Below are 66,690 nucleotides of genomic sequence, written 5' to 3'. Positions count from 1 at the left end.
TTCTAGGAGTAGGGATGGGGAACCTGGTCGTCGTCTTGCTGATTTCGGAGGTAGCGGTGCGACGCGCCATCGACGAAGACGGCGGAAGCTTCTCCATGACCCTGCCCCTGCCCCTGCATACACGACAGACACGAGCATCACCATAAGCGGCAATACATTGCATGGTGCAAACATACATGGGAAGCCAAGGCAAGGGGCCTGGACTCCAGTAGAATCATACCGAAGCAGCAGCAGCAGCAGCCAAGGCAAGGAAGAGCGGAAGAAGAAGAAGGAGATGATGGCGGCGAGCCATGGTCGCTGCTCACTCGAGATCGATCGGATCGGATCGGATCGTGGAGCAAGATTGGATCTTGGACCCCAAGCCTACCCAGCCCAAGGAGGAGGAGGAGAGAGACGACGACCACCACGAGCAGAGGAGGGAGATCTTGATGGGCCAGTCCCCATGGGCCACGGCGCAGGATTGAAAGAGGCCCCCAGTCTCATATCTGCTGCAACTGCAATGCTTGTTGGATTCGATGGCTTCAACTAACTCTGTGACTCCGCCGCATTTCTCAAATAGCGCTCGTCGCTGATCCTCTTGTGCTCGTCGGTTGAAGGAGCTCGTCGCCGACATCACAGACTACACCACGCATGCATGCATAATGAGCACATGAAATTCTTAATTTTCCCCACCAAAGTAATACTCGACTGAGAAAGATATATATTAACCTACGTACATAGCTTACTTTGGTGGGGAGTACTGTTAACCATTGAAGTAATTATTAGCAAAAAGTCTATTTTACTTTTCCGTACTATATCTGTAGTCTGTATAACCCTGAACTATTAAACCGCTTGTTTTACTCCTCCAAATTTCGAATATCGGATCGTATAACCCCTGAGACCGATTTTACAACTGGTTTTGCCACCCTTGCAGCCACGTCACCTGGTTTTTGCCACCGGGCTACCATGTCCCCTCTCTCTCTCTCTCTTTGGTCGCGCAAAGGCCACAATGGGCACCTCCTCTCGAGCCCCAATGCACCACCAAGGAGCTCATCGCAACATCGACTGGGTCGGGGATGGCTTGGAGCGGCTCGTCGACGTACGGAAGCTTATCGGCGGCAATGGAGCACGGTGGGGGGGGGGGTTCGGCCGTAGACACGGCTGAGCTAGGAAGGGAGTGTGAGCTCGAGAAGCTGCACGTGGATCTGTAGCGTACGTCGGTGAACTCACACAGGCGCTCGGCAGCTAGTGGGCACGACCAGAACCAAACCAACGGCGAGCCGAATGGCGCGACAATGCTCGGCTCCGGTGGAAGTCCAGGCCGACGACGGGCCAGAGCCAAGGGGACCCGCGCTCTAGCTTCTTGGGGTCATGTCGGAGCTCTTCGCGGTCTTGGCTCAGGCAGAGAGGCGATGGAGCAGGCTGGCGACGGTGAGGTGCTTCACGGTGGGCGATAGACCTTGCAATGAAGAAAACGTCAATTCCGACCCAGGTGCTAGTGGACCTATGACAAGAAGTAGTCAAAAGGATGCGCCATAGAGCGAGGAAGATGTGCGAGAGGGGAATAGGCCAATGACTCACTGGAGGAGGAATAAATCGACGATGGCGATGGTGTTGTCCTGCGGCCGGAGTCAGAGAAGAAGTGCCCCAATCTCGGCCTCTATAGCGAGCCAACGTGGTTTGAGGCCAGGAATGGAACAAGGAGCTCCAGGCGACTCTCCCTGCGATGGTGGCTTCGATGGGCCAACAGTAAGAAACCTGCATGCCAAATGTAGGGGCGTATCTCTCATCCCATATGAGAGGACTGTGAGTGTGTATCCGAAGAGGTTTCAGCATCTGAAGGAAACAATTTAAATTGAATTATTATTTACACCTGCACGCTATTTAACAATTATACATTATATTTACAGACAAGTCATATCTCATTGTTATTGACCATGAGGTGAGCTCGGAGCTCTCTATCGTAGTACGTCTCAAGGAGCAGGTAATTGGGGTGCGCCATCGCTCTGAAATATGAAACGTCACACAGTCATTACATAATGAATAAAAATAAGATAATTTCAATAATATATTTAAGAGGTAATTTGTTGGGTACCATCGTAAAAATCATAAAAATTGGAAAATACTATTGATGTGAGGATGACATGTGGGCCTTCTAATATGGGCATTTTTGCACTGGTATCCACCTAATTTTGCTTGTATTTAAATAATCGATATGGAACAAAATACAATATTTAATAGTCCACCTCTACCAAATTGCAGTTTATCGTCCCCTTCTAGAATTTCTCTTTTTCCTACGAATTGCCTGATTCTTCGACCAATCCTTGTGTCGTTCCATCCTGTGGCTAAACTAGTGGCATATGGAACAACATATTTTAATAGGCGCATCATCAAAGTCGCTAGCCATTATTGGAATCATCCATCTCGTTTTAGAGCCGTTTTCTCTTCCTCCTCCTCGATTTTTATTTCAGTGGACCACAATCTGGCACATATTCATCACTAGTGTACTCCAGCCATTGCGAAGGATCAATTACAGGCCCAAAGGTGGACTCCCAAGTCTTCAGAGTCATTCTCTTAGAATACATTGGGTTCAAGAAGTCGGTGATGTGTGGTCCACTCTTCTCATCCAACATGATGTGATGACATGAGAGCACGGAACATGCAGCAATTGAGGGGTCCTACATGTGCACTCCGCCATAATTAAGTTGACTATAAAGATCTTACCATCAAAGCTCTCACTCCCTACACTAGTCTGAAATACTGATGTAACGTTGTAAACATAGGATCTTAGATCAAAGAGTTATGCCTCTTGGATAGCAGATATTTTCCCCTATTTTACAAGGTGCTTAGAGATAGTTTTTCCTCACACCTCACTAGCATCAAGTCCACTACGTACTTTCTTCCACCGATTGACAAAATAGAAATTGCATTTGTGAAATATGTATTCTACGATGGCAGACACATGCATTGCACGGATGCATTTAAGGACGTTGTTGAATACCTTCAAGATATTTGTGGTTATTGTCTCATACCTACAACAACCCTCGTCATATGCTAGCACCCATTTACACTTATCAGCCATTTCGCCCTTCAACCACTCTATGGTAGGCTCGTTCAAAATCTTCTCCAATTCTTCAAGCCTTTTTTTAAACTCTCTCTCCTCTTTAACTTTGCAAAATATCTTCGTTTCTTAGTTACCTCCTTGCCTTTTGTCTTCTCTAAATGTTTGCAGCAAAATGATGCATGCACCGTCAGTACACGAGAGGAGGGTAACCCTCTATTTATTCTCTAGCTGCATTAAGAAGACCCTGGCGCCAATCTGATATCATATAGACTTAGCGTGCCGGTCCAATTACGTAATGACGAACCAAGTACATGAACCATGATCAATTGTTGTTCCTCTCTCTCTTTGTCAACCCAAATGCTAGGGGGGTCAATTGATCCTCCACATCAATGTCAACAACAATCACTAGTGTACCCTTATACTTTCTCGTCAAGAAAGTGGTGTCGATACTAATCACAGGCCTACAATGCTTGAAGGCCTCCACATATTGAGGGAAGCACCAAAACATATGTTGTATGACGGGCTTCATGACACCACTATCGTTGCCTATCATGCCACCAGATAAAATGGACCACTTAGTCCCGGGGTTGAAATGTCAAATTGCATCCGAGATCCTAGGGACACTCATGTATTCCAATCTCCCTATAGTAATGTCATAGCATGTTGTTTCTCCCTCCATGCATTACCATGCAATATCCAGTAATTGGTAAACTCAAGTATAGACTCAATTAGAGAGGCTACAGTCGTATCTGAGTCTACCCAAATGATAGGGGCAATGCGCCGACTAAGGTACTTACCATGTACTAGGAGTGCACTTGTTTAGGCCTTGCTGGCCCACAAGTGTGAGATTGTTTCATATTTGTGACCTTCCATCATCGGTCGTCACTTGGAATAAGATGGACCCATACACTTCATCCACAACCTCTCTAACATTTTGATAGTGTACCTCTCATTCGCATAAGAATGAACCACATTGTACGATATGTGGTGTCACACTGCGTAGTCCCTGAACCAGAACTTCACTTCGTCAAGACTATCAAATAGCATCCATTTTTAATCAACTCCTTCTCACTGCCTCATTCCTCCTTCATAGATATTAAGTCATTATCATATAGATCATTTTTGGTCAATGAAATGTCCGCGTAGCCTGGCACCTCAGGCACATCCACATGTACAGCCCTCAGTATCCTCATCTCCTTCTCCATGTAAATTCCATTCCACCAAGCCTTCTCCTCATCCTCGACCGCTTCTCCTTCCACCTCAGCACCCACATCTCATTGCTCAATACTAGACACATGTTCTACTTCTTCTACCTCATCACCTTCACCTTTAGCCTTACTGTGCGACGAAAAGATTGGTATTTCCTCAACATTTGCTTAGACCTCCTCATCATTAAAAAAAACATCGTCAAATTCGTTACTTATCACAACCAAATCAAAGTTATTGGAACCACCGGCAGCTATCTCCTAAACAGAGGCATGAGATACCTTCGGAACCATAAAATCGGCAAGTTCAGAGACACCAGTCACCTTTGGGACAATAGCGGTAATTTCCTGAGTCAAATGCTCAACATGCTCTACTTCCTGGCTAATACTACCTGGCACATCTTAAACCTATGGTATCGAGCTTCTCCCCATATCCTTGTACAAACTTGAGAATCATTCACACAATCCTTGTACAACTTCCAATTATTCTTCAATGCCAACTCCATGACAACATAGTGAGTTCTACCACCCCGAGCTACATCAAACCTTCCACGTCCGATTACATCACATGCATCCACATCAACATTCATAATTGACCTAACCCGAGCAACAATACCATCGAAACAAGGCGGGTTCCCAAAATTCAACACTTGCTCCCTCATCTTATCAAACTTCATATTTTCATTAACCGTGCCACCACAAAACACACGAACAATCCGATCCATCCACACAAACCATCCAAACATTTCACATATGCCTTTCAAATTATTCATATATGCAAAAATATCCGCCCCCTAAACATATAACATTTCAATCCCTACACCTCTGTTGTGACTCAGGGGTGCCACGTCGGCTCCGCGTGTAAAGGCGTTGAGGCTGATGACAGGGTGACAACCTTGGTCACACTAATGCATGTGGTGTTACCACGTTTGGGAGTCACACCAGTTACTTTGTATGACAAAAATGAGCTAGTTACTGAAAATTTAGTTTCACACGTGTTGTTTTTAAAATATTAATTTTAAAAAGGCTTAAATAAAAAAATCCAAAGAGTTAGAGCCTAAATTACTTGTAACCTTCATGTATTGGTTATGTTATAGGTGGCATGTATGCCCAAATATGAAATGGAGGCAGAGCGGGATATGTATTGAGAACAACAGAGGCCAGATACATTTTACCCTTCCTTCTAAGCCAAGTGCTAACTACATACATAATCCAGCCGTTTGTACTGATTGTGGGGTCTACCCACTCATGGATTTATATTCAGCATTCAATTTTTTCCCTTCATTTTAATTCCAAATTCCGGTCAAAATGGTTCGAATTTTTTTGAAAATTTAATATTTTAAAGGATTTTAATCTGTTTATCTATAGAATCGACACAAACCAGCCTCCGGCTTGCTGGTGAGACTGCAAGTTTGCAACTGCTATTCCTCCACGTTCTGAGATCAATCCCTTGGGATAAATTCTGTTTTTCTCCCTCTTTTTACATGTGGAACCCGCTTGTTAGTCTCAGAATTTTGTGAAAAAAAAAAAAAAGGAGACAAGCTTGGTTTATACTCCGGCATGTTGCAAGTGCTTCAGGTAGTTAGCCATCGCGCGAGATGGTTATGCATGTTTGGGTAAGGACATTCAGTATATTTAGGCTGTCTAATTTCCTGAATGATGAATGGATTTTTTTTATTCAGCACCGAATATCCAGAATTCGTGAAATTTCCCCCAGACTCCATCGAAATTAAAATCTCTGCCCATTGCATGCATGTTAGGCTTCCTACGCTGTGCTTCCTTCTCGGGCCGTGGTTTCTCTTCTGTGCCCTCTGGATTGGTCTACTCAGTTTGACCCTCGCAAGTCACTGCTAGGAGGGAACGTAACAAAATGTGAAATTTATATGTGATTGCTATTATTTACTAGGCATTTCTCCTCCGACCAGAACTTGATTTCTGCACCTCCTGATTTTCTTCGAGATCTGAATTGAGGTTGGCCCCTACTTCTTCCCAGGCAACCACAGGCAAGGTCCTCCGACAAGTTAATGTTAGGGTTCAGGGGTTGTGGTTCGCCGGAGTGCTCCCTGGACTTAAAGGGTTGTCTAGGGAGGTGGAGGGCATGAGGATGTTACTGGCTGCGGAAGGTCGCAAATCACCGGTTGAGCGGTGTCGAGGTAGGGTGTAGCATTTAGGTCCCTAAGAAAAAGGTAAGAGTTTCAGTGATTAATGACAACCATATCATTGTGACTAACATTTCAGCCTTTAAGCAGCATAAAGGATAAAGAAAAACTTAATTGTCAATGATGCCTTTACACTCTTGCCCGTTAAAAGACTTATGTGTTGATCAAAGGACCGGAACTTGAAGGATAAGGATCTTCTAGATCTAAGTGTCACAAGGAGATGAAGGACACTTAGAGTAGTATAGGTTCTTTTTCTACTTAGTCTTTTGACCGTACTATAAAGAGGGGTTAAGAGTTGTAGCTTGACTTAGGAGAGTCTAGACATAGTCGATGCACACTTGTGACTTTCCATTACTAGGCTAACCTCAAAAATCATTGGTTCCGAATCTCGAAGGTAGAACTCAAAATTGTTTTGAAATAGATAAAATCAGCGAAATTTCAGTTCACTGGATGATCCTCTGTATCAGAGTGAGTTCGCCGAAGTAAATTCCTAAGAGTTCTGACTTGAAAAATTGTTGAAGAGCACGCCGGATAGTCCGGCGTTCGATAGGTGAAATCACCAGATAAATAGAAAGCAATGAAGTCCAGAACTAATTCTACACACCAGATAGTCCGGCGTAGCAAAATATGATCACCGGATGAATTTATACAGAGATGTTGTAAACTATCATCTGGCCCATTTCAATGCGCCGGATGATCCGCTGTAGGACAGGATTAATCACCGGAGGTTTAACGGCTAATGGAACAGTTAACGGCTATTTTGTCAGAAGTATTAGCACCGGATATTCCGTTGTGAAGCGTGTTATTCACACCGTACATTCCGGCGTTAAGAAAAAGTTCTAGGTTGTTAGGCAACGGCTAATTTTCGATCCTTAGCCTATAAATACCCACTCATTTGGACCTCTCTCGATCTCTTGCGACCCTGTAGCAACTCATACACTTGGTGTGTCATTTAGAAGCAAGAGATAGAGCACTTGTGTCAATTTCAAGTTCTTAGTTGAGGATTAAGGACTTCCTTGAGTGCTTGAAGAGTAACAAGTGTGCATCTAGCTGTTGTCTAGGCTTGGTCTTTGTCAAGTGAAGCTTGAGACTTGTTACTCTTGGTGGTTGGCAACACCTAGATGGTCTTGGTGATCGGAGGATTTCTCGGTGAGCTCTTGGAGGAATTGTGGGAGCCCCGGGAAAAGAAGATGTACTTGGTTTGATACCCGCCAATCCGGAGATGGAGAAGAGGTAATCAAGAGAGAGCACTTGAGCCTTGGTGACTCAAGGGGGAGCTACATCCTTGGTGGATGCTCCAACGAGGACTAGGGGGAAGTGCCAACTTCTCGAAACCTCGGAAAAAAATCGGTTTTGTCTTCTCCAACTAATTACTTTCTCGCATCTTATTTTGAGCTTTGTTACTATTGCAATTTTTCTTTAAGATTATCTCTCTTGGTTATTTTTGCTTAGTTAGTTATATTGTCCTAGTTAAATCCTGTAGTCGCATTTCCTTTTAGTTTTATTTGCTTAAGCGGTAGAAGTTTTAATTAATATCCCAATTCACCCTACCTCTTGGGCTATTCGATCCTTTTATAGGGGCGTTATGGCGTGATGACAGATTCGACAGTTGGGAGCCATCAGAGACAAAAGGAGGACGATGGGCCGGTGGTGAAGCGCCATGGAGAATCTCGCGGGCGGGGGAGGATGGATTAGGAGGAGGAGGACGCTAGGGGGTTGAAGAAGAACTAGGTCGATTAGCGCACTTATGCCGTGCTCGTTTTTTTTGACAGATCATGATAAAAGAAGACTAAAAAATTTAGATTCACCAATTTTGGGCATCTCAATATTTATTTATGAATTTATCAATATTTAACACATTCATTTAATTGTAGAAAAAAACAGTAGTACTTTCATATATATACATAATTTTAACATGTACAGAAAGTAATACGAGTCTAACTAAATTTGTTTCATAATTTTTTTGAGTTTTAGATATTTTCCTATATATTTTAGATTAGTTCAAAAAAATTATCAATATAACTTTTATTACTTTTGCTATTTTCTGGAATTTCACAAAAAATATGTATATACACACACGCGTATACATATATATATATATATATATATATATGTATACATACACATAAGCATTATACATGTCTATATACACATGTACGTAGACATAAGTGGAAGCCATATAAATAGTAGCTACAATAGCTTACCTTTAAAATTATTTTAAATCTTAGCCCTTTAATATATGTAATAGATGTTGGTTGTTGGATCTTAGCCCTTTAATATATGTAATACATATGGGTTGTTGGATCTCTTCATCTGATGGTCAAAATTCGTGGGTTGAGAGATGCTATCGAGTGAGAACAGGGTACCATTCTCTAGTTGCTTCCTAAAATGAGATCACTGGGTGCATGTCTCGTGGGTTTTTTCTGAAAATATTTTTTTGATGTTGAAGAATAAATGATGACTATGAAGAAGAAGCAGTCTTCCCTAATACTCCAACTAAGACCCCGTTTGGTAGAGCTTTGGGAGCTGATTCCGCTTCGGAATCGCTCCCAACGCTGCTAAACGGGCTGGTCGGGGAGTGATTTCGCGCGGGAATCACTTCCCGTTTTGTATAGCGAGGTGGGAGCTGAAAAAACTAGCTTTCACCTGATTTCCGACTGATTCTCCTCGATTTCAACACAATATCCTCTCAGGAATCACTTCCACCACTAACATATCAAACAATTTTACAAACAGAATCACTTCCATCACAGAATCACTCACACCCTACTTCCACCACAGAATCACTCTCACCACAGAATCAGAGCTCTACCAAACGGCCCCTAAGCTTCTTGTTTTCGAGTTAGATTTTGTTTGTTTTCGCTATGTATTTTGAAAAACAGCTTGCAGATTCTGTATTATAGAAAGCTGTATTGTAGAAAGCTGAGAATTCGAAAGCTAATGGATGTTTGTTTATCTGAATTCTGATGAGTTAGATTGCTATTGTGTATATCAAAAATCTATAATGCCATCAATTGTTTGGTGTCCTGTTTCAGTTCATTCATTTTTGGTCTTTTCCTATTTCAATCGCATGAAAAAGTCAACATTTGTGGATTCTATGGAGAGGGTCTTGCCTCCATTGCGGACAGTCAAGATATCATTCTTCTTCATAATGATACCCTTAAACCCAACAAAAAGGAGAATAAACAGCAAGTTCCTTCAATGCAAGTTTCCAACCTTAATTGGAATAACAGCAAGTGCACCCTGTCGGACTGCTCCAAGTTGGGTAATATGAAGAGGCAGCGACACAAGAAAGACCAATTTACCGGAAGCCAGCAAATGCAAACGAGGCACAGTGAAATAAGGTTCAACAGCAAATACGGATGCTGTCTTGGACAAGTGCGAGACAACATAAAACACAGCAGCCGAAAGTAGCATCACTAATTCCACCCCAACATCAATGGATAGTTTATCTTTTTACTAATCATAAGTTGAGAGAAGCTGATAGACAATAGATTGTGAGATTGTTGCAATCTAAAAGATTGATTGTTAAAAGCTAAGTTCACAAGAGTTGAAGTGGAAACAATTCCCTGATTTTGTGGTATCTAGTTTTGTTCCCAATCCAACTTTTCTTACTGTTCACGAGGTAGACGTAGGGAACAAACAACTCGAGAGAGTATCACGTAGCTATCTTTAACAGTTTTTCTTTACGAAGGGTTTCTCGTTTACTTCGACGCTTCAATAGGTTTTCTTCACAAAGAAATTTTTTTCTCATTCTCTCCACCTAGGATTATTTCATAATTCTTTTCACGAATCTCTTCAAAGTGAAACGGTTGTGGATAAGGAAAAATAAAAGGTATGAAAACAGAAAAATGAATCAGAGATAAAACAAATAAAAGAAATATAATTAGAGATGATTCAAGTGGGCGTTGAAGAATACATATTGAGCGGACCCTACACAGGCTTGTGCTTAATGTTTCAAAAGGCGTGTTGCTTGCTAGATTTTTATTCAAGGAGACCGTTCTCATCCATCTTAAGACCTTTAAATAGGAAGGTTATAGTACAAATTCTTAAAATTAGTTTAAAATGAAACAAAATTATTGTAGAATTTCTTCCTCGGCTGAGCTGAGCTGAACATGGGTTAGTAACAGTATTGTGACGGAAGAAGAAGAGCGCTCGCTAGTAGGATAGGAGTAACTCACTGCCACCTACCCAGCAGCTGCCCGGTCAGAATTTGTTAGATTAATTAAGGAATCCCCATCTGATTCTGATCTGACTGATTCTTCTCCGGTTGACTTGGTGGATCGGCTCGACAGACAGGCACCGGAGGGGAGGGAGAGGCCAAGAGAAGATCCAAGATGTCTGAGGTGGTGGCGATGGCGGGACAGGCGTACATGAGACAGCTGCAGACCCACCCGCTGCGCACCAAGGCCATCACCTCCGGCGTCCTGGCCGGGTGCAGCGACGCCGTCGCCCAGAAGATCTCCGGCGCCACCAAGCTCCAGCTCAGGAGGCTCCTCCTGATCGCGGTGCGTCGCTTGATTCTTGCCCCTGCGCTTTCTTTTCTTTTCTTTTTTTCGTTTCATTCATTTCAGGGTTTTTTTTTTTTTGCCAAATTGCTCTCGTATCGTAGTACTGGTAACGGCTCATCTCTTCCTCCGTCTAGCATTCCACCGTCAGATTTTGCATCCACCGGTGATGAAGGGAGGAGGCGCAGCGCATAGAGGAGAGGAGAGGGACGTGAAGCATAGAGACGAGCAGAGCGAGAGGTTGAAGACGAGACCATCGGGAAAAAATTAGAGCAAACCGGTTCGGATTTAGTGATACCACGGCAATTTTGCCTTTTTTTTTGGCTTTGGCTTTAAGTACCCAGTCAAAATCAAATCAGCCAGCTCATTGTTCTTCCGGACATTACAGTAGTAGCGGAGTGTTTTCCTGTGAATTTATCATATCAACTCAAGCATTACTACATCTTAAGGTTGATTGGATCATATATACTACTGTGTGAAGTAAGTGGAGTGCCTAGCGAGCAGCCACTTACGCTTCTCAACAAAAGCATGCATGGTACTAGTCTAGTAAAAGAAAAAAAAAACAAAGGAATGCACATGATTGATCGATGTACAATACAAACAAAAGAGGTTGATAGCAATGTGATGCTTCTCATATCAGGAACTCTGCTCCAAGTAGCTAGGTTGGCTGGTATGTTTCTGATCCTTATTCTCACTAATTGGTTATGCAAAACAGCTATATGGATTCGCATATGCCGGACCCTTTGGACATTTCCTCCATAAGCTTATGGATAGGTTTTTCAAGGCAAAGAAAGGAAAAGAAACTACAGCCAAGAAGGCACGTAACTGTTCTCTCTTGTCGCCTTTCCTGAGGAATCATCATGTTATCCCATATACAACGTATACATTTTTATTCCAAAGTCCTAACTTGAAGGACCATCATATGTAAGGCAGCTCTTTTTTCCCCTATCTGTAGGTCTTAGCGGAGCAGCTGACCGCATCTCCATGGAACAACATGATGTTTATGATGTATTATGGTCTGGTGGTTGAAGGTAAATATATAGTTTCCACTGCAAAGTTCATTGTGTATATCCATAATGTTTCCGTCTATCGTTTAAGTTTCTTCCTCTGTCAAACCGGATCCAGCTACTATCAAAAGGGGAAAAAAATCACCTGAGAGACAAACTGCACATATTGGCACACTATACAGAGTTCTTTTCCTCCTTGAGAAAGCGCCAATGGTGCATATGTGTATATTTTCAGTATCCAATTGACACTTTATTACGAAGATCCTTGTGAATGTGGCTGGAATATCTGGTGTCCATTCTTTCGCTGGCATGCTCTGCTATCTCTTTCTCTCCACGGGTGATGAAAGGCGCGCTACCCCATGCCCGTCGTGCATTTCGTTGTATAAAGCATGACAAAAGAAGACTAACAAATTCGGGTTCACCAATTTTGGACATCTCAGTATTTACTTATAAATTTATCAATATTGAACACATTTACTTAATTATAGGGAAAACAATAGCGCTTTCATACATGCACATAATTTTAACATGTAGACGACAGTAATACAAACCTAATAAAATTGGTTTCATATTTTTGAGCTTTAGATATTTTTCTATGCATGTTAGATTATTTTAGTTGATTTATCAATACAACTAATATTCCTTTTGGTATTTTCTGGTATTTCTCGAAAATCAAAATACCCTAAAATACTTTTTTACCTGGATCCACCTAACTATGTCTGGATCGGTGGGTCTAGGACCCACTGGACTAGGTCAAAATGTTTGACCTGGGTCAAAATCGACCCGAGGGGGGACTACGGTTTGACCTGAGGTTTGACCGCTCGCCGACGGCGAACGGCGGCGGAGCTTAGCCGGGGAGGGATACCATGAGCTTCAGCACGACATGCGGATTCCATTTGAGCCACCGGTGGCGACATGCACGGCGGTGGCTAGCTCTGCGGCGGCGTCGGGTCAACGGCGACAAGGCGTTGTGGCGAGGGAAGAAGGGAGGGAAGGGGCGCGCAATGCTCAGGAGTCACCATGGCTCGGTCGGGGAGATCTTGCGGTCTGGAGTACGTCGGTAAGGTGGAGGTGGTGCTCGGCAAGCATGAAGGAAGACAGACACGTAGGAGCTCCGGTTGGGGAAGCGGCTCGGGAGGATGGAGATCTGGTGAAGGAGTCACCCCCTCAGGCGCCATCGTGCTGCCTAGCGCGCGCTGCTGCTTCCATCGATAACCGCAAGGAGGGTAGGAGCCGGACATCACCGGAAGGGTCTGGAAGGGCGTAACATGGCAGCATCACCCATCCGCGAAAACAAAATTGCGGGGAGAGAAAGGTCGCCTATCAGCGACCATAAACAGTAGCCACAGTAACTTTGTGGCCTGAGAGGCCGCCGGTTCTTGTCACGTTAGAATATGCAATTGATCACTCTTTGCAATTTCACAAATTCCAGGGAGACCATTTGGACAAGTAAAGAGCAAGGTGAAGAAGGACTATGCATCTGTCCAATTGACAGCTTGGAAGGTATCTTGCCTCTACGTCTCTTATACATTTTTTTGATATATTATACGATTGGTAGACGGGTGAAAATGATGCTTCCATGCATAGAAGTATCGAATTTTGTCCATGTCCCTTGCGTGACATATCTGAGGGTAACTGTCTGCAGTTCTGGCCAATAGTAAGTTGGATCAACTATGAATACATGCCACTCCAGCTCCGAGTTCTTTTCCACAGCTTCGTCGCGTCCTGCTGGTGATCCCTTTGTAAAGCTTGTGCTACTACATATTGTTCTGTCGTTTTGGCTTGTGATAATTAATTAATGCCTGATTATTTTTGGTTTGGTTTGGTTAAACATTACAGGGCGGTATTTTTGAACCTAAAAGCAGCAAGATCCATCGCTAATACTAAGAAGGCATGAAAGGAGCTATATATGCTACGGATCAAACTTAGAGCAGATGCCATCATCGATCTGTATTGCCGTTTGAGAGAAAAACGATGGATAGATATGTAGGCCAAGTGCCGAATTTCCTTTTTATGGTTCCTATTCCCGCAGGAATTGAATTATGTTGTTTGCTGCGAGTAGTTTGCTCCGTTTGTCGGTGTCATCCGTCTGTACTTCCAGTAGAACACGGTTTGTGCACAAAGAATGGACGCTCTTGTTTGTATGTGAACGGACAATATATGTATGTACTCTTAAACCCTATGATTAATTAGTAATGATGGAAATGCGATGGGTTACGTCGCATTGCGTTGATGAAACTGGACACATATATATACGCACCAATATCTCTATGCAATCTATCAATCTATCTTCTATTATAGTATTATTATTTGAGTATAAAAGAGCCATTATATTCGCTCTCTTAAAGTTGGAAAATTACTACGTTAATTGAGAAAAAGAAAATAGTATAAACCACTCGCGGTTCAGATTAAATCAAAGAGTCCATATCAAATACGATTAATAAATAGTTAAATTTAGAATTAAAAATGGAAAATTAGCTTTTCTATTTCCATATGATTTGGGAAGCAAAATATTTAAATAGATAGTCCAAATAAAATAAAATTAATAATAAAAAGAGATTAAATTTTAATTAAAAATTATTATGATAAAATATTACAGCGAAGCTAGCAACACTATTTGCATGAAATACCTTGCTAGTTTTAAGAGAATGATATAGAGCAACTGGCTTTCAACTGTATGCAGGAGGGGCATCACTTGTTTTCACTAGTGACAGTCCCAGTCGGGTTATAAAAAATTCTCAAGAGAAGAAGAGCCAAGCAATGTTGGACGTACTCGAGCTCGATCAGCTATGAGCGCCTCTTCTCTTGCTCGCCAACCCAAGCCGGGATGGACCAAGGGCAAGATCAGCAAGAACCCAAGAACGTGATGGTCTGATGGATGCTTCGTCTTTGGTGGCTCACACAACCGCAGCGCTGGTTCTCGCCGCGAGATTGAGAAGTTGTTTTTAGAGTTTTGATTGACAAATTGCTATGTCTGCTTCTTGAAATGTATGCGTTTTTCTTACAAATCAGAACATGTAAAAGATGGAGCACATACATCCAACTGCAGATTAACTTGGTCCCTGTGGGTCAGCTCAACTTGGTTAAACTGAACAGGCCCGGTCGTTGCTTCGGTTCCCGACCCAGTCCTATGCAGCTGGTCCAGATTTCTACTTTTTATTTCTCAATCTATAGATCGAATCACACTCTGAAACTTTGTTAGATCCTTCATCGATGTATTACACATATCCAAGAAATTTTCTGCGATTTTAGCGCCCCTGAATCGCCGCCGAATCGTGGTCACCCGGGTGGTCGGTGTCCGAAATACCGTCCGCCCCGGCAAAGATTTATCTTTTTTATTTGTCCCTTCACAGATTGAATCATGCTCTGAAATTTTGTGAGACGATTAATCGATCTTTTTAAAATCTCCAAGAATATTTCTGGGATTTTAGCGCCCCTGTGAAGCAAGCAAATTGGGATCGCCCGGGGTGGTCCCGGGCAAAAAAATTTCCATTTCGTTTCTCTCTCTAGAGACCGAATAAACCTCTGAAAATTTCGTCAAATACTATTCAATCTGTTTTGAAGCTCCAAGAATTAATTCTGGTATTTATCACCCGAAAATGAAGATCACCCTGGTGGTCGGGTGGTCGGTATTTGAAATAACAACCACCCGACAAGAAATTCTATTTTTGATTCTACCTGCAGGGACCAAATTCGGAGAATATATATTTTGTGAGATGTTTGACCTATCCTATTAGGAAATCTGTAGTTTTATAACTGAATGTGGTTCCATCCTGATCTTTTTAAAAGATTCAATTCTATCTCTTAAAATTTTTTAACACTATATACATAGGACAGAATCTCTTATTATAGAACACAGATGGATAAAGAATATGAAGGTTTTTCTCTACACTGTGTCTTCTTTTACAATTATTTTCTCGAGGGATCGCTGAACTACACTTGGTGACAGTAGTTCCTCAAAACGTTATCAGTACGAAACTCTACCGAAGACCAAACTAGCAGAACGAATCTGCACTATATTGACATCGTCGTCAAGCGGGCAGTTTATGGCCTAGCCTATATATCTTACATGGCACGAATCTATTCGCAAGAATTAAAAGGTACGATTGATTCAGTATGTTCCTTAGCTACTAATGTTTTTGCTTCGGATCTGTACATCTACGTGAATAACATGAACAGTAGCAGTAGCATGAATAACATAGCATCTAGCATGAACAGTACACGGCATAGCATCGTCGGATCTGCACATGGCATAGCAGGACTGGTGGGCCCCGCAGCCACCACCACACCGCCGACCAAAATCCGACGGCCACCCCGTGGACAAAACATGGTGGCTTGATGGCCACCGCCACATATCGAAAAAAGAGGGAGGTATACCGCCGACATGGAAGCCAGTGGACTCCTTCCATCTACGCAGCCCAAAGCGATGCCACCGCGTCCTGCGACGGCTGCCTACAACCTGTCGTGCACCGCCACCTGATGTTGAGCTATGCCGGCCGCCTGCAGCCCGCTGTGTGCCACCACCCGATGCTGTGCCACCAAATGCCGTGCCACCGCGTGCCGCGTTGGCTGCTTGTAGCCCGCCGCTTGCCATGCGCCTGAAGTAGCATCAAAGCCATAGCCGACCATGCCGTGTAGCTGCGCCGCTTGAAGCGGTGTCGCCGCATGCCTCATCGTAGCCAAAAGTACGCGCCACTGCAGCCCCATCGGTGTGCCACGCCGCCACCCAGAGTCTTGCCGGCACCGACCACTACAGGCCTTCACGAGACACCACCGTTGTGCCACACCAGCCTCACCGACGCCGCCCTACAGCAGCCTTGCCGGCACTGCCCTGCACCAGCCACACCACCACGCGCTGCCCGAAGCGATGTCGTCCCGTGCTTGCATTCACCCGATCGGAAGCCGCAGTCACACCCTGCGTTGCCCGCATGTGGCCGGGCCGCCGCCGGTCTAAGTGGTGGCTAGGATTTTCAAACCCTAGCTGCCCCTTGTATATGAGGTATGCGGGCCAAATGGGCTAGGCCGAACCAAGCTAGCAAACTGGCCTAGTACGGGATGAAATCCGGTGAAAATAAAGAAAAATCTACAATTTTACTTTTAGCCCCCTCGATTTTCTATTAATTGAGCATAGTCTATGTATTTTTGTATTTAGGCCCTTGGTTGTTCTGAGAATTATCGAGATGCTCTATTTTTGCATAGAAGTGCCTCCATAATTTGAATTTTGCATCAGTTTTTGCAATTATACAGTATTTATTTCTATGTTATTATTACTGTTTAAATTATCTATTATGTGTTTAAATTCAGTAATATTCATATAATAGCATAAAAAATATCAAAAATTTGCAGCAACCCTATTTAGCAACAAGATGCAATTTTACTAGTAGTAATACTTGAGCCATTTGAGTATGTAAATGGCTGGCATTACGAACAAGGAGTTCGCTGAGCCGAGTGTAGATGGCCGCAACTATCTCACTTGGGTATCGGATGTCCAAATTGTACTTAGAGCGAAAATAGCTTTACGCTGCCATTGGTCTAGGAATAAGTAGTGCTATGGTTTCCACGAAGGATGAAAATGATCAGGCACTTCATTTTCTCTGCCATCATCTCTTCCCTACTTTGAAAGATGAGTGCATGGCAATTACCAGCACTAAGGCACTATAGGACGCACTGCAGGAGCATTTTGAACGTCTTAAGTACACCATGAAGTCTCTTGCAGAGCAAAAATGGGTTCGGCTCTGTTTCTGTGACTACAAGCATATCATAAAGTACAGCTCCATGCTGCACCACATTTGCTCAATTCTGTGTCTCTATGGGGAAAGAGATCACAGAAGAGGAGAAAATTAGGAAAACTCTCTCTATTTTCCACCCGAATGCGACAGAATCCGCACGCAATCACTGTCAATCAAAATACAAAAAGTATTCTGAACTTATGATGTGTTGTAGCTTTATGAAGTTCATGATGAAGTCATAAATAAGAATTTCTTATCCCAACCGCAAGGGTAGAGCAGTGGCCTTGAAGTCAATTATAGCTCTTTCAAAGCACGCAAGAACCGCAATCAGAAGCGAGGGAAGGGAGGAAGGAAAGTGGTGGCAAACAAAGTTAAATTTGGTGATGATAATGGCAAGACAAAGAAAGAAGTCAAGTCATATGGTGAGCAGAATCAGTCATGCTATAAGTGCGGTGTTTGAGGCTATTGGTCCCGAATCTATAAAATAACAAAGCATGTTGTGGAAGCATACCGAAAGAAGAAAAATGAGCAGCCAGAAGCACCCCTCACCATTGCAGTGGGGATGGAGGTGGACAAAGTAGCCGTAGATGAAAGGGAAGCATCTCACATGAAAGTTGATGATGCTGCCACACTAACTGTAAAAGACCTCCCAATGAAGGATGCAGAGTCCTCTACTTTGCCATCCTCCACTGCCATAGAAGATGCCATGAAGGATGAAGCGGAAAAGAAAACCACTGAAGAAGAAGTGGCCGGATATTTTGCAGACTCTATCTAGGATTAAAGTAATTAGCCATCCATTTAGTTGCTGAATTTAGAAGGATTGATCGAATAAATGTAAGCTCTAGAAGAGTGAGCTTAGCTACAAATAATATTTTTCGGTATTTAATAGAATATGTGTGGCGTCCGTATAGAGGAAGTGTGTTTTATGCATAGTGGAACCACAAACACCATCTTAAGGGAAAATATGTATTTTTAGTCTATCAAAAATAGCTATGGAGAAGTGATGACAATCACTGGTGGTGATAAATGTATAGTAGATTCTGAAAAAGTCACAATCATGCTGCCTATAGAAACTACTTTGTACATCTAAGAAGTATTGTTGTACCCTGAATTTGTAAGAAATCTCTTAAGTTTTAAAGATATTCGCTCTAACGGATTCCATATACAAACTGATGAATAAGATGGTAGGGAGCACCTACTCATCACTAAGCATGGATACTAGAAATTTTTTCCTCTATGAGCAGTGGCTTATGCTACACTCGTATTAAAGTACCTGAAATGTTTACTACCTTAAAAATTGTGTTTCGTAGTGCAGAATTATTCTTTTTATGGAATGATAGATTAGGTCATCCTGGTCACTAACTCACAAGGTCATGGCATAAATGTAAAGAGTTTTCCGAATCGTGTAGATTTTATATGCCCTGTATGTGCTACCGGGAAAATAAGACCGTCTACCTTCAAGATATAAGATGAAATCCTTGTATTCCTGGACCGAATCTAGGGGGATATTTGTGATACTATTCAGTCACTTTCTGGCATATTTTGATACTTTATAGTATTAATAGACGCATCCTCGAAGTGGTCGTATGTGTATCTATTATCTACCCGTAACCACACATTTGCAAAGTTGATCTCGCTGATCATACAAATTAAGAATATTTTTTTCTGACCATCGAGTGAAATCTAATAGAATGGATATTACACGTAGACATATGTCTCCATATGATATGTGTTTTTCATCACGTCTGCACACAAACACGTAAATCTTTAGATTTAAAATGTATAATACAGATGAATGTTTTTCTTTCAAAGGCCTAACAGAATTTGCTTTCGGGCACGTGTTGGGGCAGCATCGGCCGTGTGGTTGCCCAACAATTAGTACAGTGTACTAGTGTTTCTACCGTGTTTCTATATGAAGCCGGCTGTACGTCCGGCCGGCCTCTGATGGTGATCGATGGCCGGCAGGGGCAGGGAAGACACAAGAACTAGAGATGGATCGAATACTCCGCCTCCCTCCTGTCAACTCTCTCTCTTTCGTTCTCATATCATAGTAGTCGTCGTCGTCATCGGAGGGATGAGAGCAAAGCAAACTCTCTCTCTCTATATATATATATATATAGTGTTCTGATCTCATCGACTAGCTGCTACCTGCCTAGCTAGCGGTGTGAGTTCACCAAGGCATCCATCCATCTATCAGCACACATGGCGTCTTTGAGGCACCGCCGCGGAATCATAGAGGCGGAGGACTACGTCGACGACGACCATGACGATGGCAGCAGAAGCAGCAACGGCGGTGGAACAGCAGCAGCTGACAGCGCCGCGGAAGAGGAGGAGGAGGAGGACCACCGCCTGCACCTGGGACTCCACTCCATGACTGCAAAGGTCTCATTACACACACACACACACACACACATTACTACATGCCGTAAATTAAATGGCCATGCATGATTCTGCTTTTATATAGCCCAAGCTAAGATACATCGAATTTCTGGCTGTCTTCATTGATTCATTCAGGGCATACAGCACTTGTGCTCTGAGCTCCTGGAAATCAAGAAGGCCTCAGAGCAAGACTTCCGTAGTAACGTCTATCTAAGCTACCTATCCTTCCTAAGGTACGTCTACTATGCTATGTTGTTAGCATCGGATGGGCCGAATCGGATCGGATCTCACGATCTGCTTAATATATTGCATGCATATCGATCCGGTCAGGATGTTCCACGAAATTGGTGATTTGGACAAGGACGTTCATCATCTGAAACGACAGGTCACAGCACACAGGCGGCTCATCCAGCATCTCAGCAACAACTTGTACTCGTCGTCGCTGTTACTAGGAGCGCAGAGTGATGGTAGATCCAATTCCAAGGAGGAGGCCGATATCGATGCAGTCGTTCCAGTACTTGCAGCAGGTCATGAGGACGAGCTGGAACTGGATGTGCTTCTATCCGAGCACCGGATGGACCAAGCCCTGCAGCTCCTGGAAGTGCAAGGCCAAGCACTGCAGAGGATGCAGCAGATCACTACTGCTGATCAAGCCGAAGCGATCGCGTCGAGCATGTGCGCGTTGTCTTCTAGGAAGGCAAGGGTCGCCGACGGCTTCGCTTCCGTCGCCGACAACCCGCGGACGCCACGAGCCGAGCTCCTTAAGGCGCTCTCCGGCCTCTGCAAGCTCGGCGACGCTGAGCGAGCCAACCACCTGCTCTTCAAATTCTACCGTTCAAGCGTTGTTCGCGGCGTCGAGGAGATGCGCTGCTCTCCTCCATCTCACACCCAAAGCAGCAGCAACTACATCAAGGAGCTCGCGTGCATGGTCTTTTCCTCCATTCTTCAGGCGTCAAGAAGCTTCGTCGCGCTGCACGGGCATCCGTCTCCCTACACCCCCGACCTCATCCGGTGGGCAAGGGAAGAGATGGAGGACTTGAGCATCGCATTCTCCGAGTTTGTGAAATCTGTATCACAATCTGAAGCTGGCCAGAGTTTAGTCCTGGCACTGGAAGCTGCAAAGTGCACCCTCTCCTACTCTTCCTTGCTGAGGCCTCTCGACATCGTCTCCGAGCACGATTTGGTTGACCTCATCGTGCCTTGTCTGCGAGAGGTCCTGACCATGTATGCCAGGCATCTAAAGGAGGTCATTCGATTGTTCGTCGCTTCTGACGCCTGGGTGCTAGGTAGGTTCCTCATCTCAGGAATACTCAGATCACCTGCCGCTGCTGCAGGACTGCTGCAGATTGAGCACTGCCTGCTCACAACCAGTGGAAGGAAGCTTATCACCCTCATACAGGTAGTGTAATTTACAGACAATTCCTTTGCTCAAATTCCACCTCATTCTTTGGCTCCTTATATTATTTTAATTTTGTGACAGGAGGTTGTGGAGGACGTCCACCCGTTGTTAGATCTTCGGATGAACAATTCAGTCCTGCAACTTCTTGCAGAGCTATTCAGGGAGTATATGCACTCCGTTGTAGAGCTCATCCCCAGAAAGGAGGTTGCTCTCCAAAATACTACTAGAGATCAGCAATACATGTGGCAGCTCTCCATCTTAATCAATTGCACGACATTGGTATCCTTGTTTCCGATCATTGCTCATGGCGTCTTCAAGAGCAATCAAATGTCAGATGGAGCAGCATTACCTTCCGTTGCCGATTTTTCGACGCAAAGAGAACTCAACAGTTTGATCTTGTTGATTAAAGAAGCGGCTGGGCAAGTATGGACTTGTTTCTGCCAGCAGTTTATACGAGACACTATGTTAAGTATACAAACCAAATCTACAGCCAGCCTCGGTGAAGGAATACCTAGTTCACCACAGGGCATGATGCCTTCTTTTGCTTTCCAGGTAACGAACGGTACACCATTTCCTCCTAGCTCCATTCGGCCTATTCTTCATCTTCCAGAAATATAATATCGCCTTTTTTGTTATTTATTCAGAAAAAAAAAAGGAAAGCGTTCACTAACATGTTTCAACAATTAATAGGTGCTGTTCCTACGGTTGACGCAACTGAATAATCTGTATGGTACCATCTTAACCGGCAAGGACGGGACAATGAAGAAACTGCTGCAGGAGTTGATGGAGGGTATGATTTTCTGGCTCTCTAACAACCTAGACTCCTGGATCCATCACGCCCAAGGTGTTCCCAGGGACACACTTTTTCGACAGGTTAATTATTCCGTTTCACTGGTTCTCTCTAGTACTCAATGATTTTCAGTAGAAAATCTCTTGATGGACAACGATTAAACAGATTGTAGTGATGCACTACAGATTGCTATGTGTGCTAGTCTTGTCTTGGCTAATGTTTACTCTGTACGCAGATCCAGCTAGATGTTCATTTTCTCTTAGAATTTGCGCAACTTGGTGGTTTCTCCTCTGAGAACATCAGAACCAGTGCATTGGACTTGCTTAGGAAAGCAGAGGAAAAGGTGGCTTCCTCTTTGGAACATGATACTATGAACAGGTAACCAAGTGCCATGCTGTGGGAGCTCTATTTCCCTATGCTAGTTATATTACCACTGTACTGTTGCGGGCGGCGTGGCAATGCACGGTACTCTTACTCCACTTTTACCCTGTATTTTGCTATGAAAAAAAAAACTGCAGTGGCGTCCGTGAGAAGGGCTGGGGCTGGGCTACTGATGCTGCAAAACATGCAGTGGAAGTGCTAATGGGGGCTGAAGCAATCAGGTCCAGTCCACGTGAAGAAGCGAACGCTCAGAATGGAGATGTTGTCGACGCTGGGGAATTCGATACGGCAAGGAATGGCCAAGGAGGAGAGGAGATGGATGACCAATTTGATCATGATAGTATCGCGAGTTCTTCAGAGCAGAAGGACATGCTGGATAGTCGTATTTCAGATGTGGAAGTACCTGAGGATCGTGAAAGCGGAGCTTGCGACGGCGGCAAGTCCAGCGACGAGTTCCTAAGCATCGAGGATGACGATGGCAGTGCAACGGAAGATGGCATGTCATCGGAGAAGCTGAAGCTGGGCATGGGCAGCAGCCAAGCTGCACCTGGATCTTCAGAAACCGATGGCGAACAGAAGATGGCTTCAGACCACCCTGAGACTGATGAGGTGGGGAAGGACGTCGCCATCTTAGATGTCCATGGCAAGGATCATCGGGGTGGAGGTGACGAGAATGCACAAGCTGATCATGAGAGTGGATTAGGAGGCGGTGGCTCGGAGAGTTCAGCAGGGGCGACGTGCCATGATGATGATGCCATAGAGGTTGAAGCAGCTCCATCCGGGCCATCTCCATGCTGTGATGATGATATCCCACACCCGCAAGAGGGGGTCCGTAATGGTCACGACGACAGCAGTTGCTCGTTCACCACCTCGCCGGAGTGCGAGTTCATGCTGACCGCACGAGGATCTGCTTGGCGAAGGAGGCGGTGGTCAGCAGAGCAGGAGTGGCGGCAGGCAAGTACCACTCGTCCTGCAGCAGCAGCAGCAGCAGAGAAGGGTGCTGGTTCGACTACTTGGAGCAGAAAAAGGAGGGAAGCCGTGAGCAGAAGCAGCAGGCCCAGATGGCAGTGAACATGCAATGTACTCTGTTAAATAATCCTCAGATTTGTCGCACGGATGGCTGCATATATATGTGCTTTGGATGAAATGTTGCTTAAAGATTTTGGTCGATCTGCACAGCAAACGTATGCAAACGTGAGTGAGAAGCAACAGGAAGGAAGGAAGGAAGCTTGATCGGTGAAGGAGAAACTGAATGAAGCTCACATTTCATGTACTCATCATGTAGCAGTCTGTAGGCCACTGCTAGCTAGCTAGCTATGCTTGATGGATTTGGAGTTTTGGACCAAGGAAGGTATCATGCATGCATCACTTAACCATATCATAGTAATCATCGTACTACATATTCAATAATAATAATAACAATAAAGCTTTAGAAAATGGGAGCAGCATCACACGTCAGGCAAGGAATCCGAGCTTCTCTCCGTTCTTCTTGGCGATGCGGATCAGGCCCTGCCTCTGCTTCGAGTCGGCGCCGATGGTCTTGCAGAACTCGGTGATGACCTGAATCGAGCCGGTTCGGTTAGTGGCTGATGACAACAACTCGGCAATCCGGCCATACAAAGAAGGGCAGCCACGCACCTGGGAGTGTAGCGCGATGGCCTTCCCCCTGAACTGGTTGAAGCGCTTGCGGCCGATGATGTTGCGCGCCACCACCACGAGCGGCGCGAACAGCCCCTTCCCCGCGTTCACGTTGCCCATCATCCGCGCAGGCGACCGTAGCGGTCGCGCCGAACGGGGGCGCGCCGGCGCCGGCACCGACATGGCCAGGGTGGAGTGGTCGTCGCAGGACACGGAGCTGGACCACGTGGGAAGAGCTCTCAGCCGGGAGGCCGCGGAGAAGGACACAGCGGCAGCCATGTCCTACCTTGCTAGCTTAGACAACAACGTCGGAGAGGAAGCGAGATTGAGAGGAGACAAGTGGTGGGAGTAAGAATGTAGGAAAGGAAGATGGACGAGTTGTGATGGCGAGGGAGCCACGCCGGCCGCAGACTCGAGTGGATCACGGCCTGCTGCTCTCTCCGCCACCAAATCGATCTCTTTGTCAGCTTAGATGGATGCTTTTGTCACTTGAAACCGACAGACTGACTGACCGGCAAGCCGAAGAGCCGTGATGCCTGCCAGATGTTTGGTTTGAGCAACGAGCAGATGAGGCGTTTCTGGGCAGGAAAGCATAGCCTATTCCCTGCTGCCACGACATGCACAGCTACTCTCTGCAGTGCAGGTCCCTCCTACAGTAGTACTAACCAACTACTACTACTTCCTAGTAGCCTCTCCTCAATCTACTAACTTGTGTTAGTACTCAACCAAGTTCCAGCAGAAGCAGAAGCAACTCAGATCAGAAGAAGCTACTCGACTCGACATGAGTGGCATGGCATATGTATAATAAGTAGGCTTAGGGTAGGCTAACATGACATACATCATGACGTGGCACAGGTTAATTATGAACCTAACCTAAGGAAACGGTTGCTGGACTAGCAGGCAACAGCATTTGATCTCAAAGTCTGAATCCCACATCCAAAATATGATGAGGCAGCGGCCACCTGTCACATCTATCTACACTAATACTAGTAAACTTCCTGGAAGAAGCGCTCTTTCTTCTCTACCCAGCAAAAGCTCTGCTCATCTGGCACCAAGCCCCCCCCCCCCCCCCTCCTCCTCCTCTTAGTTTTGCCTCGCAGCTGATTTACCCTTCCGCCCTGCCAAAAGTAACCAACCATACATGATTCCAAATCCGTGGGGTGGCATAGAATCAAAGACCATGGCAAAATCAAGTGTGTAGACAAGACGACTGCAACCAAGGATTATGATGCCCTGGGGCGAATTCCATGCAGCATCACATTGCAAATAAGTTCTGAAGGAATACCTAACCAGTAAAAAAGGACAACATACTTGGATTCTTTGGATCACGGCAGTATTTGCTTCCACACATGCATCGAAAATGCTTTACTGGGGCAATCCACATCCTCAAAATCAATGCCATAATCCTAAATCAGAATTCCAAAAAGGAAATCAACATACTTTGTATGCAGATATCAAACAAAAAGGGACAAAACTTTCAGCCAGTCACGGCACAATGCACGCAAAAAATTGTGCAGGAATTCCAGATGCGATATTTCAAATGTTGGACTGCTGCAGCTGTGCGAATCAAGTCGAGAAAACCATGCACTTTACCCATGTTAACTCCTCAAAAGCCTCCACTTTCCTGGTTGTGAAAAATGCCAGCTGCATTAAAGGGGTGAAAGAACATCAATTAAACCATTAGTATCTAGTGTTCATACTCTTTTGACACAGATAGCAATATCAATAGCTGCAAATCACTTACATGATAATAATGATGATCAGGCATCTCAACTTCAACAGGGATCTGAACTAAATTCACATCATAGCATCTGGACGGAGTATTATTGTTATTAACAGGATATTTGTGGGCAGCAAAGAGTGGATACACAAGTCTGCCAGGGTATTTGGAATTAAAAATATGGGTAAGCACCCTACATACCTATGGTTAATAAACCGCCCGACATTCCCATAAAATGTTGCATCAAGGCTAAGAGCTTCTTCATCCCTCAATATCCCTTCTGGACCCCAATCAGCATCCAGGAGAACTTGATGCATATGCTTACCGTTTCTTGCATGTTGAACTGTTCGTTCGTATAGTTCAACACTTGTTAGTACCTCTCCAGCATATTCACAGACGAAGGCACCTTTAGGAAGATCCTCCAGTGTTCGTAGTCCCCAGCCCTTACCCTCACGTGTGAAAAACACCTAAACCATGGCATAAAGTGACATACAACAAGCTCATCTTCGTGCAACAAAACTGAAGCCTAATTGCAGGAACAAACAAATGAAACCTTGACTTGATAGTGTTTAGGAAGAATTAAGCAAGATAAATGGTAAGTTTTGATAGTGTTCAGGAAGAACTAAGCAATATACATGGTAAGTGTATAGCACAGAAAAGAAGGTAATATCAATGCATTGGCCGTCCTTCAAAGAAAATAGGAACTTTGACTTGATAGTGTTAAGAAGCTTTCGATGACTTATCATCCAAAAAGGATGTCGTAAAATAATTAAAGCAGTGTTAGTTTGGAAATGTCTTAAAACAGTACCTGCAATTTGCATGTTATACCATGCTGAATCACACGGTTTCCACACTGCATGCCACAACCACACTTACTCCAGCATTCTTTAATGAATTTTCTGATAAGATGACCTTTACATGGATTTGGTGAGGCTTGATTCTTAGATCTTTCAAGAGGGCAGGCTTTACAATAGAACCTATGATGCTTTTCTGGGAAGTGATTAACAGAGACGCATTCATCAAGGAAAGCTGTCTTAACCAGGCCGTCAGGTGTATATACAAATTCACCCCCAGTTGCTCTTGCACAGGCACATGGAAGTGATGCTGACAAGCAGTTCCCAGAACAATCAGCACAACAGTCTTCATCACCAATCCGTGCAATCGAGATGTTGACATGAGCATTTTGGAAGACAAGATTTCTTGTTATGTAATAGAATGATGGAGGACAGGTCTCGCTGCCAAATTCATTTACTATAGATATTCTTACCCGTTCTTCCCCTTTGGATATGTCAGTAACATCATGGGTTGTCCTTCGCGTACAAAGTGCCAACTCAGGCTCCCAAGTAACAATTGAATTTTGCGAACAAGGTTTTGAGGATTCAGGCACTGATGATCTTCCGGCTGCATTATCATTTCCATTCACGGCAGTCTTACAAGCAATTGGCTTCACAAAAGGAGCATCGACCTCTTTTTGCAAGCTGCCACCGTTGCTATTTACTTCAGAATGCATAGTACCCAACTGTGCAACAGATTGGCATACCTCATTCATCAGCTTGCCAATAGAAAAGTCCGGAGGTAGCATCTTGTACGAATGAAGACACTTCTCCTCTACCATTTTAAAAACCTCTTCCATACTAATGCAAAACTTTGAAGGGTCAAAGTTGCATTTCAATGACATCTTCACCTCACCCATGGTGGATGAAGCTACATCAAGTTCCACAAGAGATGACTCCTGAGTTCCACCAGAGCCTAAAATCGTCATCTTCCTTGTTTTACAATGTTTGATTGACATGTTCTTGCCACCTAATAAAATTTTAGAAATATGAAACTCAAATCAGAACAAGGACATTATTAATAGAAACTCAGTGCAAATTGTGATCGACAAAGGGACTGTTACAACAGCATGTCCAATAGAAACATTTTCGGTGTGGCAGTGAGCAATGCGTATCCACTAGAAACCTTTTGGGTGTTATAAGCTAGCAGGGGGAAAAGGCGAAACTGAAGCGGCTAACAAATAAAATTGGGAAAAATGCACAAACCCCCCCATAAGTCACTCCATTTTTGAGATTCACCCCCATAAGCCATTTTGTTGCAAACCCCCCCCCCCCCAACAGTAATTTAGATTTGCAAAAAAAACCCAGCAATTGTTTAATGCAGAAAATAGGTTTTCTTTAATATAAAAAATATGTAAATTCTTTAATAATTTAGATAAAGGTTTTAAAAATGATTCCTTTGGTGAAATAAATAAAATGAAATATTTTTAATTCTATTAATCTTATATATATGTTTTTCAATGATAAAATAAATGTTTTAATTATGTCCCTTAGAGGAATAAGGATATAATTTTATTTATTATTTGTGTTCACAAATAACGACAAATCAATGGAGACTGATGTTAAATCTTGCCGAACTCTTTGCATCTACGGAAGAGAGGCCGAGCGCTGGAATGCGGCCAAGTGCCATGCCAATGGGTAGGCCGGCCGGACAAATTAGAGAAGATTCCCTTTATACCATTGCAACTTATACGTTTGCCTTATGTGTTATCTAAAATTAAAAACATAGAAAACCTAGAAAAATTAAAAATTCCCTTTATTTTCTAATTATTTACCATTTTTCCATAATTAAAAATATAGAAAACCTATTAAAACATTATTCTAGATTTTCTAATTTTTTCTCATAATTAAAACATTTATTTTATCATTGAAAAACATATATATAAGATTGATAGAATTAAAAACATTTCATTTTATTTATTTCACCAAAGGAATCATTTTTAAAACCTTTATCTAAATTATTAAAGAATTTACATATTTTTTATATTAAAGAAAACCTATTTTCTGGATTAAACAATTGCTGGGGGGTTTTGCAAATCTAAATTACTGTTGGGGGGGGGGGGGTTTGCAACAAAATGGCTTATGGGGGTGAATCTCAAAAATGGAGTGACTTATGGGGGGGGGGGGGGGGGGTTGTGCATTTTTCCCAATAAAATTTAAATGATGTAACTGGAGAGGTCCTAAAATTCATCTTCAGCTGGAATCAAAAGATGAATAAACATAAACATGGGCGCATTTGGTCTTTGAAGAAAATTGAACAGGATGGTGAGGATTGCAAAGACAAACTAGAGTACCTGAAGAGCCAATGTTGAGCTGTCTGGCATCAGAAACAGCTAGAACATCTCGGCAGGTGAATCCATCACCAAGGCTGCCTTGTGCTACATCGAATTCGGGTTCAGGCTTGGGGTCTTTCATGAGAAGAGCATCGATGATAGCCGAAGGATCTCCATGGTCAGCAGCTTGCTGCGCTTGAGTCAAGCACCTAGTTTGCCGACGGGTGGTTTGCGGTGAAGCAGGCACGGCGGCTTGGGTTGAAACGGTGGATTGTCGTGGTCCAGGCTCCAAAGAATCAGCCACGCCCATCCTGGGCCTCTTAACCAGGGGGGTCTCATTATCATCGTCGCCCATGTCATACTGACTAGCAGAAGCAGAACGGTGCTGATGGTCCCTTGTTGCACCATGAGACTCCGACTCCTCACGGTTCGCTTGCGTCCCCTGATGCAACCAATCGGAAAGGCTGGCTACCTGTTGTGAAGCGGGGGTTGGTTTGGAGTCCTCCGTGTCGAGGATGGCGTCGGCGAGGGCGCGGTAGCACTCGTCCTCGATGGGCTCCCAGTTGTTGTTGAAGAGCTTGAGGAGTTGCTTGAGCACGGGGGTGGTCTGCTTCTTGGAGAAGCCGAGCAACTTCATGGCGTCCAAGGCCTTCCTCGCCCTGTCCGCGGCGGAACCCATGTTGGACTTGCAGAGGCGTCGGAGGCAGAGATGAAAGGGGTGATGATTCGCCTGGCATCATGGACAAGAAAATGATGAGAGAAAAGGCATCATCCACTTGCTTGGGGTAAGTAAACAATGAGAGTCTGGTGGTAAAGGTAGTGCACACAACACATGACCCAAGAAGTGGAGTAGTATTAGCATGTGTGCGGGAATGAATATGTGAATGCAAAACCCAACAAGGAGAAAGGAAAGGAAAGGCACGATTTTTTGCATCAACTCAGAAGCGAATGCCTCAAGGAAGATAAGAAACCCCAATGTCCGAACTGAATGGTAGCTAGGTTTTCCCAAAAATCAAGCAGATCGTACCAAGACACGTCGCTAAAATCACAAAAAAGATAGATCTTTGATGCAGGGAGGGAGCTGTAGCCGAAATCAAATATTAGACTAGATTAGATTAGAGAGAAGAAGACAAGAAAAGAAAGAATCCACATTCCGCAAGAGAAGAGGGGAAGAAAGCACACACCTGGACGGCTGGACCTGGACTTTGGGAGGAAGAAGGGGAGGGAAGGCAATCAACTGTAATTAGGGCGGGGCAAAGTAAATGCTTTATTCGCCGCCATTCAATTCCACAGCTGTATGTGTTCGTGTGTGTGTCTCTCTCTCTCGGTCAGCGTGACCTTGAAGAAGGGGACTAGAGGAGTAGCTGGGGGTTTTTGGGTGCTGCCCTGCGACGCAAGGTTGGGAACTGAAGACGACGACGAGACAAATTGGGCCTGAGAAGCCCAAAAAGCCCAACAACCACTACCATGGCCCCGAGAAGAGAAATAAAAGAAGCCGGAAGGCCCGGATCGGAAGGGAAGGAAAGGGAAGGGAAGACCAGAGAGAGCGCCGTCGCTTCGCCGTCCACTAAACCCTAGATCGATTCCTCAAGGAAGCGGACGAAGAAGATGCCGTCCTCCTCCTCGTCGGCTCTGGGAAAGCGCGGCGTCGGCGGGGGCGACGGGGACGGCATCCTGGCGGCCATCTCCCGGTCGCAGGTGGCGGCGCACGGGCGCGAGGCGGCGACCATGGCGAAGAAGCTGCTGCGCAGCACGGGGAAGGCGGCGTGGATCGCCGGGACCACCTTCCTGGTGCTGGTGGTGCCGCTCATCATCGAGATGGATCGGGAGCAGCAGCTCAACGACCTCGAGCTCCAGCAGCAAGCCCTCCTCGGCGCGCCGCCGGCCGCGCCCGCGAAGTGAAATGGGTCGCCTTCCTCTGTCTCCTCCCTCATGGTGTCTTTGTTTTTAGGGGGGTCCATCTTAATATCTAGTTGTCGTTCGTCATAGCAAGTTGAGGACCTCGTTTGATTCCAATTCCAAAAGCTGTTCCATGGTGCAGCAAGTAGATTTTGCTCCATCGCCGCTGCTATGTCATCATCTGCTCTGCTTGTGTTGTGTTTGTTACTAGTATCATCAGACTTCTTGTTATACCAATTCTGAGCAGTCGAACCTATCTGTCTCTTGTGGATGCGGTGCCATGGCGATGAATAAGTCAAATCCATACATGCTTTTGATGTGTTCATCTGGAAAGAGAATTTCTGATTTTGCGTTTCTATATGAATATGATCTCACGCTGTTGCTGCTCTTGTATTTTGATATGTTTGTGGTGTGTGGAATGTTACTGTATTGGATGGATCATCCATGCGGCCCGGAATTCCTAGAATGCCCGGCTGGCTCCTGGCGCGGAGGAAGAGGAAGCAGTTCGCTGCTCTCGACCTCCTCCTCGCCCTGAAATTCCCATTTTCATTCATAGGATTGCTATAGTATTCCTACCAAATTCCTTTGCCTTCTTCCGTAACGCAGATTCCTTTTACATAGTCATACCAATCCTTCTGCAGGAAAACAAAAAATGACATTCCGCTTCCATTGTTTCAGTTAGGCCTACCCTACCCTACCCTGGTATCGATGCCATTCCATGATTCACCCACTCGTGACTTCCCATCGTATCATCTCCTCGACTGCCTGGGACCTCATCCAACATGGACGGCTAAACGTTCAATGCCACGTAAAACCAAAATAACTACAGCGAACAGCATCACGATAAGCAAAAGCAACGGTATGAGGGAAACAGAACAGCTTCCCTTGATGTAAACAGATGGCATCAGCATAAACAAGAGTCTAGCAAAAGTTGATGGTCACATAGGTCGACGCGCACAAATTAAATTCATCGACAAAACAGGCCAAAACCCCAAAACCAGAACGCAAGCTAGCAGATAGACTAGTCAAGCACTTGTGCTTAGTTCTCGATCTCTCTCCCTTGACGACAGATCAAAACCTTTATGCTTGCTGCAGCATCGCATCAGTTCCTTGCAGCGTGGCTCCCCAGTATGCCCTTATCCTGGTGAGCAACACGCTGGTAACCATTCGACCTCCCACGGTTACCATTGTACTCATCGCCTCCGCCTCTCGCATATCCTCGACCTCCACCGCTGAAGCGGCCCCTACCTCCCCTCCCTGCCAATATCAATATGTAAAAACGGTTAACATAACATGTTCAATGGCATGGTTTCTACTACTAGCTAGCTAGCTCCATCATCATCATCATCATCCTACTGCAAGAACCAACACACTGGTACACCAGTTTGAACTTTGAATATAGTGTTTTTTTGGATGATTTTCAAAATATATCAGATTCTGTTTTGCATATTTCACAATACAAGTGCAGTGTTTTCCTTTATTTATCCACTCTCAAGTGTGAAGCCATTACAGCTAACTTTCATGGGGTTGGATAAGAATAAATCGTAACTATGAAGTTACCATTACCAGTCCAAGAGATAAGAGTTGGCGACCACCAGCAAAATGTAAAGAACGCACTAGTGTTGTAAAAATAAATCAACTTACTTCCACCTCTCATTCCACTATTAGGCTTCCGTTCCTCGACATATATCTGGCGTCTGTTTATTTCAATTGGTGAAGCCTGAAATGGGACAACAAAGTATTAGTATATATGACCAGCTGAATGCGATAAGAACCTACCAATGATGAAGGCAACTTGTTCGAAAGAAGATAGAAAGCATAGCTTCTCCGCATCAAAGGACTACACACATAAGAGATTGAAGAAACTAAAGCACAATATAATTTGGAATACATTGATGTGAATTTGTGAACAGTTTACCTTCAATGCATTATGGACCCCACTAAGTTCCTCGAATTCTACAAAGGCATAATAGCCACCAGTCTCCTGCCAGTTACATAGCAACACCAATCAAATAAAATCCACTCATATTACTGAAAGTGGAGAATCTAAAGTCAAAATTAATAGCAAACCTTGCGGCTTCTGATAGCAACACCATCAGGGATGAGCCGACCAAACTTCTTGAACTCATTCTCGAGATCAGCCTCAGATACAGATGATGGCACATTCCCAACATAAACAGATTTGCTCTCTGCTTTTATGAGTAGACAGGTTAAGGTCAGTTAGCAATGCAAAAGGCAAAACAGTAAAGAAAACCTGATGCTTTGTACAAAGTAAAGGACAACCTTCATCATCATGGGCAGCAATGTCACCATAGACATCAGATCTGGGCTTCTCAGCTGCTGTTGTAACCGAATGCTGGGCCTGGTTCGACTCTGTCATAGGGTGAGAAGGCTTAGTCACAGGGACTTGCTGGGCCACAGGGAATGCAGATGGAGCTTTTGCGGTTTTTAGCTGCATGAGTCATACCATTGTAGTTTTATAAGATGCATCACATGATGTAAAATAAATTGCATAATCAAGCAAGAGAAGGTGTGGCATACAATGGAAGCATAGGTCTTCTTTATTGGTTCACCAACAGGATCCTCCGCGTGAGGTGGTGGCACAGGCTGAGGTTGCACTGGTTCCTCTGGTGCCATAGCCATTCCATTCGAGAAGGAAGAAAGCGGTTCTTCAGGAAGAGGTTCCTCTCCCCAGTTGTCAGGTTGAGCAACTACTTGTTGCAGTGGCTCCGAATAAGTATAGTTGTCAACCACATCATTTTCTTCTGATGTTATTGGAACGGCACATTGCGCTGCTTGACTTTCTTCCTCATGAATGTATTCAGGAACTGCAGGCAGAAACAATTATTGATTTTTAGCAAGGTCAGCATTGTACTTTGTAAAATTGTAACCATCGGTTCAAATGGTTTACTATCCAAAACCCCCAATTGTGTTCTCAGAGTAATGAACCTTCTTTTATGGTGCCCGTGGAAACAAGTTGTTGAAATCTGATTTGAGATTAGAACCCCCCATAGTAACATATCTTAGAAAATAAGCATTGCAGACCAAGCCTATTGATACGTCACTACTAATGGAATCTACCAAAATGGAATGCCAAAAGCAGTGTGTCTTTGGGTTCAAAAAAAAAGATGGACACCATCACCTTGAGTATGCACTGGTAAGCGGACACATCATGATATCATACATTTGAAAATTAGCATAATACAAGACAAGACTATTTAAATAAAGAAAGGAATAGGATTGAATAGTTCACATGTAAATGACAAGGGAAACAAAAGAATTTTAAAAGATCTAAAGGCGGGATTCTTAAATTCTTGTTGAAGAAGCTTCATCAATCATCAGCCAAAGATCCAAAGTTCCATACCAGTTTCGACAACCGTGTTAGGTGCCAAATTGCTCTCAAAGTTTTCCTGAGCAATCACTGGTGCAGGCTGTATCTGTTCTTGATCAACAAAGTGGAAATAATCATTGAGGACAAAGAAACCCTTCTCCTGTGGGGCAAGGAAGAACATCTGGATAAATTTCCTTTGGTGGCTATACTCCTTGGTCTGCACGACACCAGAGACCATAACTAGCACCCCATCACCCCACGAGTTGACAAAGTTGGCAGTCTTAATCTCGATTTGGGTGAAATTCAATGACATGATGAGGGAGTGTATATCCTGCAGAAGCAGCGTGTATTAAAGTTAGTCATAGAAGAAAGGCACGAGGAACGTGAACACACAGTGGTGAACACTGAATTAGGCGTGACCATATGCAACTTTTGGAGCAAAAACAACTGAGAAGAGCGGACAACCAAAGTGGTGTGGCGTGCATAATGGTACACTACACTAAAAAAAAGTAATAGAGCCAACACGAAAATTTGAGCTCGGCATGGCTGCTCAAAGCTGCATGAAAAGCAGCTAATAAGGTGAAACTAATCATCACTTGTTAGGTATACCCAAGGTAATGGGTACAGTGAGCACAAACAGAGCAGGCACACGAAGCAAAATGCTATAAAGTTACATTATGACAAGAGGGCACTGCAAATTGAGCGGAGGAGCATCATGCTGAACCAAAGTATATAATGATAATGAGAGGACAGCAAATTGTGCACAGATGCAAACTAAGATGGATAGCAAGTAAAGTAAGAGAGGAGGTGGTAGAGAGAGAGAAACCATCATATTGTTGACGGTGGTGTTGGTGCCGGCGAGGTCGTCGACGCGGACCATGGTGCTGGCGTCGCTGTAGAACTGGTGCACGACATCGGGGTTCTGCTGCAGCAGGTTGTAGTAGTTGCGCAAGAAGTAAGTTCCCACCTGCCATGGATCGATTGACCACCAAATTCAGTTCAGACAATCTCGGCTGGCCGAATCCAACCCCATCTGGAACAGATACGATGATGAAGAGCCGTCGTGGACGGGTGGTGACCGGTGAGATTTGGGCTAGGGTTTTGCTTTGCATGGGAAGGAATAGGAGACCCTAGAACCCAAGGGGGGGGGGGGTTGGAGCAGCGTGCACTTACTTGGGTTGCCGCAGCCGAAGCCATGGATGAGAGGCTGGTAGAGCAGAGCAAAGCAGAGCAGAAACCCTAGATCTGCGGCTGCCCCCGCGGCGAGGTCGAGGAGATCCCAAGACTCAAATCCCCAGCAGCAGCAGCAGCTGCCGCCGCCTCGATAAACGGAAACGAAGGATGGATCGATGGATCGGCCCCTCCTCCTCCTCCTCCGCTCCTACTATGCGTGCTCTCTCTCTCTAGAGTTCGAAGAAGGCTGGGTGGATGGATGGATGGATTGGTGCGCTCTCTCTCTCTCTCTCTCCTCTCTCTTAAAGGGCGACGGACGAGACGACTCTCGCTCACCCCCAACCCCAACTATTTTTTATCAAAAAACCAACTATTTTATTTCTCCTCACTCACTCATTTATTTCCTTTGATTTTCGCAAAATTGCACTCTAAGTCCCCAACTATCTAGCAAAGGTTTTACTCCGCAGCTTAAAAAATGAAAAATTACTAAAACCCATGAAAACCTCTAAAACATGTTTGTCAAAGATATATATCATCTTTTTCCATCGATATCTCCTATTACTTATGTTAAATCTTCGCTATTATCGTCAACTGTATAATATGGTATTTGTGTGGCATACAACATGTAGTGGTCACTTTTTAGCGGCTTTTACCGTTTTCTCGACTATTTAATTAGATTATGTCACTTAATTATGTAAAACTTTCTTGTAGTTGTGGTTTCTCTTACCGTTGTATTTGAATATATTTAGTTATACAAAATTATTATTGGTGCTTATGTTTTTTTTCACAATCACAATATAGACGAGGTTAGTTGATTTTGCTAATTTGAATCATTTTTATAGATTTCATTTTTCAATCTAGTCCCTCAGTTATTTTAGTCTAAGTCTAGCTGGTGGCACACAATATGTACATGTGCAAAATTTAGCATAAGAGAAATAGAGGATATCCTACTCTAATATTTTTTTAAAATATATATATCGGTTTTGTTTCTTTTTTAAAGCAATCGAAAATTTTACCAAGTACATTCCCGTACAATCTTACTAAGTACTGTGATGCAGCTTGAAAACTTACAATCACACGTTGCTATATCATGCTCTACTTTGTTACAAACACAAGAGGCATAATTAACTGAAACGCTAATGAAATATAACCCGGTGATGCTCTGGTGCGCGTTGGTTGGGCTTTAGCCCGACGCTTGCGCGACCCACCGTGGAGCTCTGAGCGCTACCGCGCCAGGCACATGCTGCCGGCTAAGCTCTAGCCAAGTTTGTCAGCCGAGATCTACCTAGATGTGTTCGTCGTCTCATAATGAAGCCGTAGGTGCCGACCTCGCGTCGAACCATTGTTAGATTCGCCGCTGATGAAATGACCCCCTTCTCCCTACAGTTGATGGCCTTAGACCGTTCCTCCACATCGTTATGCCAATACCTCTCCCTAGTGGCGTGGTTCCTTAGGACGGGTAAGAGCTCATCATTCTCTTTCTGGAAGCTTCGGTGGAGTGACTCGTCGGAGCTCATCACAACAGATCTGATCGTCGGCTTCGTCGTGTCCTGCAGAGGTATTCTGCTCCGCAATAGACAATGCTCCACCCATGCTCTTTGGCCTCAACGTGGCCTTACAGTTCTTTTGTGCACCACATGAGGGGGGAAGATCTCACCTGAGTTGGAGCTTCGCTGGTAAATTGGCGCAAAAGATGAGTGTACCGGAGAAGACTAAGGGAAATTTTATCCAATCACAAGTGATTTCGGACAGCGAGCAAATATAGTAAACGGTATGAATCTAATTTCGGCAGTATTATAATAGCACGTTTTAAAATACATGATTTGTAATGGCTTTTATCTGAGCTGTTCAATTTATAGTGTCATACATAAATCTAATTAACCAAAAAAGTAACTGAGAAGAGGAGAAGAAGAACGTCTGTCATGGGCTGAGCAACCGGAGAGAGAGGGAGGGAGAGGCCGCCGAGGGCCCATGGCGTCGTCTTCTTCTTCCTCCGCCGCCGTCGTCGCGGAGGGCTCGGCCGCCCGCCGCTTCTGGATCGCCGCCTCCACGCGGGAGGCCGCCTTCGCCTCCTACACGCCCTTCCTCCTCTCCGTTGCCGCCGGCAACCTCCGCCTCGACTCCTTCCGCCACTACATCGCGCAGGACGCCCACTTCCTCCACGCCTTCGCACGCGCGTAAGTTCACATCCTCTCTCTCTCTCTCTCTCCCCTAGATAGATAGATAGATAGATAGATAGACCCTACTCCACCCGCGCTGGATCTGATCCGATTCCCGCCCCATCCCTGCATCAGCTACGAGATGGCCGAGGAGTGCGCCGCCGACGACGACGAAAGGGCCACCATCGCCGCCCTCAGGAAGGCCGTCCTCCAAGAGCTCAACCTCCACGCTTCCGTCCTCCAGGTCCTCCTTTCCCCATCCCCACCCACCTACTTAGTCGGAATGGATTCGTTTATTCGCAGGCCTCACCACCAAGCTTCGCACCATATAATGGATATAAACACCGCATTTAGGAAATTAGCTTTTTCTGATTTGCCATCAACTAACACCCAACATCCATATTCTAGGCGGGCAAGATTACCTTCTGTTGTAATTTTCACACCAACATACTTGATTGTGCATTTTAACATTCCATGTCAGTGCAGTGTGTTCATATATGCAAGTTTGCTGCTATGCTCCTTCGTTTAATTAACCCATGCCTGAACACTTCAACTGTATGAATTGTAAATATGCTCTTCTTTTACAGGAGTGCGCTTCGATATCCTCCATCTACAACCAAAATGCTTACCAACTGCGATACGGTTTCAGACTTTCAGTTTAGAGCTGTTGCAAGCGATAAATTACATTGATATTCGTTCTTGTGCAATATAGCTTGTATGTATAATATGGCCCTTACAACTGTGCCCAGTGGTTAGGCTCCAAGTGGGAGCCCGACCGGCGGGAGTTCGAGACTCCCATCCCGCACCAAGCCCCTGCCCTCCAATGAAGGGCGTGCAGTTGGGGCAGCACTTGTAAAAAAAAACTGAATTTTCCCTATCCTGTCTGTTATAACTTCCGACTAAATAATTATTTATTCCGTCTAAGGACCTCCTTTTGTTCCTGAAAGTTCTCACTACTCACTTCATTGCCTTGACTGCTTAATTTTGTAGGAGTGGGAAGTTGATCCTACTCCTCCATGCATTTCCCACAAACTAAAAATCCCCAGACTGTTTTTTTCTCTTTTTTTTTGGGGGGGGGGGGGGGGGGTGGGGCACATTTAGTCAGGTGCCTTTGCCTTCCCACTTCCAGTTCTCAGAATGGACTACTTGTAGGACTCAGAAGCTTTGCTGGCTCCATATAGCCAATCTAACCTGCTTACTACTAAACTGACCAAGCTAACATTGAAAAAACAAAAGCTTTGGTTAAAGAAAATGCTACAGCTTATATGTATATAACCCTTTAAACCGAATTTTCTCTTTCCTCTGTAATATAATAACCGGTAACTAAATTTCATTCCAACTAAAGATCTTCTTTTATTCCTCAAAAGTCAAAAGTTTTCAATACTTAATTAGTTGCCCTGACTGCTCGATTTGCAGGAGTGGGGAGTTGATCCTACCAAAGAGATCCCTCCAAGTCCAGCAACAACCAAGTACACTGATTTCTTACTTGCAACTGCAGCTGGAAAAGTCGATGGCGCCAAAGGTTCTGACAAAATGGTCACACCATTCGAGAAAACTAAAATTGCTGCATACACTGTTGGGGCTATGACTCCATGCATGAAGCTTTATGCATATCTGGGCAAAGAACTCACAGTTTTCCTTAAACAAGATGAAAACCATCCTTACAAGAAATGGGTTAACACATATGGATCCAGTGATTTTGAGGTATAGAGTGTGTCATCAGTCTAGACGTCAATACCCCTACATCTCACTGTAATATTGGCCCGTGCTTCAATGCAGCTGCTTCATGTGCTGAATCTTTTCTCCTTTCCTCCCCTCTTCCGCAGGATAATGCGCTCCAAATAGAAGAGTTGCTAGACAAATTGAGTGTCTCATTGACTGGTGAGGAGCTTGAGGTTATTGGGAAGCTCTACCAACAAGCTATGAGACTAGAAGTGGAGTTTTTTTCTGCTCAGCCTGTAGACCAACCTGTTGTAGCTCCACTTTCAAGATACTGTGATCCAAAATACAAACTCTTGGTCTTCTCTGATTTTGATTTGACATGTACTTCTGTTGATTCATCTGCCATTTTAGCAGAGATAGCAATTTTGTCGCACCAAAAGGCTAGTCAAAGTGGGACTGATAATACCCTCAACCATACTAAGTCAGCAGACTTGAGAAATTCATGGAACATCATCTCTAAGCAATACATGGAAGAATATGAGCAATGCATGGAAAGACTACTTCCTCCAGATGAAGGTAAGCGCATCATGGCCCCTCTATTTCATTAGTTTCTGCTGGTCTGTGATTTACCAGCAGTACATAGGTCGTGCTTGCATTGACCTGCTGATGATTTATGTGATTTTCTGTTTAATTCCAGCAAGGTCACTAGATTATGATCAACTGTACAAAGGTCTGGAGGTGTTAGCAGAGTTTGAGAAACTTGCAAATTCTAGGGTTGTCGACTCTGGTGTCCTAAGGGGAATGAATTTAGAAGACATCAGAAAAGCTGGGGAGCGGCTTATTCTTCAAGATGGCTGTAGAGATTTCTTTCAGAAGATTGGAAAAACAAGGGAGGGCCTCAATTTAGATATCCATGTTCTTTCCTATTGCTGGTGTGCAGAACTTATAAGGTCAGCCTTTTCATCAGGTAAGGCAGAAAATCCTTGGCCAGTATTTGTTTGACTTTTCTGATGATGATGGCCACTAAATGAAGCTAAATTTGCAGACTCATGCAGCTCTTATAAGCTTAAGATCAACATCCGAGTTTTGTTCTGAATAGATACTTCTTAAATTTATTTTTCTGTTTTAGTTCTGCGGCGATTATATGATTGGTCACCAACTATCTATCTTTTGGTTATTTTGCTCGATCAGTGCTGTTTACTATGATAATTTGATTACTGTCCTAGTTGATTCTTTTGTGTATCTTTTTGCATTCTCATGGTGATTTATGTGCGGTTGCCTCAAGAAGGATGTGTCTTTTTTGTATTCTCTTGATGATTTATATTTGATTGCCTCAAGAAGGATCAGCACATATTTATCAAAACATGGGGTTTATTTGTTGTTGTAGAACGATTACCTGTGTGTGTGACCTTTTCTGCGTGTAGTAGTGGTGTTTCAGACATGGTTTTAGCAATGTTTTGTGTTGTCAACACACATCTTGTATGCTGAGGCCTTAATTGTTGATCATTGTTTTTTTGCATTGCCATGCTTCCATGCAGTTGGTTGTCTAGATGGGTTGAACATACATTCGAACGAGTTTGCCTTTGAGGGATCTGTTTCAACTGGTCAGATTGAGAGAAAAATGCAGTCTCCAATAGACAAAGTTGAAAAGTTGAAAAGCATCAAAAGTGACACGGACAGTACATCACCATTACTGTCTGTTTACATTGGAGACTCAGTTGGAGATTTGCTTTGCTTATTGGAGGCAGATATTGGTATTGTTGTTGGATCAAGCACAACCTTGCGAAGAGTGGGGAAACAGTTTGGTGTTTCTTTTGTCCCGTTGTTCCCTGGTTTGGTAGATAAGCAGAGGCAACTAACAGAGCAAGAAGCATCCATGTTCAAGGTTCGGTCTGGAGTTCTTTATACAGTTTCTAGCTGGTCAGAGATACATGCTTTCATTCTGGGAAATGATTTCAGCTGATTGATGCTGTTCTTTTGTCCGTTTTTCCTTGAGAAGCAAGACCTTTACCAGATTCCGTGCACATGATATGCGAATCCCCAATGTGGTCATTTTATGAAAGCCACATGCCAATTCTGTGTTCCTGTATGAATGAATGAATACCTTGTGTTGTGCAATGGCTCTGTATGATCAATGTTTCATTGATTACACTCGACGTCTTTCCATTTGGGATCATTTCTTCTAATTTCTGGAGTGGTTCCTGGGCATTGCAACTAATAGAGTGAGTGGTATACCCAAGTGTAACAACTGTAGATATGTTTTCAGTCGGCAATAAAAATTTGAGAAGCCGTGATCTTTGTCACCCTGAATGATGGACTGCAGCTTGGTGGGCATGTATAAAATGTTTTCGATGCATACTGAAATTGCATATTGTATCGAACAGGTAACCATGTGGACACAAAGCACACTCACTTTATTTCTGATTCTTAGCTGGTACTGGAGTACAAGGTAGGAAGCGGCTGGAGTACTCGGTAGTTCAAGGCATGAAGGCAAGCACACAACACCATATATATGGATGGGTGGATACCAGAGAAGTGATGAACTGACATCAAAATCCTGGCTGGCGATCGATGATCGATGAGCGTGTTTCTTTATTAGTTGAAGGTGGTGGCGGAGGCGGAGGCGGAGGCGGCGCGGGCGTCGACGGCGAGGATGGTGCTGAGGTTGAGCGGGTGCATGTACTCGGCGTTGCCGTCCATGAACTGGCTGACGATGATGCGGTTGGCCCTCTCCGTGGGGTGGAAGTTGTCCCAGAAGGCGTAGAGGCTGCGGTCCGGGCAGACGCTGGAGGCGGCGGTGCACAGCCCCACGCCGTTGTACGGCCCCTGCCCGCAGCACGCCACCTTGGAGGTGACGAAGCCGTACGCCGTCGGGTCCGAGATGAAGTCCATGTGCATCCGGTGCGTGTTCACCGCCACGAACACGTCGGCGCCGAGCTCCGCGTTGAGGCCCCGGATCATGTCCACCAGCTGCGGGTTGTACAGCGCCGCCGCGCGCTGCAGCTCCGGGTCGCACTCCCCGGCGCGGCTCCCCCGCAGCGCCAGCTCCGCGGGGGCGCACCCCAGCGGCCCCGACCCCGTCACCAGCACTCGCCGCGCCCCCAGGCCGTGCAGCTGCCGCAGGATCTTGGCGTACTCCGACACCAGGTAGCGCACGTAGTCCGGCAGCGCCATCTCGCGGGACCGCACCGAGAAGGGCACCAGGTAGTAGTTGTTGACGAAGTCGTTGCCGCCGAGGGTGATGAGCACCAGCGCGCTGCGCACCAGCCGCCGCGTCGTCTCCTCGCCGACGAGACGCCGCACGCGGCTCTGGTACTGCTCGAAGTAACGCAGCTGCTTCTGGATCCGGATGATGTTGGCAAATTGGATGCCTGTGTCGTTGAGGATCCCGACTCCGGCGGACGCGAAGTTTGCGCCGACGAACAGCTTGTGGCCGTCGAGGTGGGGGCTGAGGTAGGGCAGCACGGGCTCGGCGCCCAGGTGCTCGCTGATGATGTCGGGCACGTTGAGGCCGTTGGAGAAGCGGCCGGTGGCGCGGCGCGTGGGGTAGTCGAGGCCGTAGGGCGGCGAGTCAGCCCGCGCCGTCGTCACCAGGTAGTTGTTGTTGCCGCTGTCCACCAGCGAGTCGCCGAACACGAAGAAGGCGCGAGGATTCGCCTCGCAGGTGGGCACGAAGCAGCAGCTAGCTACCACCAGGAGGCACACAGCCGCTGCAACGGCGGCGAGCCGGCGGCTGCTGGTGCTACGGCTGCTAGTAGCGCATGCTGCTGAAAGCAGCTCCATTTAGACGACCGATCGATATGATCGAGCGCAACACTGAGTAGCAAGCTAGCAGCAATTAATGCAGTTGGATTTTGATGCTCGATCTGCTTGCTTGGCCGCTAGCTCCTAGCTGCATGCCTCGATCTGTGAGACAACTGATGGAGCTGCATCTGCATGGCGGGGGTATTTATAGGCAGCCTGGTGCCTGGAGCCCTGGACTGCACGCAGTCTCTCCTGATCTACTCTCTCTCTGCTGACAAGTTATTGCACCGACAGCAGTATATGTAGTGGACATGACACACAGTAAACTGACTTCCGTCGAGCCTCTCTGATCTGATTTGATGACAACTACATGATATGGACCATCAACTGCCATATATAGGCACATTTCAGAATCGTTCTCGAGAATCTGATCATGTATTTATAATGATGATTATTACGCCGATTAGTTCCAGAGCTCCAGCTAGCTAGTTATGATGATTATGACGTTGGATATATATGTATGTCCCCATCCACGCATGTCTTTAATTTGTGCATATATATATTCACGATACTGGCCACTTATTGATGAGTACTCCTCACTAGCTACTCCGTGATCGATGCTCTAATCAACCATCGATCTCTAGGGTCGTCACTATATATCAGACCGGAATCCAGTGTCAATTCGCCACTGAAGAGAAGAATCCGATCGATCGATCGATCGATGTAAGACATCTTCTTGTTAGTCTCCAGCTCTAGATCGATCCACTGTCAAGATTGAACAGTTGAGTTGCATGATATATGTCAAAAGTGGTGGAGCAGCAGGTAGATCTATCCAGTGAAGGCGGGGATGCATGCTCAACTACACTTGGTGGACTAGTGTAATTGCAAGGCCACCTGAAACGGAATAGGAGACGATCACACCGAGCTGCAGTACCGTCCTTGCATAACAAACCAACACCGCATTTTTCAGGCCATTTAATCGATCGGAGTCTGCAAGTGCACAAACATGTAGCAGCAGCAGCAGCATATTCTCTCCTCTTCTGTGTGGCCGTCGGTGAATAAATCGTGCAGGTTTCCTTTCAGTTTAGGTGTACTCAGAAATCACAATGCTGCTTGATAAAGGTCACTGAAAAGTAATCTTCCACCTCTGCGTAAAAGGAAATAGCCCTGCAACATCTCGTTTGCTGGTTTCTCAAATTACAGACTGCAAAATAAGCATCGCCAACAACGATGCTATGCAATTTTCTCGGCAGCATTAACACAAGCTCCCCAAAGTGATCGCTAACTACTCTTTCTCCAGCACATGACAGGGGATAGAAACAATTAATTGACCAAGAAAGAAAAGATTGTGTGTCCATTGATTCTTTTTTCTTTTTGGGTCCTCAGCAATGGACATATACTGGTCAAAATTCCGTGGCTACTCAAGGGGAGGGGTTACAAAAATGTGCAAGCAACACCAATTTTGACAAGCGAAAATGGATCTGCAGAGAAATCTCAATACATGACAGCTCAAATCATTAAAACCTCAAATCGAACCAGTAATTTAGCAAACCATGCTCAATGTTGTCATGAGTTATTAGTGTTGAGATCGATCCAGTTCCAACAGCATGGTAGATAGTTCCCCTTTGCGATACAGCTTCACAGTATCTACAACATATGGAGAATGCCGATATTAGCAACGTACCAAGGAGTGTTTTCTACGGTACAAAAATAAAAATGCAATGTATTGGTAACTAACGAAGCAAGTATGCCCAAGCATTTACAGTTCTTTGCAGCGTACTATGGAAGATGAAGTATGCATGGCAGATGGCAACTACTTGAAAAGATAATTCTCAAGGTCACACTCCTTGTAGTGCAGAATTGCAGATGGCCCACAGAAAGACATAACTGAATCGGCGAGGGCTGAGGACGAAGCGCCGGTAGAGTCGGCAGGGAGAAGAGCGGCACGAGTAGCCACTCCAGCCGCAGTGGTGGCCGCGTCGAGGGCCGCTGCAGCCGCGGCCGCCGCGTCGGGAGAGGACGTGGGGTGGCCATCGGGATCGGCCATGCCGAAACCAGTGGCGAGAGAGCGGGAGCAGAAGTTAGGGAACGAACAAAGCTGATACCATGAAAGCGTGATTGGGCTCAACGTTGTAATCTCATTGATCACGGAAAGCACATATTTATACATCAAACCCTTGCCATAACCACTCACCGATTTGTAGAAGTAGGATCGGGTGATTAGGAGGGAATCTCGGTGATTACAACCGAAAGCCATGCAAGGTAAATAACCGCAAGTCTAACAATAACATAGTCAATTGATCATAAAGTCCGACAGAGCTAGCACGAATTCAAGATGGCATAGTTGCTTTCATTGTTTTCGTATTTCTAAATGTTTAAAGCATATGCATTATGGGCGGAGCCAAATTACAGCAACAGGGAGGAAAAGAAATTAGTCCCTCAGTTATTATTGATGCAGGTGGACAGAGTGACATCACTAGATTGATCAAGATTAGAGAAAGAGCGCATGTAGAAGTACCTGTACAGCCACAAACATGCTTTCCACCTGAAAGAAAACAAGTCAATTACCTAGAAATCTGAAAGTCATACAATGTGAATCAAAATAACAGATGCATGCATGTGGATTCATTTCCGTATAGTGTCGCACTCGATTTTACAAGACCAAATTATATGTAAACTATATATATATCAGGATCAAACTATATATATATCATGATCAGTTTTATCATACATATAATGACATTATCAATGATAATAATATTATATCGTATAAAATAACTTTATTGAAATAAATATCAGAGTTTTAAACAGCAGCGGAAGAACACGAGAAAACTCTAATGAAAACTTTAGAGCACACCACAGAAAATCGACTGGGGGCAACGCGAGTTAAGACGCTCCGTCTTTCTTGTAGTCTTTAGCTTCATTGATCTCCATGTAGTCTTCTCCAACTAAGCATCATTTATTATTTGAAATAGCAAAGGTGAATACAAATCATATTCAAAAAATATGGAAAAGCATAACATGTGGGCTTAAAACAAGAAAAACTTGACTAAGGATTACTGCATCTATATTATCCTAACCTAGGGCTCAAATAGATACAACCTCGTATTTACTGTGTGCCGACACTGATTCCATAAGAACAACTCATCGGATTCCGTCTGACTACCAAACTCACCAGGTATCCCACTACCTGGCTACCAACTCATCGGGTTACCACCACCCGACTACCAGAACCAACCATCAAAGATCCCCCACTAATCATGAAGAAGTCCAAACCTTGTTCTTGACCGTGAGCACAACGACTGATATATCAGTTTTACACTCTACAGAGGTCGTGCACTTTACCCATGAGTCGTGGCTGTCTCGTTTGCCAGTGCTCGTTGGCGATTTACACACTTACCATGGTGCGTTGAGATGTCACTACAAGGCCTCTACAAAACGCCTCCTAATATGTATATGTTCACTAAGGTTTCATTGCTAATAAGGATTTCATCCACTGCAGATGCCCCCTCTTGTGATACTCAACGGTCAACTAGTGCTTACAAAATAAGGAGGATATCTAATTAATTGACCAGGTTGTACCCATATAAGTCTCACAGTTGTACGATTGTGTCGGGTTACATGCTCAACAAACCGGTCCTTAGAATCCCAAACAGATAGTACCACTAACCCACAGTGCATACGCGCACCTATGCATACTTGCACCATCATCATACCACCTCTTGCTTAGAACCCGTATGTTTTATATTGCTAAAAAGACTATCAAACCGGTTCATATTGCATAGACCATTAAACAGCTTAACATTTAAACCACAAAACTTGACAGCACAACTAAGCAATTCTACCTATAACACCTAAACTACAACACATACGACAAGAATAGTCATGTAAGAATCTAGTAAATCCTAATCATAGGATTCATGACAAGCATGTAATAGAAATAAAAGACACATTTTCCTATAATAAGGTAAATGTGATAACGATATTTGCTTTCTCCCAAGTGCTGCTCAAATGGAAGGGAGATGCTCAGCGTGGTAGAAAGCCTTGTGGAGAGCACACCTACAGTTAGCAGCGTATGGTGTCCTCAGCCTTAAAATTTGTGAAACATAATTGTACAGTGTGATGCATTGGTATAACGACTGTGCGTTTTGTGTTCCGGGGCGCCAGGCAACCATTTGTTATGGAGACAGTGAAAGCTGACGATGCAGCAAAATTGGGTATGCAAGCAAGCATGTGCTCTCTCTCAACTAAGAGATGGGCTCTGAAATAGCAGTAGGAAGTCCTGATATTGATTGGCTTACATGAAGCATGGAGCTTAGCTTGGAATGAATTTGCAGGGAAAGGTCCTTCAAATCCAGCTCCCAGATTTGTCGGCGACATTCTTGCGTTCCTGCTAAACCTGGTTAGTCGTCTAGTAGCATGTTGCACGGATCAATGAAGAAAATTGTTGGTTCAGGTTGGACCCAAGGAGCTGGAGTTTGCACGCTACTCTCTGGATTATATAGCATGCGTGTATTTCAACAAATACAAGTAATGCTGACGTACAGTGGTCCAAAGCGATCAGCACAGCAGCAGCAGCAGCAGCAGGGACGTGGCCCCTGGGGAGGCCCATGTGTCCCCTTCGTGTCACCCGCGCTCCCTTACCAAGGCGCCATGCAGTGCCAGGCGCCGGCCTCTCTGCCCGCCGCCCGCAACAGCTCATGAGCGACGCGTCTTCTTCCCTCCCTCTTTGCCCTCCTCTTGTCCGTCTTCCTTCGTTGCCAACTCAGCTCTCTCTCTCTAGTCTATATATATACCAAGGCAGATGCACGTTCCGTTCGGATGATCAAGCTCGTCGCAATCCATTTCGTTCCTAGATATTGCATTGCTCAGTCCATCGATCGATCAATATAATGGAGGTGGTTGTGCAGCAGCAGCAGTTTCATCACCAGCTGGGGGCACAAGCTGCTGCAGGTGGTGGTCAGCAGCAGCATCAGAACAAGGCGCCCGGGGCCGGCCGGGGACGTCGCAAGTGCTGCCCGCTGCGGCGGTCTCGCAAGGGATGCATGAAGGGCAAGGGCGGCCCGGATAACCAGCAGTGCCCCTTCCGCGGCGTCCGCCAGCGCACCTGGGGCAAGTGGGTCGCCGAGATCCGCGAGCCCAACCGCGGCGCACGCCTCTGGCTTGGCACCTTCAGCACCGCGCTCGAGGCCGCGCGCGCCTACGACGCCGCCGCCCGGGCGCTCTACGCGGACTGCGCGCGACTCAACCTCCCCACGGCTGGTGCTACTGCAGCCTCCTCATCGGCGGCGTCTCCCACCCCTGACACCGTAGCTGGCAACCACCAGCAGTACTACAAGCCACCGGCGCCGGGGACGCCCTGCTGCTCCGCTGACGCCCCATGCAACTCCAACTCGTCCGTCACCACGACATCGCCCACGCAGCACCCAATGGACGGCAGGTTCACGGTTGTGCAGGGCGACTTGTGCGTCGATGCTGGCACCATGACGACGACGGCGGCGGCGGCGATGCAGCAGATGGTGGAGGAGCTGTCGGCTGCTGCGACAGATCAGGAGGACTTCGAGGACTACGTGACGCGACTGCCCAAGGCGGAGGACTTCGGCCTGGAGGGCTTCCAGGAGGTGTTCGACGAAGCCGCAGGCGGCATCTGGGGCATGCACACCGCCGGCTGGCCGGACATGATGATCGACGCCCAAGTCGTGGTCCCTCGTTGATTCATCCATCCATGCATCTATCTAGCGAGCACCCGGCCGTTAGGTTAGGTACCTGCTGTACGTGGTGAAGTGAATCGAATTAACCTGCTATATATCTAGCTAGCTAGTGGTTATACCTGAAAACTCAATCGTTTTATATGATATATATAGCTTCTGCTCTGGCTTTCTTCTTTATTTATTTTTTTGGGTTTTCTGTTTCAGGTTTGTAGAATATTACAGTGGCGTTGTGTCTGTATATGTGTATGTATGTATGCATGTGTGGTACAGAACGAATGAGATAGTCTACTTATGTGCGGGTGCAGTGCTGGTATTGTACACCGCGCACGTTTACATGTACACACACGACACGTACGCATGCAACCGAGGGAAGGGTGCACACGTGTCGTCGTGCATGCACGGTATATATGCGTGTACGCTCCATGAGCGCACGGTTGGGTCTTGGGATCGATCATGCATGCATGCCATGGATATGCAGCTAGCGTACGTGTTGGAGCTGATGCACGCTAGCTGCTGCATGCACACCGACACGTACCAACCTGATAACGAGAGCCAGCCTTGTAGCCTCCGCCTGGGCCGGTCAGGTATGCGCCTGTCGCGTATAAATCCACAGTGCAGCAGGCTTCCAACTGGACCTGTCAGGTATGCACTCTCCAAAGCTAAAAGCAGACTTTCCGCTGAAGGTAGTAGCTTCCATAGCCCCTTGTCACACGCATTAAAAAGTGAAAATACTGTCGTAATTAAGTGTAAAAGGTGAGTACCAAAATTAAACTAAACAAATATGCTTTTTAATTTGGACTAGCTATGCTTTTTAGGGGAGTAATTTCTCAATGGAAGGTTTAGTGTTTCTTCCCTGTAGGAAAGGTTTCGGATCAAGATAGATGATTAAAGGGGATGAATAAGCGTTTTATATATTTATTGTGAAATAGATGATTTACTCTTTGTTCACTCTACGCACCTCAAGAAGAAATCACCATAAAAAGCATCGCATAAGAAATTCAGGCTTAACCTAGACGTTTTGATTAAAAACAAAATTTAAAAATCCAACAAAAAGTGAGTCTTATGGTTAGAATCAAACCTTAGTTTACACGGCAACCAATCCATAACTCAACTCCACACAAAAGTTGGATCTTTAAAAGAAACACCAAAAACTCAATGAGATGATCACCGGGTGAAGAAAACCTCCAAGTTGATGGATTAGAGGCAAATGAATTTAATACCTAATTTTGTACATTTGTACATGAATTTTATTCCTCCAGCAACTAGAAGATTAATTCCAACGAGGTGGAAAAATTCAGCTCAAGCACGGAAACAAAAATCGCAACTAAGATCGAAAACTTGCCAAAAAAAAAAAAACACAAGAGAACCAATAGAGGGTCACACCCAGTAGCGAGTCTCTCATCGCTAGCAGGCGTTTCTCCCTCCGCGGGTGATGCTCATGTTCCAGATAAGAGACCCCCATACTCCGTAATGCTATTATTAATTGAAAAAACATAACTGAATCATGCACCTGACGATGCAGTGTCCTGTGCTCGTTCATTCCTGGTCTGAGGAAGCGTGCCTCGCTTAGAGACCAGTACCACACCCGTGACCCCTTGAAATCCTGCACGGTAGGACAAGGATTCCCCCTTATGATCGATGAGTGGTCAACACCAGGGGAGGAGAGGGTTACCTTTATGAGATCCTGGTAGGCTACATCCCTTTCTGGTATCCAACGGGAAGTGATTGTTACTCATGTCAGAAGTGCAAAGTGTGGATCTGATCATCTTCAGGTTGAACCTGCTCGAAGAAACAACAGACCCGATTAGTTTCTATGTACTCTTTTACCTGATCGGATCATACCTGGTCGATAGTTTCGGTTTGCGCCACGGGGCTAGGTGTTGGTTGTCCCGACGCGGTGAGCGCTCTTCCGGGTGGAGCTGTTGTTGATGAGGCTGGTTCCCCGAGGGCTTGCAGTCAGTGAGCTCCCCTTAGCGTCGGGAACATAGATGCCTCTGCTGCTCTCCGTCGAATCTCGAAGCCTTCGGATCCTGATTCAATATCCTGAATCTGGAACATATCAATTATGTTTGGGTCGTATCCAATGAAGAACACCTCGTCGCGACTCGGATCCTTGGAGCGGGACTCATCGGTCGTCGGGGATTCGAACATGGGTAGCACAAAATAAATTAACAACACTTACTAGAACTCGAAAACACGTCCCCTACCTGGCGCGCTAAATGTTGAGGGTTAATCCCTGACAATTATTTCGGGGTATATCAGACGATGGGTGCGTGATCTGCTTTCTAGGTGTGCCTGTGCAATGTGTGTGTGCGTGTTGCTCAAGAACACTAGAGATATCCAGATCTAGGCCCCTCCGTGGGGTTATAGCCATATATCCTGTGTCTTCTTCTTCAATTCCTTCCTCAAAAGATACCCCCCTTTATATTCTAGAGGGGTATGAGTCTTATATGTGGGCCCAATAAAAAGATCCATGTCTACCTAGATGATCAATATAGGCTATCATTACAGGATACACATGCACTGTGCCTGCCCTGTAGCACTACGATACTTGTCCCATCCATCGGTCGTCTTCCCGCTTGTCGCGTCCGAGTCGCCTGGCCTGTCCTGTCCCACCGTCGATTTCCCACACGCGTCTGCCATGCCCCATGTTGCGTCTGTGAGCTCGTCCCGCAACAATTAATGTTGTGGGACGGGACACGGTAAACCTGCGCCAGCCATACCGTCTCCATCGGAGTGAACCATCTGTGGAAGGAAAACGGTATAAGTAGTGGCATTAAATGAGGTTTGCCTGGTCAGACGAGTACGACTAGCAAGGGTTGGTCGCAGGAAATCCCCCGAAGGTCAGTGTCGTGATTGTGCTGGCACTGACTAGTCGCGCGGTGGGCTAGGATCAGAGAAAGAAAGCTGATACTGCAAAAACTAGCTGTTGCGAACCATCCGGATGGGAACCCTTATATTCTTTACATTGTGCTGACGCCGACTGGTCGCACAGTGGTGTCGGAGGATGAACTCCTGTCGCAGGGATCCCGAGAGACCCCTTTTTAGAGATTCGGCCTGGGGGATGATCCTGAATGAGTTCGTCGGAGAAATAAATGGAACTGGAAATAAATGCAACGGCCGGTGGTGGGGGATGATCGTCCTAGTGCAAAGAGAAATAAATGCACCGGAGTCTAGACAGGTTCGGGCCGCACGTAGGCGTAATACCCTACTCCTGTGTGGATGCAATATCCTTCCCCGAAGGGGATTCCTCAGGGATATATCTGGTTACAAGAATATATTGTCTAACTGAGAGCTTGAGGCTCCCTTGTTCTAGCTCTGCTCAAGCTCACTTGCGGTGTTCTTCGGATGATACCTTCGATCATCTCGATCTGTCTTCGGATGTTTTCTCGTGTGTTTGGGTTGTCTTGGTCTGTGTTCTCGATCCCTCTTCTCGTCTTCTTTCTGTATGCCCATCCTTTTATGCACTCGCCGGCCACGACATACCCCAAATGGGAAAGAAGGGGCACATGTTCCAAGACGCCACGACTGAGAAATGCGCCATCATTCTCTCTGGGCGAAGTGACAGGGGCGGTGGAAAAACGCGGCGCGCGTCCGACCACCCATCACTGTGGACGCCCTGACGCCATTGAGAGGGCCCACCGGGCAGCCACAGAGGCACCCGGCGCGCCTACCCTGTCTTGTTCCTCTGCCAGGGCAGGGTGGCAGGCGGACGCTTTGATCCGGCAACGTTATCCCGAGATACCCCGGATGATACGGGACGGGACCCGTGTAATTAATGGACCCACGCCCCCCCCTGCCAAAGCATGGCAGGGACTGACACTGTGGCGGGAGCAGTTGGGGATGTCAAGATGTCAGGCCGCGCATGCTCATTAAATGCGGCCTTGGACCCCTGACTGGTTGACACCTCGCCGGCGGGCCCCTCTGGGTCGTCGGGGCTTCGGGTACCCTCGCGCGAACCTTCGGGGAACCGAGTGCTCGGGGGCTGCCACGTGCAACCCCGAGTACCCTCTCCCGAGCGCCCTCGCACGCACCTTCGGGGAATCGAGTGCTCGGGGGCCACCACGTGCAGCCCCGAGCACTCTCTCCTGAGCACTTCTGTAGAACCTTCGGGGAACCGAGCGCTCAGGGGCCGTCACGTGCAGCCCCGAGCACTCTCTCTCGAGCACTTCGGTAGAACCTTCGGGGAAATGAGCGCTCGGGGGCTGCCCCGTGCAGCCCCGAGCACTCTCTCCCGAGTACTTAGCTCTTCTGCCCATCGGGGGACTAGGGTACTCGGGGGCGAGCGGGCACCTCCCCGAGCACTTTCTTCCCGGTACTTGGACTCTGCGGGTCATCGGGGAACTGAGGTGCTCGGGGATCAGAGGCTGTGGCCCCGAGCACTTTCTCCTGGAACTTAGATTCTCCTCATCCCGCAGGAGGGACCTCGCGGGATGGTGACACGTGACGGACGGCTGGCCTGATCTCGGGACTCAGGGACCCCCGGTTCCTGATACACCGACAAGTGGGCTAAGACCAGAGAAAGAAAACTGATACTACCAAAACTAGCTGTTGCAAACCATCCCAACAGGAACCCTTATATTCTTTACATCAACAATATCCCTCCATCAATTTGTGCTATAGCTAATTTGCTATTGCTAATTTGTGCTCTTCTAGAAGGATAAGTCCCTGCCTATGCTACAGTTGCATCTGGATCCCCGGATTATTCAACTATTCGTATAAATGGCTTTCTTGACGATTTAGTCGTGCATTATTTCAAGGACCTGACGCACAGTATCGCATCTGCATCTGCCAAACGAGTTATTACCAACCAACAATAACAAACACCAGACAAATTGTATCGTCTCTGCCGTTCTCAGGTCTCTCTACATTTTGCTAGTAAACACTATACCAAATGCAAACAATCGTACATAGGGCATAGATTATCAGCAAGTCCGCAAACGGCAGTCCCAAACAATTCAACTTCTACACTATCCAAAAAATTACAGATGATTTCATATGAATGTACTACTTCGTATCTCATCATCTCAACTCAGCATGTCATCCTGCGGGTCCACTGTAGATTTCACTCCAACTGCTCTACACTGAACTGAAGTTCTTTTTCTTTTTCTGTCAATGGGAACTGAACAAATGCGACATAGCTTCAGTCCCAGCAACCGAGCAATGCACAAACCACTAGCATGGAAAGTTTGACTGCTCTTGAACTTCACCAACTGAAGAGAGGAAGCAATCAGGTGTGGTACAATTGGCAATGTAGCAATTCACAATTGAGGTTCTGATAGTAGTTCCATACCAGGAAGTTCGACTGCAAAGTTAGCTTGAGCATCAGCAGCCGAATTAAATTCCTGTGTAACAAAGAAGCATGAGTGACAGGGATTCCAAGGTTTAGCTGCCTGCTTTTTTGAGAGACTGTCAGACAGATGTTAAATCCAGTTAGAAGGGGTTCCTAGCAGCAAGTTATGCTTGTCCATGCCTAGGGAACAAATCTAGAGTTCTTACTGAACAGGTTCTCAGAGAGCTTATGAAAAGCAGAACTGCTGAAACTAGCTGTATCTCGACTATTAAATAAAAGTTGAAAGGTCTTATAAATCCATATCGGTTTCCATCTATATGTTTACATATTACTTCTCAAAAAATTCTTGACATCTTAAACAGATGGAGGAAAATTGCTGGAATAAATATATTAACTAGGACTTGGATATTGAGACAATCTGCCATGCAACAATCTTGTGTGTCACTTGTTACTCCTTACATCATGAGCAACTAGTACCAAGCTAATATACACGAAATAGCAATTATCAAAACCCACAAAGCCCTCCCAAAAAGGGGAAAATAAAAGCAATACCAGTTTATGCCATCTTTCAAGAATTAGTTCTATGTGATTGTCAACAGAATTTTTTTCATGACATAGTATATAACTATATATGGTGCCAGTAGGTTCCAGGCTCCAGCAATAAAAATAGAAAGAATAAAGAATAATAAGGCGCAGAGCATGAACATGGCAGACCACAAAGCTGGCTGGTGTAACATAAATTCGAACAAGGTCAATGCTTACCCTCAAAACATGGCTGATTTGAAATGTAAGAAACATTCCCTTTAGCTCCTTAACTTTTTTGCACAAGTCAGCCATATTATCATTCCTAGCACGCCACAGATCTTGGACCTGCTCCAGAAAGTACAATGTGTTACTTTCGTTAATAAAGAGTTGAACATTTTTAGAGCTCCCAGCTGCGAGAGAAGCTCTTCAGAGAGCTCTACTAAGTAGGTTCACCAGATTTTGCAAGTCATTGAGATGAAGGCCTTCATTCAATGATACCTGAATCGAACAAAATAACATGTACTGTGGGAGTGCATATCTTAAGTAATTGGATAAAAACTCCCTTTCGTGAAGAAAAGCTGAAGAATGTGAGATGGTCAAATCACATTCAAGGTAGAAAATGAAGCACAGATAAAGAATAATTTGAATTGGCCATTCCTCCACAAATTTAATGCTTTAGAGGAATTTGAAGAGTCAGGAAGAACTGCACAACACTCCTTGTCTTTTGACGGTTTCACGGTAACAAACACAAGCTGAGAAATAGCAAAGGTATAACTACTCACCTGGTTGCAGACAAGCTTGGAATCACCTTGAGCACGGATATACTTGAATCCCTTCTTGGCAGCATATTTCAGCCCCAGGATCAATGCACGATATTCAGCAGCGTTGTTTGTTGCAATACCCAAACCCTCGCGTAGTTGAGCAATCTTCAGTTGAAGAGCATAATACAGTAACCATCTAGGCATGATAACTGAATATTAATAAAACGCACCAGCTTAGCTACCAGTTGGTCTACATACCACAGATCCATCTAAGCGCCTTATTATTGCTCCAGCACCGGCTTTCCCAGGATTTCCTTTAGAAGCACCATCAAATTCAAGAATACAAGAGAGCTGCAAAAGATCAAAGTCTGCTGTTGAGAACGAGTCAACATAACATCATAGTGGAGATAACTAGCAAATGTACATGTTAACATCCAATCAAAATTACAGAACCAAACCAAGAAACATGGCATAAGAGCGCATAGTATGTGCATTGCATAATTCATACTCACATGACTATCAGGTAGTGGTTCCTGCTCAGCAACTTTGGGATGCTTCTTTGATGGTCCAGTTTCCTTCAGAAAATGATTTTTGATGCGAGTAAATGAGATATGTAGAAAACTCATTAAGTGCTGTTGAGGACACTTTTCAATGGAGATCATATATTCACATTAATAGTGAAAAAGAAAATGGTACTCACAATCTCCTGTGACCTTTTCAAAGTAGATGATGCAGTTCCATCAGGTTGCTGAAACCAAAAGTTGCACAATCAACACTGCACGACAAATGTTATGGGCAAATGCAAAATCAAGTAGTAATGCAACGACCTAAGGATATGAATGAACAATCAGCTCAACGCTCAAGGTACGGCCTTGGGATTGTGTGAGAGAAAAAAACTAAGGCCCTGAGAATCAGGGGCAGTTGTCAATCAGCGTTGAAGTGTATACTGGTACATAGAAACCATGAAGCTATATTTTTGGTGATGTGATGGGCTTTCCAGTAAAATGAATACCATGTCCGGAAATGACTGGATCAAGTTCAAACATAGAGTAGAATGAACTGACAAAGCAAGCTGGTCCAACTAATAGAGAAGACGTGCGCATAGGTAAGGAAGTGGTAACAGCATCAGTGCCATTACAGATTAGCAAGCAAAACCGGTGGACACTAACATTGGGGAATTAATACAGTAAGTAGAACACAGAGCAAATTGGTATTTGCTTCCATAGAACATAGGTAACGGGATTAACACGTGGTGCACACAACATTGGCATGTGATGGACATCGGGCATGGCTGTGAAGGAGCTGGAGGTTCCAAGCATAGAGCATTGTCTCTTGTCTTTTTACCTGGAAAGGGCATGGAACAAGATCGCCGAACAATTCATCTCTGGCGTCTGCTGCGTCAATGGAGTAGAGAGCGTTCCTTAACCCGCGCGCAGCGAGATATTCCTCGGTGTCTTTACGCAGAGAGTAGCCTTTGAAGACAGTGACAGAAGGGTCGCATACCTAGCAGCAGCAGCAGCAGCATGAGCAGGCAAGCCAGCAATCCGTGTAAGGAAAGGAAAGGAAAGGAAAGCAAAGCAAAGAGAAGGAAAAGAAAGATACCGAATTGCTGACTTGAGCTTGGCATTCGCTGAGGGTCTTGTAGATGCCGATGACGTCCCCCTTGCGGACGACGTAGAAGGGCTCCCCGGCAGTGGAGTCCATAGCGGCGGATCCCTTGGTGGAGCGGCGGCGGGAGGATGAGGAGGAGGAGAAGAAGCGGGTGGGCGGCGGCACGGGAGGCCTGAGAGCCAAGAGGGGGTAGTGCCTCCTCCACGCCGCTCTGGAAACCAGGAATCCACAGAGACAAGAAGAGCAACTCCGAATCACCATGAGAGGCGGAGGAGGAGAGGATGTCGGGCGGAGGCGGAGCTGGGGCTTACCAGCCGCCGCCGCCGCGGCGCACGCACTCCCAGTTCGGCTTGCAGTTGGGCGAGCCCACCAAGAGTTGGGCTGGCTAGTTAGCGCAGGCCCATCACTCTCTCTTTCGCTGACTCTTTCTCATCTCTCACCTTGGCGTCAACTCATTCCGATTCCATCCATATACAAGTCGAGTTTGTTATCCCATCGCATCGATTCCTCCTCCTCCTCCTCCCTCCTGATTATTGGTGGTGAGAGCCGAGGAGGTGCTAGGCGTCCAACAGATCCAAGTGCAAGACTCCAATCGGAAACCAAATCGCAAGACAGAGAGAGAGAGAGAGAGAGAGGCGGGGTAAGAGTGCCTAAGAGGTCGCCATGGATGGCGCCAACTGGAGGCCCACCCAGGGGGCCGACCCTGCCGCCGCCGGCGTCGACCCTAACGCCGCCGCCCCCGCCGGAGGCGACTGGCGCGCCCAGCTCCAGCCCGAGGCGCGCAGCAGGATCGTCAGTAAGATGTACGCGCACCTCTCCCATCCCCTTCGTTTCGATCCCAAATCAATTTCCTTTCTCAAATTGGATACTATACTGCTATGATTTGTTCATCCATCCGTACACATCAACAATTCCTGCGCCTCTACATATATTCTTCTTACCTAAAAATCTTTTTTTTCTTTCAATGATGCCCCCTGCTTATTTGCTTTGCTACGAGCACATCTCTCTGTGTACGTGCTCTGCATTAATTTTGTTTGCTCATGATCGCGGACCCATTAGTCCTCAAACATAGGGTTCGATAAAATCATCATACTCATGCCATCCAATCCATGCCTAGTACGATTCTATCTAGATTTCGTCATTTCTTCAACCGCCTACTTGAATTGTCACAAATAACAGCAGACAAAACCCACCCGTTGATTTGCTAAAAGGCACAAAAGTGTTATGATAAGGGCGAGTCTGCACCATAAGCCACAAGAAAAAACATGCACAACTGCATAACTTCTGATATGAAATACTTGCATTCATGTTTTATCACATCTGGGGAACCATGGATTTTGCTAGTGTGGTTGGAGCAGAGATCTAATCAATCTTCCGTGCATGGTGACAATCTCATGACTTGCTCAAATGCAAATGTTCTTTTGTTCTCATCTATTTATTGATCTTGTATATGCCTGCCACTTAAACATGTCCATCTGAATTTTTGCTGCTCTCATAGCTGGGTTGTTCGACCACATGAATGTGCGGTATGCTATAATTGTCCACAAATTCCATGCCACTTCTGGCACTAGGATGCTAATACAGTATTTATGTATATTAGTCGGGCACCTGGCTTACTCGTTTGACCAGTCATTAGATGGTAGACAAAACACGTTTCTCATAAGCAGTATATCTCTCAAGATATCACATCTTGCCTTATATGTGTAGAATGGAGACTCTGAAGAAGCATCTGCCAGTATCAGTACCAGAGGGGCTGAGTGAGCTTAAAAAAATTGCTGTTCGATTTGAAGAGAAGATCTATACTGCAGCAACCAACCAGGTAACTTTGCTATCTTCTATAGGCGGAAGCCAGAACTTTTAGCTATGCGGGTTCAAAAGTGTGCTGATCAATAATAGAAAAGTGGTCTGTGAACGATCTGAAAGACTTTTTTGGTCATTTTTAAGTTCTGCTAGCTTTTTCTTTCAAATAAAACCATCCATATAATTAGTAACTAATATTTTCTTATATATTTTTTTGACCATGCTAACATATATGATACAACAAAGCACAAATGGCTCGGCTTTTCTAATGGTTATGTCGAACTTATGAGTGTTCTACCTTGCATTACTTCAGTCCATTATTTGGCCATTAATGTTTTTATAAATCACATACATTTGCCATGTATCTCAAATTGGCATATATCTGAACGAACCTTCTATTAGAAAGGGAGTAATTTATGCAAGTCTTTTATGGGATATGCAATAGTATACAGTCATTTATGTTGGATCAAACGTCTTAATTCCTTAGTACCAGATAAAAAAATACTTTTCAACTGTGCTAATCACACTAGGTCATACAGGTAGCCAGATATTATTAGTCTATACACCTTGCACCTATATATTTGTATCATAGCAAAACCACATCTTAAAGTCTTTTTATTTTGTACCACTCAGTCGGATTATTTGCGGAAGATTTCTCTGAAAATGCTCTCTATGGAGAGTCAGACAAAGTCGCAACAAAACCCTGGAAATGCTCAAGTGATTCCAAATCAAAACCCCCCCGGCCCAGGTATCATATTTGGAGGCACTATATTTTGTTCGCCTCGTGCTAAACGTCATTACATTAGCTGTGGTAAACATGTATGTTGTGGATGATGGAAGTGGTTGTTTGCATTAGATTAATTGGTGATCATACGCATTTTATGGTGATATTCATGGTCTGATTCTAGAGAGTAAAAAGGTAAAACCAGCTGACTGATGGAGATACCATGTTAAGAGTAACAGAGCTTTGTGTTATCACTGATGGAATGCATATTTTGTACTGGTTACACATGTTATCTAAGTTGTTTCCATTTGCATCTTCATTGTTCATTTGTTTTTACTGTATCTAAGTGGTTGGAGCTAGATCACAGTGCTGTGGCTATGAGTTAACGTAAACACGGACCATCATCAGTTCTTCCTCAAATTATATTTATTCTGTCTTTGCTGCTAATTTGTATTCTTGGTTAGATTGAGTTAATGCAGTCCGCTTCTCAGCTTCCTCAAAAGAACAAGCTCAGTTCCTGTTTGCTTCAGTATACGTGTTTTTCTTCTCTTCAGAAAATGCAGAAGCTCACTACTTCTCAATTTTATCTGCAACATGCTGTTTTGAGTGCATCTGTGTGCTTTTTACAATTTTAAAGTAAGCACTCCTCGTAACATGCATATGGTATATTTTCTAAAACAGCACCGGGACTTCCTCCACAAGGCATTAATCCAGCACAGTCATCAGCAATGCCCTTGATGTCTCAGCAACAGACCCGGCAGCCAAATACTTCTACATCTGTACAAGCTTCTCTCCCTAGCCTTGGTCAGAGCTTGCCGGGTGTCGGCCAGACATCCACTCTGCAGAATATGTCTGGCATGACACAGAACACTATGAATAATGGCTTGGCACAAGGTGCTCCACAAGATATTTATGCTGCACAAAGGCAAATGGCAGGAAGGCAGCAACAGCAACAACAAGCACAGAGTCAATTAATTTATCAGCAGCAGAAAATGTTGATGAACCAGAAATTGCAGCAGAATTCACTTATGCAACCACACATGCAGCAGCAGCAATCTTTGTTGCAGTCAACACAGATGCAATCTTCGCAGCAACCCATGATGCAAATGTCATCTGGCCTTCAGCCCGGGCAGTCTACCATTCCACAGACACAGCCGATGGCCATGCAGTCAACTACTCAGAGTGGTATACAACAGAATCCATTGAAGGCAGTTCAACAATCTGTGCAATCATTACTCCAACAACCTACACAATCTGTTGTGAGGCAACAGCAACATCCACAGTCCTCCATGCATCAGCAGCCTTCTCTGCAACAGGCTCAGTCAACTCAACAGCCCAACATTCCTTTGCAACAACATCAGCAACAGTTAATGGGCCATCAGCCAAATTTACAACAAAATCAGTTAATTGGTCAACAGAATAATGTAGTAGAGATGCAACAGCAACAAAGGCTACCAGTTCAGTCAAATAATCTTCTGAATATGCAGCAAAATCAGCAGATGCTGAACCAGCAGCCTATGTCCTTGCACCAGCCACAGCAATTGGGCTCCCAGGCAAATATGTCAAGTCTGCAGCAGCAGCAGCAGCTTCTTGGTACTGTGCCTAATGTTTCCAACATTCAACGAATGCATATGCTACAACAAACAAATGCAGCTGCTCAGCAACCACAGCAGCAACAGCATGCTCAGCAGCCATCGATGGGTTTGTTGCAACCTCAGTCTCAGCAGAACCAACTTCAGCAACCACAGCAGCATATGATATCGCAATTCCAGTCTCAGCCTAATCAATTGCAACAACAATTAGGAATGCAACAGCAACCTTCAATGCAACAAAGACTTCAAACTTCAGCTGGCATACTCTTGCAACAGAATAACATTGATCAACAAAAGCAATATATTCAGGCACAGAGGGGCCTTCAAGAAGTTTCATCCAGCAGTAAGTTCCTCATATACTGTCTTCGCAGAGCACGGTATCCTTTTATTGTTCTACCCTCTAATGTCTCCCCAAGTTCTTGTGTAAGCCTACCCTTCTTGAGGCATCTTTTTTCCTTGAACCTAAGGTCATATTATGCTTAATTTTTACTTTCAGTTTTAGCCCTATCAATATGGACAAAACCTTAATTTTCACTTGCAATTTTAGCCAGCAAGCATAGGGATCTGAATTTTCTTTTCTTTTTTTCGACCTTATTCTCTGAAGGCAACGTTTATAATTTATACTGAGAGAGCAAGCTTCAAATTGTTTGGAGTTTGGACTAAAAAACTGGAGATGAAATCCATATATGCATAATTCAGATGCAGTTATATACTGCAGTACAAATTGACTGTCTTGTTGACTAAGTTAATCTTGTTGATCTTCGGTGTTTTTTCTTCATCAAATATGCTTCTGATTTGTGACAAGTATTGCTCTAAATGCTACTCTGCAATTTTTTTTTTAATCTGACCTTTAGTTCACTGTTGTGACTTTCTTTTCCAGTAGTATTCACATAAATTTTCCATTAGTTGCTTGCACCCTGTTTCATGATGTACTAGCTTGCTATTTGATTCTTGTTATTAGGTTCTTGTTTTGAGTTTTGATAACCTTTTGATGCAGCATCTGTGGACTCCACTGCTCAAACTGGTCATCCAGGTGCAGGTGATTGGCAAGAGGAGTTATATCAAATGGTAAAGCATGCTGCGATCCCATTGGCATTGCCAAGCTTTCAACTAACTAGCACCTTTCTAAAGTTCATGGAAAACAGCATCCAGAATAGAGAGATTCGAGATCGCACTGATCTAGATCGATATAAGATGAAATAAAAGACAACGTTGAGTATTAAAATGTTAGGATTTTCTTCCACTTCCTGTTGTGCCTCCATTCCTTTTTTACTGCTTTTCTTTTGGTCAGTTTTCCGCCAAGCAAGTCCGTTTTTTCTTTCCTTCTTCAAAGAAATTTGGAATTGAAATTCATACCGTGACACATTAGTATGGTATGTAGATGTGCTATATTTTGGCAGTCCCTTAAAATATGTAGGGGATCTCTCTGCAAGTGTGTAGACTGTGGAGCACACGATGTCTAGATGTATTTAGTTGACAATATTTTTTGCAGTATTTTTCTTGATCACTAAGTTAACTAATTAAATTTATTTGAAAAATCCATGATTCCTTTAATGGGCAGTGTAGTTTTCTATTTTATTTTTAGATTCCATACTTGTAATTGTTACCTAACTATCTGTCAGTTTCATATTTGTAACTAAATGACAAACCATGCTCCATTCAATATATTGTTTTTCTATATTCATCTCTGTGTAGCCTCTGCAACAAACTTATTTGTTTTTTGTTTTATTTGTCCACAGATTAAGAGCTTAAAAGACCAGTACTTGGCAGAACTAAGTGATCTGTATAATAAGATATCTATGAAGCTACAACATGTTGACAACCACATGCCACCTCAAAAGCAAACAGACCAGTATGAAAAGATGAAGGGCTTTAAAGTAATGTTGGAGCGCACATTGAATTTCCTGCAAATCAACAAGAGCAGCATTCAACCAGCTCTCAGGGAAAAAATCCCTTTATACGAGAGGCAAATTATCGGTATCCTAAATTCACAAAGAAGGAAGCCTGTGCAGTCATCAGGACAGCAACCCTTTCAGCAATCTGGTGGGCAAGGTCCTAGCTCTAACATTTCACAGCAACATCAGGCTTCCCAAGGTTTGCAGCAGCATGATAGTCATACCAATCATATGCCTCAAGCAAGTTTAACAAGTATGAGCACAGGAGGACAGTCCTCTGGTGCAGCTGGTGTCCAGCATGTACCTACGTCTCAAGCAACAAACTTTGGTGTTCCAACAACACAGCAAAATGTTGCAAATGCACTGCAGGTTGGCTCTAATTTGGAGACTGCTCAAGGAAATAATTTTAACTCTGTGCAGCATGGTTCAATGAGTGGCTCATTGCAACAGGGAAGCACTGGGCCCATGCAGGGTGCAATGAATGCACAACAGCAATCTAGTAGTAACATGCTATCTCACAGCTCGATTAGTACAATGCAGCCTAATACCAATTCAATGCAAGCAAATGCAAACTCACTGCAGCAGCTAAAGCAGCAACAGCAGGAGCATCACATGATGCAAAGTCAGCAAGTGAAACGTCAGATGATCCAACAGTTACAGCAAAAGCAAATGCTTCAACAGCATCTCCCAATACAACAACAATTGCAGAAACAGCAGCAAACGCAGATGCAGGTTCAACAGCTTCATTCTGGAAATGATGTGAACGAGCTAAAGGTTAGACAAGGAGCTGCAATGAAATCTGGAATTTATCAACAGGTGGGCCCACGAGGGAACTACTATCAGCAGTTGAAACCGGGTGGTGCATTCCCAATTTCTTCACCGCAAAACCTCCAAGCATCATCTCCACAAATTTCACACCATTCTCCTCAGGTTGATCAGCACAATCTTTTGCCATCTCAACTCAAGACTGGGACGCCATTGCATTCAGCGAGCTCACCATTTGTTCCATCTCCATCACCACCTGTTGCCCCATCTCCTATACCAGTCGATTCAGATAAACCACTGTCCAATTTGTCGTCACTTACTAATGCTGGGCAGGCTGGACATCAGCAAACATCTCTTGCACCTCAAACACAATCAATAGCCGTTAACACACCAGGTATATCGGCGTCGCCCTTGCTAGCAGAATTCACAAGTGCTGATGTAAGTCAGGCTAATGTACCAACTCAAATTCCAATCAAATCAAGTGCAGCAGAAAGGCCTCTAGATCGCTTACTTAAAGCAGTCAGTAACTTGCCAACTTACTGTTTACTCCCTTTTAATGATTTGTTTCTTCATCAGCACTGTTCCAAATATATTGTCGAACTTGATTAATTTCAAGTCTATAATTTTCTGAAGCATACTAGCATAACGAACATGAGCTTGAAGAGTTTTCTTGAGGAGTTAGGTATATTATGCCTTTTTTCTGGCAACCTCTTTTGTATCTATACCATGCTAAAGTTGATACAAAGAATTATTTTGGTGAGCTAGTTCTTCAAATGATAACAATGCCTAGTCATTTTCATTCTACTTCTAGCTCTTGCCATTTGCATATCTGAAAGCACGTGTTGCTCGTAACATAATCCAGATGTTCCTCTGATAGGCTGTTCTCCTTGTATGCTAGTACATAAGAAGTCATTTACACCTCTTAAGTTATCCCATAAATTAGTTTTCTTTGATGATGCCATGGTCTATATTATTTCTCAATTTTTTCCCCATTGTTTCATGTTCAAGTTTGTGTTACAATGCAGCTGCGAACAACACAGCACCAGTCTCTTAGTGCTGCAGTTAGTGATATAGGATCTGTCGTCAGCATGATCGATAGGATCGCTGGATCGGCACCTGGTAACGGTTCTAGAGCTGCTGTGGGTGAAGATCTCGTTGCAATGACAAAGTGCCGCCTGCAAGCCAGAAACTTCATTACACATGATGGGAGTGGTACATCAAAGAAAATGAAACGTGACACGAGTGCTATGCCTCTTGGAAGTGTCAATGATAGCTTCAAGCAACCATATAGTGTGCATACCCCTGAGCTACAATCAACTGCAACCTCACGTGTCAAGTGGCAAAAAGTTGAGGTATGTTTCTTGTAAAACTTGTGTATACAAACTTTTAAAGCGTGATTTTACTGGTAGTTGTTGGTTTACAGTAACTTGCATATATGGATCTAAAGCAGATGAGTAGTGTCAAGTTGATGGGAGTTGCTCCAAATTGTTGGTTACCTTGTATTTTTATCTGGTATCCTGTCTTTGTGCAGGTAAACCATGCTCTGCTGGAGGAGATTCATGAGATAAACCAACAGCTTATAGATACAGAGCTCCATGTATGCGAGGATGATGCCGAGTCATTTGCTGCCACATCTGAAGGGGCTGAAGGAACAGTCATTAAATGTACTTTTACTGCTGTTGCTGTTAGTCCCAACTTGAAGTCCTTGTTTGCTTCAGCACAGATGGTGAGCTTCGAAACACAAGATGCTCTGTTGTCTTGACCTGTATCATTCGCTCATTTTTTTTTCTATGTTGGAATGCGTGTGCAGAGTCCAATTTTGCCATTGAGGTTGCTTGTTCCTGCTAGCTACCCAAAATGCTCGCCGGTGCTCCTAGACAAGTTTCCGGACGAACAAAGGTGCGTGACCAACTGTATTTGTTAGCTCGCGTATCCAGTATCACGACATGCCTGCCAGCAACGTGGTTGATTTGGTGTATGTATGCTAAACTCACGGTGCTTCTGAATCCGCAGCAAAAACTCGGATGACCTGTCTACCAAAGCCAAGTCGAAGTTTGGCATATTGCTCCGGGGTCTTGCTGAGCCAATGTCACTGCGAGAGATTGCAAGGACATGGGATGCTTGTGCCCGCAAAGTGATTGCAGAGTATGCTCAGCAAACTGGTGGAGGTAGTTTCAGTTCAAGCTACGGCTGTTGGGAAAGCTGCGTAGGTGCCTGATCCGCGCGTGCCTTGTTGCAGTGGCACTATGTATACTTGTTGCAGTGGCACTAATACTATACATACGTATTGCTTCTTGGCGCTGGTCATCCTTGCCGACCGACAATATATTTATACTAGCATAATTACCAGTCGAGGAAACAAACATGTCCATTGTTTGTGCCTATGAACCCTAAAGTGTATGTTGTGGCCGAAGCATCCCATAATGCCAGAGGAAACCATTTATTCCTCTCCACTATTTTTTGTTTAATTTCTCACCTGCTGAGTTAGATAAAATATTTTCAAACTCTTACTGAGAGATAAGAAAATATTTTGACAATCGCTAAACATGATGCAGTGATTGTTAACACTATGGGTATTTAAGTCATAATTGATGATGCCCTATCATATCTTAATTCTACTCACATTTTATTAAGTTATAGAGATATCTGTCATAATGGTTTCTATATTAAAACTTATGATGACAACAAATAGAAATATATTCTCTTAATAAAAAATAACGGATATGATAAATAAGCACTTGAAAAACTTCCCTCTTAATCATCAAGGTTGTGCTACACATACATTAAACCCGCAACACATGTTATGTACAAGATTTTTGTTTTCAAAATGTTAATGCATTCCAAACTTATCATGATCACCTTGGTCATCCCGGCATAAGGATGATAAAAAAACTATTAGTAATTTTATTAGTCATGATTTAAGTGAAGTTAAATTCTCATAATTTTTGAATTTTATATGCACTGCATATGTCATAGGGAAG

At 44.8% G+C, this 66,690-nt stretch overlaps 11 protein-coding genes and 1 pseudogene across 18 annotated transcripts in view; 6 read left to right on the top strand and 6 right to left on the bottom strand.

Annotated features, from left to right (window-relative positions):
- Positions 1-453, bottom strand: part of LOC133899641 (uncharacterized) — a 4,652-nt gene extending 4,199 nt beyond the window's left edge. For both annotated transcript variants that reach the window (XR_009906378.1, XM_062340668.1), the window contains exons 1-2: positions 221-453; positions 24-113 (exon numbers count right to left, since the gene is read on the bottom strand). Coding sequence is in view for 1 of the 2 variants with exons in the window: in XM_062340668.1 (XP_062196652.1) it covers positions 24-113; positions 221-292 (162 nt within the window). In the remaining variant the exon portion in view is untranslated. The remainder of the gene's footprint in view (positions 1-23; positions 114-220) is intronic.
- Positions 454-10,466: 10,013 nt separating this feature from the next.
- On the top strand, positions 10,467-14,160 carry LOC133899681 (peroxisomal membrane protein PMP22-like). Of its 2 annotated transcripts, XM_062340718.1 has the most exons (7): positions 10,467-10,612; positions 10,703-10,915; positions 11,631-11,732; positions 11,871-11,946; positions 13,355-13,425; positions 13,568-13,653; positions 13,762-14,160. In XM_062340718.1, the coding sequence occupies exons 2-7, from the start codon at positions 10,745-10,747 to the stop codon at positions 13,817-13,819; spliced, it is 564 nt and encodes a 187-aa protein (XP_062196702.1). In that variant the 5' UTR covers positions 10,467-10,612; positions 10,703-10,744; the 3' UTR covers positions 13,820-14,160. The 2 variants fall into 2 exon arrangements, with proteins under 2 accessions (XP_062196702.1, XP_062196701.1); XM_062340717.1 differs by lacking the exon at positions 10,467-10,612 and having other exon boundaries at positions 10,619-10,915.
- A 5,693-nt stretch (positions 14,161-19,853) lies between these two features.
- On the top strand, positions 19,854-23,906 carry LOC133898685 (exocyst complex component EXO84B-like). Its single transcript, XM_062339356.1, has 7 exons — positions 19,854-20,033; positions 20,166-20,263; positions 20,361-21,429; positions 21,511-21,981; positions 22,120-22,302; positions 22,443-22,597; positions 22,738-23,906. Exons 1-7 carry the CDS (start codon positions 19,854-19,856, stop codon positions 23,669-23,671), a joined length of 3,090 nt encoding a protein of 1,029 aa, XP_062195340.1. The 3' UTR covers positions 23,672-23,906.
- Positions 23,907-23,952: 46 nt separating this feature from the next.
- LOC133898730 (protein PROTON GRADIENT REGULATION 5, chloroplastic-like) lies at positions 23,953-24,766 on the bottom strand. The gene is made up of 2 exons (XM_062339416.1): positions 24,239-24,766; positions 23,953-24,160 (listed from the first exon to the last, which is right to left on the bottom strand). The coding sequence occupies exons 1-2, from the start codon at positions 24,515-24,517 to the stop codon at positions 24,056-24,058; spliced, it is 384 nt and encodes a 127-aa protein (XP_062195400.1). The 5' UTR covers positions 24,518-24,766; the 3' UTR covers positions 23,953-24,055.
- A 229-nt stretch (positions 24,767-24,995) lies between these two features.
- On the bottom strand, positions 24,996-31,695 carry LOC133898727 (probable inactive histone-lysine N-methyltransferase SUVR2; annotated as a pseudogene).
- On the top strand, positions 30,569-31,288 carry LOC133898731 (mitochondrial import receptor subunit TOM9-2-like). The gene has a single exon (XM_062339417.1). The coding sequence runs from the start codon at positions 30,673-30,675 to the stop codon at positions 30,964-30,966; it is 294 nt and encodes a 97-aa protein (XP_062195401.1). The 5' UTR covers positions 30,569-30,672; the 3' UTR covers positions 30,967-31,288.
- Positions 31,696-31,825: 130 nt separating the features above from the next.
- Positions 31,826-35,814, bottom strand: LOC133898728 (nuclear transport factor 2-like). 3 transcript variants are annotated; one of them, XM_062339414.1, is made up of 9 exons: positions 35,468-35,812; positions 35,121-35,327; positions 34,328-34,625; positions 33,505-33,791; positions 33,247-33,415; positions 33,034-33,152; positions 32,882-32,947; positions 32,608-32,683; positions 31,826-32,220 (listed from the first exon to the last, which is right to left on the bottom strand). In XM_062339414.1, exons 2-9 carry the CDS (start codon positions 35,172-35,174, stop codon positions 32,066-32,068), a joined length of 1,224 nt encoding a protein of 407 aa, XP_062195398.1. In that variant the 5' UTR covers positions 35,175-35,327; positions 35,468-35,812; the 3' UTR covers positions 31,826-32,065. The 3 variants fall into 3 exon arrangements, with proteins under 3 accessions (XP_062195398.1, XP_062195397.1, XP_062195399.1); XM_062339413.1 differs by having other exon boundaries at positions 35,121-35,261; positions 35,468-35,811; XM_062339415.1 differs by lacking the exon at positions 31,826-32,220 and having other exon boundaries at positions 32,668-32,803; positions 35,121-35,261; positions 35,468-35,814.
- A 1,530-nt stretch (positions 35,815-37,344) lies between these two features.
- On the top strand, positions 37,345-41,591 carry LOC133898888 (bifunctional TH2 protein, mitochondrial-like). 3 transcript variants are annotated; one of them, XM_062339693.1, is made up of 7 exons: positions 37,345-37,644; positions 37,762-37,870; positions 38,214-38,282; positions 39,043-39,330; positions 39,453-39,864; positions 39,986-40,255; positions 40,827-41,591. In XM_062339693.1, the coding sequence occupies exons 1-7, from the start codon at positions 37,439-37,441 to the stop codon at positions 41,249-41,251; spliced, it is 1,779 nt and encodes a 592-aa protein (XP_062195677.1). In that variant the 5' UTR covers positions 37,345-37,438; the 3' UTR covers positions 41,252-41,591. The 3 variants fall into 3 exon arrangements, with proteins under 3 accessions (XP_062195677.1, XP_062195678.1, XP_062195679.1); XM_062339694.1 differs by lacking the exon at positions 38,214-38,282; XM_062339695.1 differs by lacking the exons at positions 38,214-38,282; positions 39,043-39,330.
- A 292-nt stretch (positions 41,592-41,883) lies between these two features.
- LOC133898684 (GDSL esterase/lipase LTL1-like) lies at positions 41,884-43,237 on the bottom strand. Its single transcript, XM_062339354.1, has one exon. It carries the CDS (start codon positions 43,069-43,071, stop codon positions 41,884-41,886), a length of 1,188 nt encoding a protein of 395 aa, XP_062195338.1. The 5' UTR covers positions 43,072-43,237.
- Positions 43,238-47,924: 4,687 nt separating this feature from the next.
- Positions 47,925-48,746, top strand: LOC133898683 (dehydration-responsive element-binding protein 2C-like). Its single transcript, XM_062339353.1, has 2 exons — positions 47,925-48,500; positions 48,561-48,746. The coding sequence occupies exons 1-2, from the start codon at positions 47,925-47,927 to the stop codon at positions 48,744-48,746; spliced, it is 762 nt and encodes a 253-aa protein (XP_062195337.1).
- Positions 48,747-53,519: 4,773 nt separating this feature from the next.
- Positions 53,520-57,339, bottom strand: LOC133898810 (uncharacterized). Its single transcript, XM_062339558.1, has 9 exons — positions 56,925-57,339; positions 56,667-56,825; positions 56,023-56,070; positions 55,835-55,897; positions 55,581-55,673; positions 55,344-55,487; positions 54,799-54,906; positions 54,037-54,088; positions 53,520-53,956 (listed from the first exon to the last, which is right to left on the bottom strand). The coding sequence occupies exons 1-9, from the start codon at positions 57,192-57,194 to the stop codon at positions 53,919-53,921; spliced, it is 975 nt and encodes a 324-aa protein (XP_062195542.1). The 5' UTR covers positions 57,195-57,339; the 3' UTR covers positions 53,520-53,918.
- A 96-nt stretch (positions 57,340-57,435) lies between these two features.
- On the top strand, positions 57,436-66,162 carry LOC133898809 (mediator of RNA polymerase II transcription subunit 15a-like). Of its 2 annotated transcripts, XM_062339556.1 has the most exons (10): positions 57,441-57,736; positions 58,641-58,752; positions 59,367-59,481; positions 60,139-61,392; positions 62,047-62,117; positions 62,789-64,228; positions 64,735-65,061; positions 65,241-65,435; positions 65,520-65,608; positions 65,723-66,162. In XM_062339556.1, the coding sequence occupies exons 1-10, from the start codon at positions 57,597-57,599 to the stop codon at positions 65,925-65,927; spliced, it is 3,948 nt and encodes a 1,315-aa protein (XP_062195540.1). In that variant the 5' UTR covers positions 57,441-57,596; the 3' UTR covers positions 65,928-66,162. The 2 variants fall into 2 exon arrangements, with proteins under 2 accessions (XP_062195541.1, XP_062195540.1); XM_062339557.1 differs by lacking the exons at positions 65,241-65,435; positions 65,520-65,608; positions 65,723-66,162 and having other exon boundaries at positions 57,436-57,736; positions 64,718-64,936.
- Positions 66,163-66,690: the final 528 nt, after the last annotated feature.

Source organism: Phragmites australis, chromosome 18, assembly GCF_958298935.1.
Source record: "Phragmites australis chromosome 18, lpPhrAust1.1, whole genome shotgun sequence".
Lineage (NCBI taxonomy): Eukaryota > Viridiplantae > Streptophyta > Magnoliopsida > Poales > Poaceae > Phragmites > Phragmites australis.
Note: the sequence above shows the minus strand (reverse complement) of the source record. Positions and strands in the feature narration are given on the sequence as shown.

Coding starts and splice junctions, on each gene's coding strand:
- LOC133898730 (XM_062339416.1), bottom strand. CDS start 24,517: ATGGCTGCCGCTGTGTCCTTCTCCGCGGCCTCCCGGCTGAGAGCTCTT. Junction 24,161..24,238: donor CCATCGCGCTACACTCCCAG/GTGCGTGGCTGC, acceptor GGCTCGATTCAG/GTCATCACCGAGTTCTGCAA.
- LOC133898888 (XM_062339693.1), top strand. CDS start 37,439: ATGGCGTCGTCTTCTTCTTCCTCCGCCGCCGTCGTCGCGGAGGGCTCG. Junction 38,283..39,042: donor GATACGGTTTCAGACTTTCA/GTTTAGAGCTGT, acceptor CTCGATTTGCAG/GAGTGGGGAGTTGATCCTAC. Junction 39,331..39,452: donor ATGGATCCAGTGATTTTGAG/GTATAGAGTGTG, acceptor CCTCTTCCGCAG/GATAATGCGCTCCAAATAGA.
- LOC133898728 (XM_062339413.1), bottom strand. CDS start 35,491: ATGGCTTCGGCTGCGGCAACCCAA. Junction 33,416..33,504: donor AGAAGACCTATGCTTCCATT/GTATGCCACACC, acceptor TGACTCATGCAG/CTAAAAACCGCAAAAGCTCC. Junction 32,948..33,033: donor TTGCTATCAGAAGCCGCAAG/GTTTGCTATTAA, acceptor TGTAACTGGCAG/GAGACTGGTGGCTATTATGC.
- LOC133898683 (XM_062339353.1), top strand. CDS start 47,925: ATGGAGGTGGTTGTGCAGCAGCAGCAGTTTCATCACCAGCTGGGGGCA. Junction 48,501..48,560: donor TTGTGCAGGGCGACTTGTGC/GTCGATGCTGGC, acceptor ATGGTGGAGGAG/CTGTCGGCTGCTGCGACAGA.
- LOC133899681 (XM_062340718.1), top strand. CDS start 10,745: ATGTCTGAGGTGGTGGCGATGGCGGGACAGGCGTACATGAGACAGCTG. Junction 13,426..13,567: donor TCCAATTGACAGCTTGGAAG/GTATCTTGCCTC, acceptor AACTGTCTGCAG/TTCTGGCCAATAGTAAGTTG. Junction 13,654..13,761: donor AGCTTCGTCGCGTCCTGCTG/GTGATCCCTTTG, acceptor TAAACATTACAG/GGCGGTATTTTTGAACCTAA.
- LOC133898684 (XM_062339354.1), bottom strand. CDS start 43,071: ATGGAGCTGCTTTCAGCAGCATGCGCTACTAGCAGCCGTAGCACCAGC.
- LOC133898685 (XM_062339356.1), top strand. CDS start 19,854: ATGGCGTCTTTGAGGCACCGCCGCGGAATCATAGAGGCGGAGGACTAC. Junction 20,264..20,360: donor AGCTACCTATCCTTCCTAAG/GTACGTCTACTA, acceptor CGATCCGGTCAG/GATGTTCCACGAAATTGGTG. Junction 22,598..22,737: donor GAACATGATACTATGAACAG/GTAACCAAGTGC, acceptor AAAAAACTGCAG/TGGCGTCCGTGAGAAGGGCT.
- LOC133898731 (XM_062339417.1), top strand. CDS start 30,673: ATGCCGTCCTCCTCCTCGTCGGCTCTGGGAAAGCGCGGCGTCGGCGGG.
- LOC133898810 (XM_062339558.1), bottom strand. CDS start 57,194: ATGGTGATTCGGAGTTGCTCTTCTTGTCTCTGTGGATTCCTGGTTTCC. Junction 56,826..56,924: donor AAGCTCAAGTCAGCAATTCG/GTATCTTTCTTT, acceptor TGCTGCTGCTAG/GTATGCGACCCTTCTGTCAC. Junction 53,957..54,036: donor CTTTGCAGTCGAACTTCCTG/GTATGGAACTAC, acceptor TCCTCTCTTCAG/TTGGTGAAGTTCAAGAGCAG.
- LOC133898809 (XM_062339556.1), top strand. CDS start 57,597: ATGGATGGCGCCAACTGGAGGCCCACCCAGGGGGCCGACCCTGCCGCC. Junction 58,753..59,366: donor ATACTGCAGCAACCAACCAG/GTAACTTTGCTA, acceptor TGTACCACTCAG/TCGGATTATTTGCGGAAGAT. Junction 65,062..65,240: donor TCAAGTGGCAAAAAGTTGAG/GTATGTTTCTTG, acceptor GTCTTTGTGCAG/GTAAACCATGCTCTGCTGGA.